At 43.6% G+C, this 72,089-nt stretch overlaps 3 protein-coding genes across 12 annotated transcripts in view; 2 read left to right on the top strand and 1 right to left on the bottom strand.

The window, feature by feature from the left end:
* The window catches only part of pde12 (phosphodiesterase 12), a 3,351-nt gene extending 1,908 nt beyond the window's left edge, over positions 1-1,443 (top strand). The window contains exon 3 of the mRNA XM_024428154.2: positions 313-1,443. Coding sequence (XP_024283922.1) covers positions 313-755 — 443 coding nt within the window. The 3' untranslated portion in view covers positions 756-1,443. The remainder of the gene's footprint in view (positions 1-312) is intronic.
* Positions 1,444-11,961: 10,518 nt separating this feature from the next.
* dennd6aa (DENN/MADD domain containing 6Aa) lies at positions 11,962-52,688 on the bottom strand. The gene is made up of 18 exons (XM_042324962.1): positions 52,364-52,688; positions 52,091-52,129; positions 51,946-51,988; positions 41,793-41,905; positions 38,521-38,601; positions 38,290-38,395; positions 36,607-36,686; positions 36,357-36,416; positions 35,420-35,475; positions 34,967-35,089; positions 31,081-31,176; positions 28,080-28,240; positions 27,038-27,102; positions 24,120-24,209; positions 17,685-17,848; positions 16,212-16,314; positions 13,997-14,071; positions 11,962-12,596 (listed from the first exon to the last, which is right to left on the bottom strand). The coding sequence occupies exons 1-18, from the start codon at positions 52,589-52,591 to the stop codon at positions 12,465-12,467; spliced, it is 1,815 nt and encodes a 604-aa protein (XP_042180896.1). The 5' UTR covers positions 52,592-52,688; the 3' UTR covers positions 11,962-12,464.
* A 12,014-nt stretch (positions 52,689-64,702) lies between these two features.
* slmapa (sarcolemma associated protein a) overlaps positions 64,703-72,089 on the top strand; it is a 128,734-nt gene continuing 121,347 nt past the window's right edge. For 5 of the 10 annotated variants that reach the window (XM_042324954.1, XM_042324951.1, XM_042324952.1 and 2 more), the window contains exon 1: positions 64,704-66,378. In XM_042324954.1, coding sequence (XP_042180888.1) covers positions 66,181-66,378 — 198 coding nt within the window. In that variant the 5' untranslated portion in view covers positions 64,704-66,180. Of the gene's footprint in view, positions 66,379-67,910; positions 67,969-72,089 lie in introns of those variants that run through there. The other 5 variants (XM_042324953.1, XM_042324961.1, XM_042324950.1 and 2 more) reach the window with 3 other exon arrangements.

Here is a 72,089-nt window from a genome sequence, read left to right as displayed (position 1 = left end):
AACTCCCTTGTTCAGGGGCAGAACGACAGATTTGTACCTTTGTCGGCTTCGGGGATTCGATCTAGCAACCTTTCGGTCACTGGCCCAACGCCCTAACTACTAGGCTACCCGCCGCCCCATGTTGTGCTATGCAGCACAACATGACCTATTTCACACTACTGGGTTGGCACGGTTACATCTACCATACTGAGCCGAGCTGGAACCATGCTGAAAACTAAACATCCAAGCCAACCTATCACGGTTTGAGTTGGCACACTAGTGTGAATCAAGTCCATACTCCATGGTTATAACAGTTCTATGTCCTCACCACAGGTGGGAATGTACGTCTGGTCCAGATGGCAGTAGCTCTGAAACAGCTGCAGCAGGTGATCACCCAGAGTTACCCCGACGCTTCGCTCCTCTTCTGCGGCGACTTCAACAGCACCCCGTCCTCGGGGGTCTTCCAGCTGGTGAGCCAGGGGGTTCTGCACAGCACCCACCCGGACTGGAGCTCCAACGGACCGGACGAGCTCTGTCCCATGGAGGTCTCCAACCCCTTCCAGCTGAGTAGCGCCTGCGGGGAGCCGGCCTATACTAACTACGTAGGGGGCTTCCACGGCTGCCTGGACTATATCTTCATGGACCCGCGGGTGCTGCAGGTAGATCAGATGATCCCTCTGCCCAGCCACCAGGAGGTCACTACCTGTCAGGCCCTCCCCAGTGTCTCACACCCCTCTGACCACATAGCGCTGGTCTGTGACCTCAAGTGGAAGTAAAGCTCTCCCTCCTGTTTACAGCAGTCTGTGGCTGATCAACCATTTCTGTCTCTGTACCAGGGCCCCGACAGTGTGTCTCTCTACCAGGGCCCCTACAGTGTGTCTCTAAACCATGTCTGTCTCTCTACCAGGGCTCCTACAGTGTGTCTCTGTACCAGGGCCCCTACAGTGTGTCTCTAAACCATGTCTGTCTCTGTACCAGGGCCCCTACAGTGTGTCTCTAAACCATGTCTGTCTCTCTACCAGGGCCCCTACAGTGTGTCTCTGTACCAGGGCCCCGACAGTGTGTCTCTGTACCAGGGCCCCTACAGTGTGTCTCTGTACCAGGGCCCCTACAGTGTGTCTCTACCAGGGCCCCTACAGTGTGTCTCTAAACCATGTCTGTCTCTACCAGGGCCCCTACAGTGTGTCTCTCTACCAGGGCCCCTACAGTGTGTCTCTGTACCAGGGCCCCTACAGTGTGTCTCTCTACCAGGGCCCCTACAGTGTGTCTCTAAACCATGTCTGTCTGTCTCTACCAGGGCCCCTACAGTGTGTCTCTAAACCATGTCTGTCTCTCTACCAGGGCCCCTACAGTGTGTCTCTAAACCATGTCTGTCTCTCTACCAGGGCCCCGACAGTGTGTCTCTGTACCAGGGCCCCTACAGTGTGTCTCTGTACCAGGGCCCCTACAGTGTGTGTCTCTACCAGGGCCTGACCAACTAGTGTGTCTCTTTAAACCATGTCTGTCTGGGAACTGAAACTTGTCAGGGCCCCCCTAGACAGTGTGTCCAGTCTATCCAGGGCCCCTTGTCCAGTGATTGAGAAACAGTGTGTCTGCTGTATTGAGAAACCAGGGCCCCTACAGTTCTGTTATCTACCAGGGCCCCTGGACAGTGTGTCTCTAAACCATGTCTGTCTCTGAGAAACTGACCAGGGCCCCTACAGTGTGTCTCTAAACCATGTCTGTCTCTCTACCAGGGCCCCGACAGTGTGTCTCTGTACCAGGGCCCCTACAGTGTGTCTCTGTACCAGGGCCCCTACCAGTGTGTGTCTCTACCAGGGCCCCGATAGTGTGTCTCTAAACCATGTCTGTTCTGTACCAGGGCCCCAAGTTAAGAAAACAGACAGTGTGTCTCTAAACCATGTCTGTCTCTGAGAAAACAGACAGGGCCCCTACAGTGTGTCTCTGTACCAGGAAAACAGTGCCCCTACAGTGTGTCTCTACCAGGGCCCCTACAGTGTGTCTCTACCAGGGCCCCTACAGTGTGTCTCTACCAGGGCCCCTACAGTGTGTCTCTACCAGGGCCCCTACAGTGTGTCTCTGTACCAGGGCCCCTACAGTTTGTTTCAGGGTTCTGACCAACTAGTACTTCTCTTGTTTAAATAAAAATGATCAGTCTGGGAACTGAAATAGCAGTGAGCAGCCTCCCTGAGACCAGGGCCCATATCCATAAAGCTTCTCGGAGTAGGACTGCTGATCTCGGTTTTCCCTTTTGTAGAGCATTCTGATTATATACTGTATGGACAGGGGGAGCTTTCTGAATACATGTCCAGTGATTGAGAAACTGACCAGCCCCCCCCCCGAGATGCTTTCTGAATACTTGCCCAGTGATTGAGAAACATTAATCTAGTCAAATCCATAATCAATGGGATGTGGAGGATCAGTTTATTAACAGTTTGCTGAGTAATGAAATGGTTTGTTCTTCAATATATCCTTCAACCAACATGTGGATCCACGTATGACTGCTGTTTATCATACAGATAGGACCTTAATGCCTTTGATTATTCAGTTGTAATTGAATAAAGATGAATTTCGTCTGCACTGTGATCGTATTTTACTCACAAAGAAAATACACTGCAGATACATTGGCTTACATTCACTCAGTGAGAAAACGGATACTATCACAGTGTAACACAGAGGGCACTAAAATACAAATGTTATGCATGTAATATAACACACCATGAAACAGATGGGACTGCTCAGGAAGGCGCTTCTCTGGTCGGTTCTGGAAAAAACAGACTACTATATAGTAGACCAAGTTAAGGAAACAGACTAATATATAGTAGACCAAGTTAAGAAAACAGACTAATATATAGTAGACCAAGTTAAGGAAACAGACTAATATATAGTAGACCAAGTTAAGAAAACAGACTAATATATAGTAGACCAAGTTAAGGAAACAGACTAATATATAGTAGACCAAGTTAAGGAAACAGACTAATATATAGTAGACCAAGTTAAGAAAACAGACTAATATATAGTAGACCAAGTTAAGAAAACAGTAGACTAATATATAGTAGACCAAGTTAAGAAAACAGACTAATATATAGTAGACCAAGTTAAGAAAACAGACTAATATATAGTAGACCAAGTTAAGAAAACAGACTAATATATAGTAGACCAAGTTAAGAAAACAGTAGACTAATATATAGTAGACCAAGTTAAGAAAACAGTAGACTAATATATAGTAGACCAAAGTTAAGAAAACAGACTAATATTGAAGAGCTGCTCCAGTCTTCCTCCTCTATAGTAGACCAAGTTAAGAAAACAGACTAATATATAGTAGACCAAGTTAAGAAAACAGACTAATATATAGTAGACCAAGTTAAGAAAACAGTAGACTAATATATAGTAGACCAAGTTAAGAAAACAGTAGACTAATATATAGTAGACCAAGTTAAGAAAACAGTAGACTAATATATAGTAGACCAAGTTAAGAAAACAGACTAATATATAGTAGACCAAGTTAAGAAAACAGACTAATATATAGTAGACCAAGTTAAGAAAACAGACTAATATATAGTAGACCAAGTTAAGAAAACTTCAATTTTCCAAAGGAAGTTGCTCAATGGTGCATCAGAGTAAACCTAGCCTTCTTTTCATCCATAAGCAGGAAGCTCAACTAGTTACAGTATTTCTTGAAGAGCTGGTCAGAGAGACAGTCCTTCCTCCTCTATTGAAGAGCTGCTCAGAGAGACAGTCCTTCCTCCTCTATTGAAGAGCTGCTCAGAGAGACAGTCCTTCCTCCTCTATTGAAGAGCTGCTCAGAGAGACAGTCCTTCCTCCTCTATTGAAGAGCTGGTCAGAGAGACAGTCCTTCCTCCTCTATTGAAGAGCTGCTCAGAGAGACAGTCCTTCCTCCTCTATTGAAGAGCTGCTCAGAGAGACAGTCCTTCCTCCTCTATTGAAGAGCTGGTCAGAGAGACAGTCCTTCCTCCTCTATTGAAGAGCTGGTCAGAGAGACAGTCCTTCCTCCTCTCCTATATCAGAGCGGACCAAGAGGCCTGGACAAACCATTGGAGATGGGAGCGAAGAAAGAGATTAACAGACTAAGTATATTCTTTACCAAATTTAGGCCGGGATTCAATCCAAGGCGTGTTAAAAGCAGAACACTACTTTTGAAGGTAGTTTGAGCCGACATGCGCAGTGTTTACAGTGAATCTCTACGAACGTCTGGGAAAATGCTTTTAAAACGGCAGCTGTCTCTATAACACGTGTCTAACTCATTCCACAGGGGGCCGAGTGTCTGTGGGTTTTCACTCCTCTTTTTTACATGATTGATTAATTAAAGTCACTAATTAGTAATCAACTCCCCTCACCTAGTTGTCTAGGTCCTGAAAGAAAAAAACCAACCCCGCAGACACTCAGCCCTCTGTGGAATGAGTTTGACACTGCTATATAACGTTTGAGAAAACGGTGTGAAGAATTAACATAAATTCAGGAGAGAGGACCAGACTTGAATGTAACACTAACTAGTTGCCTTGAACGCAGGTCCCTAGCAACTCAACAAGCACCAGCTGCTACAAATGGCCAATCGGCCTCCACACCTGTTTACAACACTTTAACTAGTTGCCTTGAAAGCTGCTCCTCAACAAGAATCAGCTGCAACTCATTGCTAACCAACCTCTACACCTGTCCTAACTCTCCTTAATCCCCATTGCAACCCTTCTTAAATCAGACAAAACTAACATTCATCTTTGTTCTGCAGTGCATGTCGTGTTACTAGCATTATCAAGTGGTGCATCTCTTAGGTTCTTCCAAGGATCTCCTGGGGTGGATTGTTATCACCACAGCAGCCTAATTACCATGGCCTGGCGATGATATCTACTTAAATCCTTCATCTACCACACTCAGCTTCATCCGGTCCAGTCTCCTCTCTTTAAATCCTTCATCTACCACACTCCGCTTCATCCGGTCCAGTCTCCTCTTGAATCCTTCATCTACCACACTCAGCCTCATCCGGTCCAGTCTCCTCTCTTAAATCCTTCATCTACCACACTCAGCTTCATCCGGTCCAGTCTCCTCTCTTAAATCCTTCATCTACCACACTCAGCTTTATCCAGTCTAGTCTCCTCCCTTAAATCCTTCATCTACCACACTCAGCTTTATCCGGTCTAGTCTCCTCCCTTAAATCCTTCATCTACCACACTCAGCCTCATCCGGTCCAGTCTCCTCTCTTTAAATCGTTCAGCTAGTCTATCAGACCTGAATCCGACCCTGCACCCCGCCTCGCAACATGATCGCCCTCCTGAAGCGTCTTAGAGTAACGGCACTTTAAAGCTAGCTATTCGGCAGCGTAGGTGGAAACCCTTCTAGGCCGTGGAGTGAGTTTCCCAGATCCATCTGCTATAAAACACAAGCCTCCTCTAGTAGGGGGAGGACTTTGAGTTTGGCGTCATTCAAGCTAAGCACGGACTTCCCATCCAACAATTTCCCAGTCATACTTAACAGGGGTCCTGAGGAGAAGCGTCCCCCACAGTCCCAGTTTATCTGTGACGTTACTGACAGACATGGCGTTGGGTAGGTCATGTTTATTGGCGAGGACCAGCAGAGCTACTTCTGTCAGCTGATGCTCCTGGACCTGTGTGGGGATCATTAACAAACACTTACAGTACTTTAAAAAATATATTTATATTTTACCTTTTATTTAACTAGGCAAGTCAGTTAAGAACAAATTCTTATCTTCAATCACAGCCTAGGAACAGTGGGTTAACTACCTGTTCAGGGGACAGAACGACAGATTTGTACCTTGTCAGCTCGGGGGCTTGACCTTGCAACCTTCCGGTTACTAGTCCAACCTTCCGGTTACTAGTCCAACGCTCTAACCACTAGGCTACCCTGTATATCTAATGAATTGAATATTGGTCCCATAGTTAAGGCTGTTAGGGTTATATACTGCATCTCTATGTTCCTGGGGTTAGGACTAGGTGTGTGTGTGTGTGTGTGTGTAAATATAAACTCAGCAAAAAAAATAAACGTTTGTTTTTCGGGACCTTGTCTTTCTAAGATAATTTGTAAAAATCCAAATAACTTCACAGATCTTCATTGTAAAGGGTTTAAACACTGTTTCCCGTGCTTGTTCAATGAACCATAAACAATTAATGAACATGCACCTGTGGAACGGTCATTAAGACAATAACAGCTTACAGATGGTAGGCAATTAACGTCACAGTTATGAAAACTTAGGACACTAAAGAGGCCTTTCTACTGACTCTGAAAAACACCAAAAGAAAGATGCCCAGGGTCCCTGCTCCTCTGCGTGAACAGGTCTTAGACATGCTGCAAGGAGCCCTGCAGATGTGGCCAGGGCAATAAATTGCAATGTCTGTACTGTGAGATGCCTAAGACAGCGCTACAGGGAGACAGAACGGACAGCTGATTGTCCTCGCAGTGGCAGACCACGTGTAACAACACCTGGACAGGATCGGTACATCCGAACATCACACCTGTGGGACAGGTAGGTACAGGATGGCAACAACAACTGCCCGAGTTACACCAGGAACACACAATCCCTCCATCAGTGCTCAGACTGTCCGCAATAGGCTGAGAGAGGCTTGTAGGCCTGTTGTAAGGCAGGTCCTCACCAGACATCACTGGCAACAACATCGCCTATGGGCCAAACCCACCGTCGCTGGACCAGACAGGACTGGCAAAAAGTGATCTTCACTGACGAGTCGCGGTTTTGTCCCACCAGGGGTGATGGTCGGAGGCCTGTACTCTGGAGCGGGATCGATTTTGAGGTGGAGGGTACGTCATGGTCTGGGGCGGTGTGTCACCGCATCATCGGACTGAGCTTGTTGTCATTGCAGGCAATCTCTACGCTGTGCGTTACAGGGAAGACATTCTCCTACCTCATGTGGTACCCTACCTGCCGGCTCATCCTGACATGACACTCCAGCATGACAATGCCACCAGCCATACAGCTCGTTCTGTGCGTGATTTCCTGTAAGTCAGGAATGTCAGTGTTCTGCCATGGCCAGCGAAGAGCCCAGATCTCAATCCCATTGAGCACGTCTGGGACCTGTTGGATCGGAGGGTGAGGCCTAGGGCCATTCCCTCCAGAAATGTCTGGGAACATGAAGGTGCCTTGGTGGAAGAGTGGGGTAACATCTCACAGCAAGAATTGGCAAATCTGGTGCAGTCCATGAGGAGGAGATGCACTGCAATACTTAATGCAGCTGGTGGCCACACCAGATACGGACTGTTACTCTTGATTTTGACCCCCCCTTTGTTCAGGGACACATTATTCCATTTCTGTTAGTCACATGTCTGTGGAACCTGTTCAGTTTATGTCTCAGTTGTTGAATCTTGTTATGTTCATACAAATATTTACACATGTTCAGTTTGCTGAAAATAAAGGCAGTTGACAGTGAGAGAACGTTTCTTTTTTCACTACGGTTCAAAAGTTTGGGGTCACTTAGAAATTCTTGTTTTTGAAAGAAAAGCACATTTTTGTCCATTAAAATAACATCAAATTGATCAGAAATACAGTGTAGACATTGTTAATGTTGTAAATGACTGTTGTAGCTGGAAATGGCTGATTTTTTAATGGAATATCTACATAGGTGTACAGAGGCCCATTATCAGCAACCATCACTCCTGTGTTCCAATGGCACGTTATGTTAGCTAATCCAAGTTTATCATTTTAAAAGGCTAATTGATCATTAGAAAACCCTTTTGCAATTATGTTAGAACAGCTGAAAACTGTTCTGATTAAAAAAGCAATAAAACTGGCCAAGGGTTCAAGGGTTTTTCCTTATTTTGACTATTTTCTACATTGTAGAATAATGGGGAAGACAAACTATTAAATAACACATATGGAATCATGTAGTAAAATAATTGTTAAACAAATATATTTCATATTTGAGATTCTTCAAAGTAGCCACCCTTTGCCCTGATGACAGCCTTGCACACTATTGGCATCCATATTCTGAGGTCTTGGCTGATTTATTTAGATTTTCCCATGATATCAAGCAAATAGGCACTGAGTTTGAAGGTAAGGCCTTGAAATACATCCACAGGTACACCTCCAATTGACTCAAACTATGTCAATTAGCCAATCAGAAGCTTCTAAAGCCATGACAAGTCTACACAAAACACAGCCCTTATTTTAAGTGTTTCTAAAATCCTCTATGGGAAACACTGTGCTGCTTATATCGTCTCAGTGGCCTTGTGCTTAGAGAGTGTCCACCTTTAGATTGGCAGGTTGGGAGTTATTTTTGAAATTTGAACCATTTCCCTGTTTGACCGCTAAGTTTTATGGGTATTGTGACTCATACTGTGGTTCTCTATAGTTCCAAAATAAATAATTTATTTTAGCCTTTTCAAAAAAAACAAAATTAGCAAAGTCAACATCTTCAGCAGCCAATCTCGCTCTTCCTCCAAGGGGTAGACAGGCTGCGGCACCCCCCCGATGTTTCTGCCCCGCGTGCACTGTGCTGCTTATATCGTCTCGAGTAGAAGCTAGATAGGTGACCAACTCAGTGGCCTTGTGCTTAGCGAGTGTCCACCTTTAGAATTGGAAGGTTGGGAGTTCCATCCCCACACAGAAGACTGTAAAAACAGGATCAATGTCTCAGCTTGGCACTCGACATTGATATAGATTGGAGGGTAAGGCCCTGCGATAGACGAGCATCCTGTCCTGGGGGTGTACCTGTACATCGAGCTGCCTCACGCTACACACAAACAGGAGAGCGGCTTCCATGAGCCATTCCGCCTCACACAAGCCAAGGCTACTTAGTAGATAGGTGTCAACTGTCAGGCGCCACCCGCTGTTACAAGGCGCTAGTGACTGCAGCGATATCTCTCGACCCATTTCCTCCACCTCACTTTCAGCGCTGTTGGGAGTCGTGAAAGACGATGTTATAAAACGCTCTTATAGAGGGAGATCGCAGCCTCGTGGACCAATCAGATTCTATTTCCTACACTGGTACTCTAAATGCTGTGTGAAGATAAGTGTGTGTGTTTATACTGTATGTATTTTACAATGCTCCCTATTAAAACAAACTGGGATAAAAAAAGAAAATACAGAACCATTTATTAGTGAGATCCTAGAGGCCCGTTTATTCACATTAAAATACTTGCGCTCACTGAAAGCCATTGTCTGTTAGCATTAGTGGTTCCTCAGAACTTCTATTAAAAAGGCATCAATAGTGGTTCCTCAGTAGTTATTGTATTAAGGCTTCAATACAAAAAACGATCAAACATTGCAAATGTAAAAATACTGAGTTCCCCAAAGCAATATGATGCAGTATATTATGTTATCATCCTTATTCTAGTTCTTTAACATCTAACCAGCCCATTGGAAGATATTACAAATGTATAGTATTCCATGTCAGTAATATCTATATTTAGTAAAATAATGGTTGTAATATAATGAATATCATCATCAATGGTGATGGCTGGGTATTTCAACATATGTACAAAACTTCACTTTTTAGATTAATGGAATATGAGAATAGCCCTTTATACAAAATTATCTTGTTAAAATAAGTATTTTCAAAATATGGAAACCCATCACAGGTGTGTACCAACCAATATTAATTTAACTGAACTATTCCCTCAGAGGACAGACAGTTCCACTGGAATTCTGATGGGCTCCAACAGTTCCACTGGAATTCTGATGGGCTCCAACAGTTCCACTGGAATTCTGATGGGCTCCAACAGTTCCACTGGAATTCTGATGGGCTCCAACAGTTCCACTGGAATTCTGATGGGCTCCAACAGTTCCACTGGAATTCTGATGGGCTCCAACAGTTCCACTGGAATTCTGATGGGTTCCAACAGTTCCACTGGAATTCTGATGGGCTCCAACAGAATGATGGTGTTCCATGGTGTTTGAAGCAGATCAGAATATGACAGGTTACTGAGTGAGTGAGCCACTACTGTAGATATCAGAAGTTATTATTAGCCTACTACACAGTCACAGTTCGATATTTAACCTAAAAACAGTCCATCTTTGGTTCTGTTTTTCCTAACCATCATCCCTTAAGGCACACCCTATGATAAAAGCTGATCAAGAAAAATAATGTATTCTGTAACATCAAAATACTCAACAAATCAAATATTGGTTTTCAAAATGTAAGACGTAAAAACCTCATAGGTAGTCCAAAGTCTGACAGCAAAATCTGTGTTTGGAAAAACCTCCTCTGCAGTAATGTTGTTCAGCATACATGTAGATATGTTTAACAGTTCAGAGGAAGAATGATCTTTACACTTAACATATGATGGTTGAGCACACCATACACAGAATGCACTCCAAACAAAACTTCTACTCAAAGCATAAAAACAGCATGAATACAAACAGTTAGGGTCTGGAAGGCAAAACCGTATCAACATCCTAGCCTGGGGACCAGTCTGTTTAGCCAACATTCCACTCCTCCGTGTCATATGCCAAAGACAAGGAGTGGAATGATAGCTAAACAGACCTGTACCCAGGCTATCAACATCCATTATGATCAGCAAAATGTGTTTCGGACAATACAGTTGGTGTGAACCAAATCAATGACACTGAGGACAGAGACAGTGGCTGGGTGCCAAATGAAATCCAGACAGTGGCAGTGGACCGGTAGGAAACCCCATCTCTGGTTTAGCTAGCCGCTAGAAAGCCCTGGTGTACAAGGACTGTTCATTTGGGTTGTGGTGGGCCTACACAGATGAATAATGTGGTACAGGGGGTTGTAGTGGGCCTACACAGATGAATAATGTGGTACAGGGGTTGATAATAATGTGGGGGCCTACACAGATGAATAATGTGGTACAGGGGGTGTGTGGGCCTACACAGATGAATAATGTGGTGGGCCTACACAGATGAATAATGTGGTACAGGGGGTTGTAGTGGGCCTACACAGATGAATAATGTGGTACAGGGGGTTGTAGTGGGCCTACACAGATGAATAATGTGGTAAAACCTCACACAAATCAGGTCCAAATCAATATGACAAGGCAATGTGTCAGCAAGTTAGTTTTCGTCAGTTACCCGGTTGCCCATTTTTAACATGTAGAATGAATGCATCCCAAATGGCACCCTATTCCCTATGCAGAATACACATTTAGAGCAGAAGTAGTACTGCAATATAAGGACGAGGGTTTAGTGAAGGTCTTTTTCCTTACGTTCTTCTAATAATGAGTACAAATTATATACAAGTTCGATCCTATTGGTCTAAAATAGCAACAGCACTCTGCTATTCTATTCCCACACACACACACACACAGATCAACCTCCAACAAGGGTGCTATTCATTAAAGCACAACGTAACAAAACGTTTTGAAACGCAAACCATTTGTTATTGCACTAGCTTTAGGTTCCTTCTTGTTTCGATCTGTTTTGTGCCTCATGAAGACCACCCCGATGTCTCCTCCTCAACCACTATACACTGAGTGGACAAAACATTTCCATCACAGACTGACCAGGTGAAAGATATGATCCCTTATTGATGTCACTTGTTAAATCCATTTCAAAATCCATGTAGATGAAGGGAAGGAGACCTGGTTAAAGAAGGATTTTTAAGCCTTGAGACAATTGAGACATGGATTGTGTGTCATTCAGAAGGTGAATGGACAAGATAGATTTAAGTGCCTTTGGTTTGTGTCAAGAACTGCAACACTGCTGGGTTTTTCCACACGTGTATCAAGAATGGTCCACCACCCAAAGGACATTCAGCCAACTTGACACAACTGTGGGAAGCATTGGAGTCAACATGGGCCAGTATCCCTGTGGAACGTTTTCGACATCTTGCAGAGTTCACGCCCCGACAAATTAAGGCTGTTCTGAGGGCAAAAGGGGCTGCAACTCAACATCAGGAAGGTGTTCCTAATGTTTTGTCCACTCAGTGTATAGTGACGCTATACAATACAGCTCTTCATGTCGCCATGTCTTCAACATTTATACAACAGCACAGCAACCTTTCATAACGTACGAGTATTGTTGACAATTAAACTGTATATTACAATCTGTCTATAGTTTATTGTAACTGCAGTGTTAAGTTATCAGCGCAGCATAGAATCCAAACAAGGCTGTTTTAAAAAAGTCTAGACTAAAGGTTCGGTTTTCCGGACACAGATTAAACTGTTTTAGAAAATCTGCCAACCTTTATGGACATGTGTCACAGACACATGATTCACTACAGCACAGACATTATATCTCTGAGGAATAAACCACTAATTGGCTTTCTGACTGGTTGCATAATCAATAATAATCAGTGGATTTTTTTGGGGGGGCAATGCCAGCATTGCACATGAAGGTGGAGAGAGGTTGGAGGTGGCTCAGTCACACAGATATTAAAGGTTGAAGTGCACTTAAAAAAAAAAAAAAAAAGTCTTAAAAATCCACAGTTCAATGATGAGACTGGAGCAGTCCTTCCTTGGGCCTCCCTTCCTCCTCCCCCAGGGGTTATAGGTCAATGATTAGTGGTCAGGGGTCAGAGGTCAGAAGTCAGGGTCAGAGGTCAGGGTGTGGAGGGCTTGTGCAGGATTCCCTGTAGATCATCAGGTAAAGACAGGATGACAGAGTCGATGTGGGCTTGTAGTTTAGTCAACGTCCCCGGCCTCAGAGGAAGCTGCTCTCTCTCTGCCTGAGTCTAGAGCATACAGGAAGAACAGGTCAGCAGCACTTTCAAGTTATTTAAAATATTTTGTGTTAACTAACATAAATCAAGTTAATTTAGCATACACTGAACATACAAGTGGCCGAAAAGTAGGTGGACACCCCTTCAAATTAGTGGATTCGGCTATTTCAGCTGACAGGTGTATAAAATCGAGTACACAGCCATGTAATCTCCATAGACAAACATTGGCAGTAGAATGGCTTTACAGAAAAGCTCAGTGACTTTCAACTTGGCACTGTCGTAGGATGCCACCTTTCCATCAAGTCAGTTCGTTAAATTTCTGCCCTGTTAGAGCTGCCCCGGTCAACTAACTGTAAGTGCTGTTATTGTGAAGTGGAAACATCTAGGAGCAACAACGGCTCAGCAACGAAGTGGCAGGCCACACAAGCTCACAGAACTGGACCGCCGAGTGCTGAAGTCTGTCCTCTGGTGCAACACTCACTACCGAGTTCCAAACTACCTCTGGAAGCAACAGCAGCACAAGAGCTGTTCGTCGGGAGTTTCATGAAATGGGTTTCCATGGCCGAGCAGCCGCACACAAGCCTAAGATCACCATGCTCAATGCCAAGTGTTGGCTGGAGTGGTGTAAAGCTCGCCGCCATTGGACTCTGGAGCAGTGGAAACAGGTTCTCTGGAGTGATGAATCACACTTCACCATCTGGCAGTCTGACGGAATAATCTAGGTTTGGCGGATGCCAGAACGCTACCTGCCCCAATGCATAGTGACAACTGTAAAGTTTGGTGGAGGTGGAATAATGGTCTGGGTCTGTTTTTCATGGTTCGGGCCCCTTAGTTCCAGTGAAGCGAAATGTTAACGCTACAGCATACAATGACATTCTAGACTATTCTGTACTTCCAACTTTGTGGCAACAGTTTGGGGAAGGCCCCTTTCCTGTTACAGCATGACAATGCCCCCGTGCACAAACCGAGGTCCATACAGAAATGGGTTGTCGAGATCGTTGTGGAAGAACTTGACTGACATGCACAGAGCCCTAACCTCAACCCCATCGAGCACCTTTGGGATGAATTGGAATGCCGACTGTGAGCCAGGCCTAATCGCCCAACATCAGTGTCCGACTTCACTAATGCTCTTGTTGCTGAATGGAAGCAGGTCCCTGCAGCAATGTTCCAACATCTAGTGGAAAGCCTTCCCAGAAGAGTGGAGGCTGTTATAGCAGCTAAGGGGGGACAAACTCCACATTAATACCCATGACTACGGAATGAGATGTTTGACGAGAAGTTGTCCACATACTTTTGGCCATGTAGTGTACAGGAACCCTACTGTTATGTGTTCTATCACTAATGAGCAGAACGCCGCGTCATTCTGGAGAACGCCGTGTCAATCTGTTACAATGAAACAACCTCATACTGACCAGTTTGTCTTTGAGTTTGAGAACGAGGTCCACAGTCTCCACCTCAGTGTGTTGCTGGACACGCACCTGCAGATCCTACATGAAGAATAGAAAGAGAGAGAGGTGAATACAATATTTGAGCATGATGTGGTCTGGCTGTACAACGGATTGGCAAACGTACTGCAAAATTGAGAAATCATGTGACTAAACTGAATAAAAGAAGAAACTACACTATGAAACAAAGATAAATAATAAAAAGAATTGTAGTATAAATCTTTGGAGCACCTTAAATACATTTTGGGCAAAAAGGCAAACTCAGCTCCATCATTCATTGAATCAGATGACTCATTCATTACAAAACCCACTGATATTGCCAACTACTTTAATGATTTTTTTATTGGCAAGATTAGCAAACTTGGACATGACATGACCGCAAGAAACACTGATACTACACATCCAAGTATAACTGACCAAATTATGAAAGACAAGAATCGCAATTTTGAATTCCGTAAAGTCAGTGTGGAAGAGGTGAAAAAAGTATTGTCGTCCATCAACAATGACAAACCCCCGGGGTCTGACAACTTGGATGGAAAATTACTGAGGATAATATTTCCACTTATATTTGCCATATTTTACATTTCATCCTACTGAAAAGTATGTGCCCTCAGGCCTGGAGGGAAGGTAAAGTCATTCCACTACCTAAGAATAGTAAAGCCCCCTTTACTGGCTCGAATAGCTGACCAATCAGGCTGTTACCAACCTTTAGTAAACTTTTAGGGGGAAAAAAGGTGTTTGACCAGAAGCAATGCTATTTTACAGTAAAGAAATTGACAGACTTTCAGCACACTTAAAGGGAAGAAAATTCAACAAGCACAGCACTTACACAAATCACTGAGGAGACTCCTGAACAGCTAATCAAATGGCTACCCAGACTATTTGCATTGCACCCCCCCCACCCCCTCTTCTTCGCTGCTGCTACTCTGTTATTATCAATGCATAGTCACTTTAATAACTACCTACATGGAAGAAAATTCAACAAGCACAGCACTTACACAAATGACTGATGATTGGCTCAGAGTAAAATGATAGTGGGGGTTGTCTTGTTAGATTTCAGTGTGGCTTTTGATATTATCGATCATAGTCTGTTGCAGGAAAAATGTGTTATGGCTTTACACCCTCTGCTATATTGTGGATAAAGGGTTACCTGGCTAACAGAACATGGAAGCCTCTCCAACAAAATCCAGGTTGAATCAGGAATTCCCCAGGGAAGCTGTCTAGGCCCCTTACTTGTTTAAATCTTTACTAACGACATGCCACTGGCTTTCAGTGTGTCCATGTATGCTGATGACTCAACACTTTACACGTCAGCTACTACAGCGACTGAAATAACAGCAACAAAGAGTTGCAGTTAGTTTCAGGGTAGGCACACAGTACTACATTGAGCCATGACTACATGGAACTCTATTCCACATCAGGTAACTCATACTAGCAGTTTGTGTTGCTTCACAGTCCCTGCTTTTCTATAGGTTGTATTTATGTTTTTTAATCTAATTTTAAAAAACAGATAAATACAACCTATAGAACAGCAGGGACTGTGAAGCAACACAAACACAGGCACAGACACGATACACATGGATTGTGTTGTAGATTTGTGGTAGTAGAGGCCTGAAGGCACACACAATATATGTAGTGAAATCTATTGTGAACGTATTGTAAATGTTTTTAAAATGTGTAACTGCCTTAATTTAGCGGGACCCCAGGAAGAGTAGCTGCTTCCTTGGCAGGAACTAATGAGGATCCATAATAAACCCCAGGAAGAGTAGCTGCTGCCTTGGCAGGAACTAATGGGGATCCATAATAAACCCCAGGAAGAGTAGCTGCTGCCTTGGCAGGAACTAATGGGGATCCATAATAAACCCCAGGAAGAGTAGCTACTGCCTTGCTAGGAACTAATGGGGATCCATAATAAACCCCAGGAAGAGTAGCTGCTGCCTTGGCAGGAACTAATGGGGATCCATAATAAACCCCAGGAAGAGTAGCTACTGCCTTGGCAGGAACTAATGGGTATCCATAATAAATACACCTCACAGACAGCCTCTAGGTGAAGGGCCTCTAGTTTCATCATTACTCACCTCCTCACAGACAGCCTCTAGGTGAAGGGCCTCTAGATTCATCATTACTCACCTCCTCACAGACAGCCTCTAGGTGAAGGGCCTCTAGATTCATCATTACTCACCTCCTCACAGACAGCCTCTAGGTGAAGGGCCTCTAGTTTCTTCATCATCTCTCTCCTGCGATTCCTGAACCAGCCGTCAAAGTTTGGACACCTCAGGAACTGTCTGGATAGGAAATAGACACACCAAGATTAAACAAAAACACACCAACAAGCTTTTAGGATGCATAGACCATGTCACAATCATAAAGTCTGCAAACAGGAAATACACAGACTGTCATTATAATACATCATAACAGACTGGTGTTTCCTGGTAAACAGACCGAAAATAAATAAAGCTCTCTAAAAAAAAAAGCATGTTGAGTTAAGATTAAGAACACACACACACAAAATATTGGGCTTCTCTTATAGGAGCAGAAAATGAATCATCCAGTCATCTCAGCTTTGGACTGTGGTAATGCAGTCTACATGAATGCAGCTGCCACTGTATTGAAGTCATTGGACACAGTTTTTCACACTACGCTTTATTACGGGAGATAGAATGCAGTGATGTGTACTGAACCTACACTAGAAAGTAGGCTGGCCCTCTCTTTAGTGTCAAGGATCAATGCACTACTCTCTCGTTTCGTTTAGAAGGAAAGCGATTTTAGCAAAACTCCCCCTGTACCTAACATCATTAACTGTTAGATGTCCTGTACAAGTTGCCCCGGTCTCAGGGATCGCCAACACCGGAAACTCCTTCGTCGTCAAGTTGCCCCGGTCTCAGGGATAGCCAAAACCAGAAACTCAGTCGTCAAGTTGCCCCGGTCTCAGGGATAGCCAACACAGAAACTCCTTCGTCGTCAAGTTGCCCCGGTCTCAGGGATAGCCAACACAGAAACTCCTTCGTCTCCCCGGTCTCAGGGATAGCCAACACAGAAACTCCTTCGTCGTCAAGCCCCGGTCTCAGGGATAGCCAACACAGAAACGCCTTCGTCAAGTTGCCCCGGTCTCAGGGATAGCCAACACAGAAACTCCTTCGGTCTCAGGGATAGCCAACACCGGAAACTCCTTCGTCGTCAAGTCGCCCCGGTCTCTGGGATAGCCAACACCGGAAACTCCCTTGTCCGTTTCCTGTGGCTGCGTCCGTTTCCTGTGGCTGCGGTTGTTTCCTGTGGCTGCGGTTGTTTCCTGTGGCTGAGGTTGTTTCCTGTGGCTGAGGTTGTTTCCTGTGGCTGAGGTTGTTTCCTGTGGCTGAGGTTGTTTCCTGTGGCTGAGGTTGTTTCCTGTGGCTGAGGTTGTTTCCTGATGGCTGAGGTTGTTTCCTGTGGCTGAGGTTGTTTCCTGTGGCTGAGGTTGTTTCCTGTGGCTGAGGTTGTTTCCTATGGCTGAGGTTGTTTCCTATGGCTGAGGTTGTTTCCTATGGCTGAGGTTGTTTCCTATGGCTGCGTCAGTTTATGTGCGTGTTTTTGTCTGTAACACAGACCTCTCAGTAGGACTGCCTGGTTAAATAAAAGGTGAAATACACGCGGAACCAGGCTGTGTGGATGTCAGTACCTGTAGAGTCCCATCCAGTCTCCTTTGAGTGGTGAGGTGAGCTGAGGACCAGCCTTCTCCAGAGTCTTCATAAAGTCCTCCTGGAGGAAGGGTCTCAGCTGTGGAGGACTCTTCCAAGGAGAGATGTTCTTCTGTAGAGGCATCAGACTGGCCACATAGCGCTCCTGTGAGATGGGGAATGGAAGACTTGTGTGTTAGTGTAGTTTTCATAACGCCCTTCTACACAACAACTGTTTAAGTTCTCAGCACAGTGATCTATATTCGGTTTTAGATAGAACATCGCAGCCCGCCCACCTGTGGGGAAAACAACCTGTGGTTAACCGAGGTTATCCCATTGACTGACAGCAAAAACTTCACATTTTTCAAAGCGCTATTTTTTTGGTTGCCTGCTTGTTTTAGTCAATAACAAAACTACATTCAAGAAAAGTACAGGTCCAAAGATGACTTTACAACACCGCCTGCGTTCCCACTAGTTAGTGGTGACGTTCGCACTAACACGTCATAATGTAGGGCTTCCCTCAAGCCTCGTCATGACGGCTCTAGCAGCCAGTGTGTTAGCTAGCTACTGACTGGAACATTAAGCTCACCAAGACCAACAACACAAACGGACTATACAACGACAAATAGTGAGTGGAGTTACAAACAGACTATACAACTACTAGTAGTGAGTGGAGTTACTAACAGACTATACAACTACTAGTAGTGAGTGGAGTTACTAACAGACTATACAACTACTAGTAGTGAGTGGAGTTACTAACAGACTATACAACTACTAGTAGTGAGTGGCGTTACTAACAGACTATACAACTACTAGTAGTGAGTGGAGTTATAAATGGAATATATATAACAACATCTTAACTGTGATCAAGAAATGTGACTGTTCCTGGTGCAAAAACAATGTCCTATCATGAAGCTGGAGTAAATGACATTACTAAGCTGCTCCTGAATGTACTACGCCAGGACATTGATTCTATCCTAGTCCATGTAGGTTTTAATGACATTACTAAGCTGCTCCTGAATGTACTACGCCAGGACATTGATTCTATCCTAGTCCATGTGGGTTTTAATAACATTATGAAGGGCAGCTCTTTTAAAGAGCTGATAGACACTAATAAAATACCTATCATATCTGGTCCTGTGTCCTCTCTGAATTGTGCATTGAACACTTTAGCAGGATTCTTTCTCTTCACAACTGTCTATATGATTACTGCAGCTCAATGGGTGTAACTTTTGACGACGATGTCAACACCTTTAGGAAACAAAAACACGTTTTATAAGGAGGATGGGATCCGCCCAAATCATTTCACAGCATTACAAGGCTGCGTTAAGACAATGACCCAAGCCCAGCTCAGTTTATACCAGGAGCGTTGGTAGACAATGTAAGTAACCTAATGTATGTCCCTCTAACTGCCCTGAATGTCTCTGATCCCACAGCTATTGTCTGCAGTAATCATGTGTCTATGAACCAGAGTGATACTGTTAGCACTGAGGTGGTGTGCCCTAGGAGGAAGTCCACTGTGTGCAGCTTACCCTGCAATAACATCAATAACATGAGCATGTCTACTTCTGCTAAGCCTCCCAGTAAAGCAAAGTAAATCAAGTAAGTATCCCAGAAGAAAAGTGCTCAAAATAAGCCCGCTTTAACATATGTAGCTTATGAGACGAGGTTCATGAAATCAAGTTTGCTAGTAACAGCTAACATTAATCTCTGGAACTCACCCGGAAGCTTAGAAGAAATTCTGCTATGTCCTCCGACGAACCATCAAACAATTGTACTGTACCGGCTCCGATGATCATCGGATGTGGCAGGGCTTGCAAACTATTACAGACAACAAAAGGGAACCACAGCCGAGAGCTGCCCAGTGACACGAGCCTACAAGACGAGCTAAATCACTTCTATGTTCGCTTCGAGGCAAGCAACACTGAGGCATGCATGAGAGCGTCAGCTGTTCCGGACGACTGATCTCGCTCTCTGTAGCCGACATGAGTAAGACCTTTAAACAGGTCAACATTCACAAGGCCGCTGGGCCAGACAGATTACCAGGATGTGTGCTCCGGGCATGTTCTGACCAACTGGCAGGTGTCTTCCCTGACATTTTCAAAATGTCCCTGATTGAGTCTATAATACCAACACGCTTCAAGCAGACCACCATAGTCCCTGTGACCAAGAGCACTAAGGCAACCTGCCTAAATGACTACAGACCCGTGGCACTCAAGTACTCCCTGGCCCCTCCTGTACTGCCTGGCCATGCATGTTTCCAACACCATCATTAAGTTTGCTGATGACAACAGTGGCAGATCTGATCTTGAATCTGTAACCAGTGCCAGTAACCTGGTTCAGGTTATCAGTCAACCTACCAGGGTAGTTACAAACAGAACAGGAATTAAATCATCAACATGCATTGATCACATCTTTACTAATGCTGCAGAAATGTGCTGTAAAGCAGTATCCAGATCCATCGGATGTAGTGATCACAATATAGAAGCCAAATCTAGGAAAACCACAGTTCCAAAGGCTGGGCCTAATATAGTGTATAAGAGGACAGGCTGGGCCTAATATAGTGTATAAGAGGACAGGCTGGGCCTAATATAGTGTATAAGAGGACAGGCTGGGCCTAATATAGTGTATAAGAGGACAGGCTGGGCCTAATATAGTGTATAAGAGGACAGGCTGGGCCTAATATAGTGTATAAGAGGACAGGCTGGGCCTAATATAGTGTATAAGAGGACAGGCTAGGCATAATATAGTGTACAAGAGGACAGGCTGGGCATAATATAGTGTATAAGAGGACAGGCTAGGCATAATATAGTGTATCAGAGGTCAGGCTGGGCCTAATATAGTGTATCAGAGGACAGGCTGGGCCTAATATAGTGTATCAGAGGTCAGGCTGGGCCTAATATAGTGTATAAGAGGTCAGGCTGGGCCTAATATAGTGTATAAGAGGTCAGGCTGGGCCTAATATAGTGTATAAGAGGACAGGCTGGGCCTAATATAGTGTATAAGAGGTCAGGCTGGGCTGTATAGTGTATAAGAGGTCAGGCTGGGCCTAATAATATAGCAGGCTGGGCCTACAGAGCTGGCTGGGCCTGTATAGTGTATCAGAGGAGGCTGGGCCTAATATAGTGTATAAGAGGCTGGCTGGGCTGTATAGTGTATAAGAGGTCAGGCTGGGCCTAATATAGTGTATAAGAGGTCAGGCTGGGCCTAATATAGTGTATAAGAGGTCAGGCTGGGTCTGTATAGTGTATAAGAGGTCAGGCTGGGCATAATATAGTGTATAAGAGGTCATACAATAAGTTGTGTGGATTCTGTGTTGTTGATGAAAGAATAGTTGCTGGTCTGTGGTGTGTAATGAGGAGCAACCAGACGCTGCTGGTCTGTGGTGTGTAATGAGGAGCAACCAGACGCTGCTGGTCTGTGGTGTGTAATGAGGAGCAACCAGACGCTGCTGGTCTGTGGTGTGTAATGAGGAGCAACCAGACGCTGCTGGTCTGTGGTGTGTAATGAGGAGCAACCAGACGCTGCTGGTCTGTGGTGTGTAATGAGGAGCAACCAGACGCTGCTGGTCTGTGGTGTGTAATGAGGAGCAACCAGACGCTGCTGGTCTGTGGTGTGTAATGAGGAGCAACCAGACGCTGCTGGTCTGTGGTGTGTAATGAGGAGCAACCAGACGCTGCTGGTCTGTGGTGTGTAATGAGGAGCAACCAGACGCTGCTGGTCTGTGGTGTGTAATGAGGAGCAACCAGACGCTGCTGGTCCGTGGTGTGTAATTTATTTATTTTTTTACCTTTATTTAACTAGGCAAGTCAGTTAAGAACAAATTCTTATTTTCAATGACGGCCTAGGAACAGTGGGTTAACTGCCTGTTCAGGGGCAGAACGACAGATTTGTACCTTGTCAGCTCGGGGATTCGAACTTGAAACCTTTCGGTTACTAGTCCAACGCTCTAACCACTAGGCTACCCTGCCGCGGAGCAACCAGACGCTGCACTGGACACATCAATGAAATGTCTTATTCCAGCTACTAATAAACATGAACCCGTTAAGAAAATGACTGTCAAACCAGTTACATCCCTGTGGATTGACGAGGAATTTAAACATGGTATGGTTGAGAAGGATGAGGCAAAAGAAATGCAAATAAGTCTGGCAACCCAACCTATTGGCAAATGTATTGCAAATACTGAATAAAAATAACTAACTAAGAAGAAACGAAGACAAATGACAAAGAATGATTGTAAAAAGCTTTGTAGCACCTTCAATGAAATGATGAAACTCAGCTCCATCATTCATTGAATCAGATGGTTCATTCATCACAAAAACCACTGATATTGCCAACTACTTTAATGATTTTTTTATTGGCAAGATTAGCAAACTTGGACATGACATGCCAGCAACAAATGCTTACACTACATATCCAAGTATATCTGACCAGATTATGAAAGACAAGCATTGTAATTTTGAAATCCGTAAAGTGAGTGTGGAAGAAGTGAAAAAAAAGTATTGTTGTCTATCAACAATGACAAGCCACTGGGGTCTGACAACTTGGATGGAAAATTACTGAGGATAATAGCGAACGATATTGCCACATCTTCAATTTCATCCTACTAGGAAGTGTGCCCCCTCAGGCCTGGAGGGAAGCAAAAGTCATTCCACTACCTAAGAATAGTAATGTCCCCTTTACAAATAGCTAACCAATCAAATAGCCGACCAATCAGCCCGTTACCAACCTTTGGTAAACTTTTAGGGGGAAAAAAATGGTGTTTGACAAGATACAATGCTATTTTACAGTAAACAAATTGACAGACGTTCAGCACGCCTATAGGGAAGGACATTCAATAAGCACAGCACTTAAACAAATTACTGATGAGACTCCTGTACAGCTAATCAAATGGCTACCCAGAGTATTTGCATTGCCCCCCCCCTCTTCTTCACTGCTGCTACTCTCTGTTATTATCTATGCATAGTCACTTTAATAACTCTACCTCGATGTACATATTACCTCGACACCGGTGCCCCTGCACATTGTACCGGTACCCCCTGTATAGAGCCCCGCTATTGTCATTTACTGCTGCTCTTTAATTATTTGTTGTTCTTATCTCGTACTTTATTATTTATTTATTTTTCTTCTTAAAACTGCATTGTTGGTTAATGGCATTTAACTGTAAGGTCTACACGTGTTGTATTCAGCGCATGTGACAAATAACATTTAATTTGGCTGAGAGAAATTGATGAAAAAAATTGTCTTGTTTCGGTGCGGCTTTTGACATTATCGATCATATTCTGTTGCTGGAAAAACATATGTGTTGTGGCTTTACACCCCCTGCTATATTGTGGATAAAGAGTGACCTGTCTAACAGAACACAGAGGGTGTTCTTTAATGGATGCCTCTCCAACAAAATCCAGGTAGAAACAGGAATTCCCCAGGGCAGCTGTCTAGGCCCTATACTTATAAAAATCTTTACTAACGACATGCCACTGGCTCTGAGTAAAGCCAGTGTGTCTATGTATGCTGATGACTCAACACTATACATGTCAGCTACTACAGCGACTGAAATTACTGCAACACTTAAAGAGCTGCATTTAGTTTCAGAGTGGGTGGCAAGGAATAAGTTAGACCTAAATATTTATAAAAATTAAAAGCATTGTATTTGGGACAAATCATTCACAAACCTTAATTAAATCTGGTAATAAATAATGTGGAAATTGAGCAAGGTGACTAAAGTAACCCTGGATTATAAACTGTCATGGTCAAAACATATTGATACAACAGTAGCTAAAATGGGGAGAAGTCTGTCCATAATAAAGCGCTGCTCTGCCTTCTTAACAGCAGTATCAACAAGGCAGGTCCTACAGGTCCTAGTTTTATCACACCTGGACTACTGTTCAGTCGTGTTGTCAGGTACCACAAAAAGGGACCAAGGCTCAGAAAGGGGCAGCATGGCTGGCCCTTGGATGTACACAGAGAGCTAACGTGAATAATATGCATGTCAATCTCTCCTGGCTCAAAGTGGAGGAGAGATTGACTTTATCACAACTTGTATTTATGAGAGGTGTTGAATGCACTGAGCTGTCTGTTTGAACTACTGGCACACAGCTCAGACACCCATCCATACCCCACAAGACATGCCACCAGAGGTCTCTTCAGACTCCCCAAGTATAGAACACACAGTACTACATAGAGCCATGACTACATGGAACTCTACTCCACATCAGGTAACGGATTTAAGCAATAGAATCAGATTACATTTTTTAAATACACCTCATGGAACAGCGGGGACTGTTAAACAACACAAACATAGGCACACACACATGGATTTTGTGTTGTAGATATGTGGTAGTGGGTGAATAGGGGCCTGAGGACACAGTGTGTGGTGAAATCTGAATGTATTGTAATGTTATTAAAATTCTAAGGTTCCCAGGTTCTAAGGTTCTCACCAGTGGAATGATGAAGCTCTGCGTCAGCTCCAGGAAGTACCGTCGTAGGATGGCATTCTGTGCCGCCGAGGGACGTTTCTGTTGGACACCCTGAGGGGAGGACACAATACGAACATCAGTTTACACAGCAGGGATAGTCAGTCCCATATGTCTAGCTATTGCCAAAACGCACCCCCTATTACCTTCTGTAGTTCCCTAGTTCCCCCATTACCTTCTGCAGTTTCCCGATTACCTTCTGCAGTTCCCTAGTCCCCCCATTACCTTCTGCAGTTCCCTAGTTCCCCCCTGCAGTTCCCTAGTTCCCCCATTACCTTCTGCAGTTCCCTAGTTCCCCCCCCATTACTTTCTGTAGTTCCCTAGTTCCCCCATTACTTTCTGCAGTTCCCCTTCCCCCCATTACCTTCTGCAGTTCCCTAGTTCCCCCATTACCTTCTGCAGTTCCCCCATTACTTTCTGTAGTTCCCCCCCCCCCATTACCTTCTGCAGTTCCCCCCCCCCATTACTTTCTGTAGTTCCCTAGTTCCCCCCCCCCCCATTACTTTCTGTAGTTCCCTAGTTCCCCCATTACTTCTGTAGTTCCCTAGTTCCTACTTTCTGTAGTTCCCTACCTTCTGTAGTTCCCTAGTTCCCCCCCCATTACCTTCTGTAGTTCCCTAGTTCCCCCATTACTTTCTGTAGTTCCCCCATAGTTCCCCCCCCATTACTTTCTGTAGTTCCCCATTACTTTCTGTTCCCCCATTACTTTCTGTAGTTCCCCCATTACTTTCTGTAGTTCCCCCCCATTACTTTCTGTAGTTCCCCCCCCCATTACTTTCTGTAGTTCCCCCATTACTTTCTAGTTCCCTTTCCCCCATTACTTTCTGTAGTTCCCCCCCCCCATTACTTTCTGTAGTTCCCCCCCCATTACTTTCTGTAGTTCCCCCATTACTTTCCCCCCATTACTTTCTGTAGTTCCCCCCCCCCATTACTTTCTGTAGTTCCCCCCCCCATTACTTTCTGTAGTTCCCCCCCCCCCATTACTTTCTGTAGTTCCCCCATTACTTTCTGTTTCCCCCCCCCTTACTTTCTGTAGTTCCCTAGTTCCCCATTACCTTCTGTAGTTCCCCCCATTACCTTCTGTAGTTCCCCCCCATTACCTTCTGCAGTTCCCCCCCCATTACTTTCTGTAGTTCCCTAGTTCCCCCATTACTTTCTGTAGTTCCCTAGTTCCCCACCATTACTTTCTGTAGTTCCCTAGTTCCCCCCATTACCTTCTGTAGTTCCCTAGTTCCCCCCATTACCTTCTATAGTTCCCCCCATTAGTTTCCCCCCCCCATTACCTTCTGTAGTTCCCCCCCCATTACTTTCTGTTCCTAGTTCCCCCATTACTTTCTGTAGTTCCCCCCCCCATTACTTTCTGTAGTTCCCCCCCCCATTACTTTCTGTAGTTCCCCCCCCCCCATTACTTTCTGTAGTTCCCCCAGTTCCCCCATTACTTTCTGTAGTTCCCCCATTACCCCCCATTTTTCTGTAGTTCCCTAGTTCCCCCCCTTTCTGTAGTTCCCTATTACTTTCTGTAGTTCCCCTGTAGTTCCCCCATTACTTTCTGTAGTTCCCCAGTTCCCCCATTACCTTCTGTAGTTCCCCCCATTACCTTCTGTAGTTCCCTAGTTCACATTACCTTCTGTAGTTCCCCCCCCATTACCTTCTGTAGTTCCCTAGTTCCCCCATTACCTTCTGTAGTTCCCCCCCCCCATTACCTTCTGTAGTTCCCTAGTTCCCCCCATTACCTTCTGTAGTTCCCCCCCCATTACCTTCTGTAGTTCCCCCATTAGTTCCCCCCATTACCTTCTGTAGTTCCCCCCCCATTACCTTCTGTAGTTCCCCCCCCCCATTACCTTCTGTAGTTCCCCCATTACCTTCTGTAGTTCCCCCCCCATTACCTTCTGTAGTTCCCCCCATTACCTTCTGTAGTTCCCCCCCCATTACCTTCTGTAGTTCCCCCCCCCCATTACCTTCTGTAGTTCCCCCCATTACCTTCTGTAGTTCCCCCCCATTACCTTCTGTAGTTCCCCCCCCCATTACCTTCTGTAGTTCCCCCCCATTAGTTCCCCCCCCATTACTTTAGTTCCCCCCATTACCTTCTGTAGTTCCCTAGTTCCCCCCCCCCATTACTTTCTGTTTCCCTAGTTCCCCCCATTACTTTCTGTAGTTCCCCCCATTACGTTTCCCAGTTCCCCCCCCCCCCCCATTACGTTTCCCCCCCCCCCCATTACTTTCCTAGTTCCCCCCCCCCCCATTACTTTCCTAGTTCCCCCCCCATTACTTTCTGTAGTTCCCTAGTTCCCCCCTGTAGTTCCCTAGTTCCCCCATTACTTTCTGTAGTTCCCTAGTTCCCCCATTACTTTCTGTAGTTCCCTAGTTCCCCCCATTACTTTCTGTAGTTCCCTAGTTCCCCCATTACTTTCTGTAGTTCCCTAGTTCCCCCCATTACTTTCTGTAGTTCCCTAGTTCCCCCATTACTTTCTGTAGTTCCCTAGTTCCCCCATTACTTTCTGTAGTTCCCTAGTTCCCCCCATTACTTTCTGTAGTTCCCCCCCATAGTTCCCCCATTACTTTCTGTAGTTCCCTAGTTCCCCCCATTACTTTCTGTAGTTCCCTAGTTCCCCCCATTACTTTCTGTAGTTCCCCCATAGTTCCCCCCCCCCCATTACTTTCTGTAGTTCCCTAGTTCCCCCCCCCCCATTACTTTCTGTAGTTCCCTAGTTCCCCCCATTACTTTCTGTAGTTCCCTAGTTCCCCCCCCATTACTTTCTGTAGTTCCCCCCATAGTTTCCCCCCCATTACCTTTCTGTAGTTCCCTAGTTCCCCCCATTACTTTCTGTAGTTCCCTAGTTCCCCCCCATTACTTTCTGTAGTTCCCTAGTTTCCCCGCTTACCTTCTGAAGTTGTTTAATGATATCCTCATCTTTGTTGAGGAAGGGCTTGTACGCGCTGTAGACACCTGCAATGGAACACACAAAGTAGTTTCACACAGTGAAGACACAATGTGGATATGAAAACACTAGTGACACAGTGAAGGGCATTGTGGGTCCTGGACGTTTAATATTAGGGAAGACAGTTATTTTTCTAAGAGCATGGCCTTATTTCTATAACAGCATATTGGATGACTGTAATTCATATTCCGTTCACCCAGTTCAATGTAACATCGACATGTTAAGGCTACTAAAATGTTTCCTATACTCATAAGGTTGCTACAACATAGCATACGGATTAAAGTGTAAAGTGTCGGTGCGGTGCACAAGTCGAGACACAAGTTGGCGTAATCAAGGTGACGGACAATACCGCTTTACACTCTTGATCTACGGTGTAATCATTAGTCCAAACAAGCGTTTCTATTGGACAAATTCAGCTAGGTTTATCCCTGTTTCCTTCCGTTTTAAGAAACACTTTTCAACAGAAATCAATGAAATGAGAACCAAGAGTCTCCTAGGTTTTGTATTGAAGTCAATGTACCCAGAGGAGGACGGAAGCTAGCTGTCCTCCGGCTACACCATGGTGCTACCCCACAGAGTGCTGTTGAGGCTACTATATACCTTAATTGCAAAACAGTGTGTTACTAAATTATTGTGATGTGAGAATGTTACATACATATATATAAAGGATAACTTTAATATTTTACTCAGTGAATTTTGTAAAAAGAGTAAGTGGATCCTCCCCTTTCTCCTCTGAGGAACCTCCATTGGTGAAGGGGGAATGTGGATATTAAAACACCAGCAGCCATCCATTCCAGTCATGTGTAGGGTTGTAAAACTCCAGAAACTTTCACAAAATACGAAGATTTTTCAGAAATCCCAGAAACAGGCATTTTTGGAATCATCCATCCTGGAATTCTTCAACCAGGATTACATTTTTTTTACTCTTTGAAACAGGGAATTTTGCGACCCTATTGATGTGAGAGTAAAGCCTCCGCTCAATCACCTGGTTTAGAGTCCAGGGTCTTCAGGTTCTTCAGCTTCTTGACCTTCATCTGCTTGACAGTCTCTCCAGCCTGCTTCATGTCTCCAATACGGATGATGTGAGGCCAGTGTTGGAGGGTCTTCGCAAAGAACGGATTGGTCACGCCAAGAATCACAGATGGCCTGAGAGACAGGCACAAAGACAGACACGTGTTAATAAATCATAGTAGCTCTACTTGTCAACAAAAGCATGTCTGACTGGCTTCTGTGTTCCATTTGCTCCCTAAAAACTCATAGCTAGCATGTCCATACAACATAGCTAGACAAATCAAATGTGATGTAAGAAGAGATTGGTATTCCAGGGCTGTATACTACAATGCAGGATCAAGGAGTTAGCTAGCCAACTTACCTAAATACTTGGAAATATATCAACTCAGCAACAAAAAAAAAAAGTCAGTTTCAGGACACCAGCTCTCAAAGAATTTGTAAAAATCCAAATAACTTCACAGATCTTCATTGTAAAGGGTTTAAACACTGTTTCCCATGCTTGGTCAATGAACCACAAACAATTACTGAACATGCACCTGTGGAATGGTCGGTATGACACTAACAGCTTCCGAACATCCAAACATCACACCCGCAGGACAGGTACAGGATGGCAACAACTGCACGAGTTACACCAGGAACGCACAATCCCTCCATCAGTGCTCAGACTGTCCGCAATAGGCTGAGAGAGGCTGGACTGAGGGCTTGTAGTACTGTTCTAAGGCAGATATTCACCAGACGACAACAACGTTGCCTATGGGCACAAACCCACCATCGCTGGACCAGACAGGACTGGCAAAAGGTGCTTTTCAATGACGAATTGCGGTTTTGTCTCACCAGGGGTGATGGTCGGATTTGCGTTTATCGTTGAAGGAATGAGCGTTACACCGAGGCCTGTACTCTGGAGCGGGATCGATTTGGAGGTGGAGGTTCTGTCATGGTCTGGGGCGGTGTGTCACAGCATCATCGGACTGAGCTTGTTGTCATTGCAGGCAATCTCAATGCTGTGCGTTATAGGGAAGACATCCTCCTCCCTCATGTGGTACCCTTCCTGCAGACTCATCCTGACATGATCCTCCAGCATGACAATGCCACCAACCATACTGCTCGTTCTGTGCGTGATTTCCTGCAAGACAGGAATGTCAGTGTTCTGCCATGGTCAACGAAGAGCCCGGATCTCATTGAGCACGTCTGGGACCTGTTGGATCGGAGGGTGAGGGCTAGGGCCATTCCCCCCAGAAATGTCTGGGACCTGTTGGATTGGAGGGTGAGGGCTAGGGCCATCCCCCCCAGAAATGTCTGGGACCTGTTGGATCGGAGGGTGAGGGCTAGGGCCATTCCCCCCAGAAATGTCCAGGAACTTGCAGGTGCCTTGGTGGAAGAGTGGGGTAACATCTCACAGCAAGAACTGGTCAATCTGGTGCAGTCCATGAGGAGGAGATGCACTGCAGTACTTAATGCAGCTGGTGGCCACACCAGATACTGACTTACTTTTGATTTTGCCTCCCCCTTTGTTCAGGGACACATTTTTCCATTTCTGTTAGTCACATGTCTGTGGAACTTGTTCAGTTTATGTCTCAGTTGTTGAATCTTATGTTCATACAAATATTTACACATGTTCAGTTTGCTGAAAATCAACGCAGTTGACAGTGAGGATGTTTCTTTTTTTGCTGAGTTTATATATTTTTTTGAAGATCAGCTTGAAATCAGCTTGAAATATGCTCTAATTGATTCAACAAACAAACATATCTAAGTGTAGCTTTTTTTTAATCAATAAGCAAATCCAGTTGTTTCTGCTTTGTAGTATACACCTCAGAGTATAAGGTGTTTTCAGTTGTGCCCGTTACTCACGGGGCCTGTGTTCTGGTGGTGTCCTACTATACTATAGTGTTACTCAGGAAGCCTGTGTTCTGGTGGTGTCCTACTATACTATAGTGTTACTCAGGAGGCCTGTGTTCTGGTGGTGTCCTACTATACTATAGTGTTACTCAGGAGGCCTGTGTTCTGGTGGTGTCCTACTATACTATAGTGTTACTCAGGAGGCCTGTGTTCTGGTGGTGTCCTACTATACTATAGTGTTACTCAGGAAGCCTGTGTTCTGGTGGTGTCCTACTATACTATAGTGTTACTCAGGAGGCCTGTGTTCTGGTGGTGTCCTACTATACTATAGTGTTACTCAGGAGGCCTGTGTTCTGGTGGTGTCCTACTATACTATAGTGTTACTCAGGAAGCCTGTGTTCTGGTGGTGTCCTACTATACTATAGTGTTACTCAGGAGGCCTGTGTTCTGGTGGTGTCCTACTATACTATAGTGTTACTCAGGAGGCCTGTGTTCTGGTGGTGTCCTACTATACTATAGTGTTACTCAGGAGGCCTGTGTTCTGGTGGTGTCCTACTATACTATAGTGTTACTCAGGAGGCCTGTGTTCTGGTGGTGTCCTACTATACTATAGTGTTACTCAGGAGGCCTGTGTTCTGGTGGTGTCCTACTATACTACAGTGTTACTCAGGAGGCCTGTGTTCTGGTGGTGTCATACTATACTATAGTGTTACTCAGGAGGCCTGTGTTCTGGTGGTGTCCTACTATACTATAGTGTTACTCAGGAGGCCTGTGTTCTGGTGGTGTCCTACTATACTATAGTGTTACTCAGGAGGCCTGTGTTCTGGTGGTGTCCTACTATACTATAGTGTTACTCAGAGGCCTGTGTTCTGGTGGTGTCCTACTATACTATAGTGTTACTCAGGAGGCCTGTGTTCTGGTGGTGTCCTACTATACTATAGTGTTACTCAGGAGGCCTGTGTTCTGGTGGTGTCATACTATACTATAGTGTTACTCAGGAGGCCTGTGTTCTGGTGGTGTCCTACTATACTATAGTGTTACTCAGGAGGCCTGTGTTCTGGTGGTGTCATACTATACTATAGTGTTACTCACGGAGCCTGTGTTCTGGTGGTGTCCTACTATACTATAGTGTTACTCACGGAGCCTGTGTTCTGGTGGTATACTCTTTAAACTCGTTGTCGTGGATGGTGAAGTACGGTCTGAAGTCACTGCAGTAGCGCAGTGGAGAGATGCAGCTGCACACACACACACACACACACACACACACACACACACATTAATTAGTGATTGAACTCCAGACACACAGATCATCTTAAGGGGTTGTGTTGTGTCTATTATCCTGCGTGCAGACAGCTACTGGTGCAGACTGCTGGTAGCTACTGGTAGCTGCTGGTAGCTACTGGTGCAGTCTGCTGGTAGCTACTGTTGCAGACTGCAGGTGGCTACTGGTGCAGACAGCTACTTGTGCAGACTGCTGGTGGCTACTGGTGCAGACTGCTGGTGGCTACTGGTGCAGACTGCTGGTGGCTACTGGTGCAGACTGCAGGTGGCTACTGGTGCAGACTGCAGGTGGCTACTGGTGCAGACTGCAGGTGGCTACTGGTGCAGACTGCAGGTAGCTACTGGTGCAGACTGCAGGTAGCTACTGGTGCAGACTGCAGGTAGCTACTGGTGCAGACTGCAGGTAGCTACTGGTGCAGACTGCAGGTAGCTACTGGTACAGACAGCAGGTAGCTACTGGTACAGACAGCTACTGGTGCAGACTGCTGGTAGCTACTGGTACAGACAGCTACTGGTGCAGACTGCTGGTAGCTACTGGTGCAGACTGCTACTGGTGCAGACTGCTGGTAGCTACTGGTGCAGGTGCAGACTGCTGGTAGCTACTGGTGCAGACTGCTGGTTGCTACTGGTGCAGACTGCTGGTAGCTACTGGTGCAGACTGCTGGTAGCTACTGGTGCAGACTGCTGGTAGCTACTGGTGCAGACTGCTGGTAGCTACTGGTGCAGACTGCTACTGGTGCAGACTGCTACTGGTGCAGACTGCTACTGGTGCAGACTGCTACTGGTGCAGACTGCTACTGGTGCAGACTGCTACTGGTGCAGACTGCTACAGACTGCTACTGGTGCAGACTGCTACTGGTGCAGACTGCTACTGGTGCAGACTGCTGGTAGCTACTGGTGCAGACTGCTGGTAGCTACTGGTGCAGACTGCTGGTAGCTACTGGTGCAGACTGCTGGTAGCTACTGGTGCAGACTGCTACTGGTGCAGACTGCTACTGGTACAGACAGCTACTGGTGCAGACTGCTGGTAGCTACTGGTACAGACAGCTACTGGTGCAGACTGCTGGTAGCTACTGGTGCAGACTGCTACTGGTGCAGACTGCTGGTAGCTACTGGTGCAGACTGCTGGTAGCTACTGGTGCAGACTGCTGGTTGCTACTGGTGCAGACTGCTGGTAGCTACTGGTGCAGACTGCTGGTAGCTACTGGTGCAGACTGCTGGTAGCTACTGGTGCAGACTGCTACTGGTGCAGACTGCTACTGGTGCAGACTGCTACTGGTGCAGACTGCTACTGGTGCAGACTGCTACTGGTGCAGACTGCTACTGGTGCAGACTGCTACTGGTGCAGACTGCTACAGACTGCTACTGGTGCAGACTGCTACTGGTGCAGACTGCTGGTAGCTACTGGTGCAGACTGCTGGTAGCTACTGGTGCAGACTGCTGGTAGCTACTGGTGCAGACTGCTGGTAGCTACTGGTGCAGACTGCTACTGGTGCAGACTGCTACTGGTGCAGACTGCTACTGGTGCAGACTGCTACTGGTGCAGACTGCTACTGGTGCAGACTGCTACTGGTGCAGACTGCTACTGGTGCAGACTGCTACTGGTGCAGACTGCTACTGGTGCAGACTGCTACTGGTGCAGACTGCTACTGGTGCAGACTGCTGGTAGCTACTGGTGCAGACTGCTGGTAGCTACTGGTGCAGACTGCTGGTAGCTACTGGTGCAGACTGCTGGTAGCTACTGGTGCAGACTGCTGGTAGCTACTGGTGCAGACTGCTGGTAGCTACTGGTGCAGACTGCTACTGGTGCAGACTGCTGTGAAAAAGTAATTTCCCCTTTTTGATATTCTCTATTTTTCCATATATATTTTTTATTATTGTCTTCAAACAAAACCTTATATTAGATAGCTGAGTGAACAAATAACATTAACATTTATTTAATAAACAAAGTTATGCAACACACATTGCCTCTCACAACATCTCCAATCGGGTTTAGGTCTGGACTTTGACTAGGCCATTCCAAGACATTAAATGAGTTGCTTTTCAGCCATTCTGATGGAGACTTGTGTGTTCTAGATCAGTGTCTATGGGCTTCAGTTTCAGCTCACAGACGGATGGCTTGACATTAGCATTCAGAATTATCCCTTTTTCATTCACAAAAAGTCAACTGAAATTTGCAAAAAGTACCCGGATGATCGTCAAGACTCCTGGAAGAATGTTTTATGGACAGAGGAGTCAAAAGTGGAACTTTTTGGACGAGGCGTGTCCCATTATGTCTGGAGAAAACCAAACACCGCATTCCACGGTAAGAACCTCATACCAACGGTGAAGCATGGTGGTGGTGGCGGTAGTGTGATGGTTTGAGGATGCTTTTCTGCCTCGGGACCTGGACGACTTGCATTGCTTGAAGGAACCGTGAATTCGGTTCTGTATCAGAGAATTCTACAGGAGAATGACAGGCCGTCCCCGTCTGTGAGCTGAAGCCCAGCTGGGTCACGCAGCGAGACAATGATCCAAAACACAAAATCAAGTCTCCATCAGAATGGCTGAAAAGCAACTAATTTAATGTCTTGGAATGGCCTCGTCAAAGTCCAGACCTAAACCCAATTGAGATGTTGTTGCAGGACATGAACTGAGCAGCTCGTGCTCAAAAACCACACAGATGTCGCTGAGTGACAGCAGTTCTGCATGGAAGAGTGGACCAAACTTCCTCCACAGCGATGTGAGAAACTGATCATCAACTACAGGAAGTGTTTGGTTGGAGTCATTGCAGCTAAAGGTGGCACAACCAGTTAGTGAGTATAAGGGGAAATACTTATTGTGTTGCATAACTTTGTTTTTTAAATTAATTAAATAATTGTCCAGATTTGGAGTTATTTGTTCACTCAGGTACCCTTTATCTAATGTTAGGTTTGGAGTTATTTGTTCACTCAGGTACCCTTTATCTAATATTAGGTTTGGAGTTATTTGTACACTCAGGTACCCTTTATCTAATATTAGGTTTGGAGTTATTTGTACACTCAGGTACCCTTTATCTAATGTTAGGTTTGGAGTTATTTGTACACTCAGGTACCCTTTATCTAATGTTAGGTTTGGAGTTATTTGTACACTCAGGTACCCTTTATCTAATGTTAGGTTTGGAGTTATTTGTTCACTCAGGTACCCTTTATCTAATATTAGGTTTGGAGTTATTTGTACACTCAGGTACCCTTTATCTAATGTTAGGTTTGGAGTTATTTGTACACTCAGGTACCCTTTATCTAATATTAGGTTTGGAGTTATTTGTACACTCAGGTACCCTTTATCTAATGTTAGGTTTGGAGTTATTTGTACACTCAGGTACCCTTTATCTAATGTTAGGTTTGGAGTTATTTGTACACTCAGGTACCCTTTATCTAATATTAGGTTTGGAGTTATTTGTACACTCAGGTACCCTTTATCTAATGTTAGGTTTGGAGTTATTTGTACACTCAGGTACCCTTTATCTAATGTTAGGTTTGGAGTTATTTGTTCACTCAGGTACCCTTTATCTAATGTTAGGTTTGGAGTTATTTGTACACTCAGGTACCCTTTATCTCATATTAGGTTTTGATTGAAGATACAAAAACATTTAGTGTAAAAAAATATGCAAAAAAGAGACAATTGTAAAGGGGAACATACTGTATTTTACTTTATAGCTGTGTACTTTTTTATTTTTAAAAAATGGTTATGTTTATCTTTCTAGCCACACCCTCCTTGTCTCACCTGACCAATGCCAGAACAGTATCGGAAGATTCTGCCGGAGATGGTGCCATGACAACCAGAGCCTCTCCTAGCAACACCAGCTCCCATAACATCTGAATGTGGAAGAAGACTGGGTGGAAACACCTGCAGAGGGGAAGAGATGGAACTGTATCTGCTCTCCACTTCCTCCTGGGTGGACCCTCTACAGAAACCCCATGTTACCATGGCAACCAGTCCATGTGTCAACAACATAAAGCAGCTAAGTGTCCTCCTGGCTGGAGTCAACCTGCACTCCCACTCCCTACCAATGGGTGGCATCAGAGAGCTGGGAAGGTAGTCCAACAACACATCAATAGTCCAGCACCCTATTCCCTATATAGTGCACTACTTTTGCAGACCCTGGTCATAAGTAGTGCACGATATAGGGAATAGTGTGCCATTTGTGATTGAACACCACTACTAACATGTACTCACGTGAACAAGTCTACCTCGTGGACCGTGGGGAGGACTATGGACACCAGGTTGTCATTCTGTAACAAAACCAGTCATGGGGTATAATTAGGGTTACAGGGTTTTGGACAGACTACCAGCAGTGTATCAGAGTGACATGGTAGGAGTCTGAAATGGCATCCTATTCACTATATATGGTACACCGGTCAAAACGTAGTTCACTATGGGGAACAGGGTGCCATTTTGTAGTGTTGTTCGTAGCACGGTGATAGGGAACAGGGTGCCATTTTGTAGTGTTGTTCGTAACACGGTGATAGGGAACAGGGTGCCATTTTGTAGTGTTGTTCGTAGCACGGTGATAGGGAACAGGGTGCCATTTGTAGTGTTGTTCGTAGCACGGTGATAGGGAACAGGGTGCCATTTTGTAGTGTTGTTCGTAGCACGGTGATAGGGAACAGGGTGCCATTTTTTAGTGTTGTTCGTAGCACGGTGATAGGGAACAGGGTGCCATTTTGTAGTGTTGTTCGTAACATGGTGATAGGGAACAGGGTGCCATTTTTCCCTGTAGTGTTGTTCGTAGCACGGTGATAGGGAACAGGGTGCCATTTTGTAGTGTTGTTCGTAACACGGATAGGGAACAGGGTGCCATTTTGTAGTGTTGTTCTGTACACAGACAGATAGGGAACAGGGTGCCATTTTGTAGTGTTGTTCGTAGCACGGTGATAGGGAACAGGGTGCCATTTTGTAGTGTTGTTCGTAACACGGTGATAGGGAACAGGGTGCCATTTTGTAGTGTTGTTCGTAGCACGGTGATAGGGAACAGGGTGCCATTTTGTAGTGTTGTTCGTAACACGGTGATAGGGAACAGGGTGCCATTTTGTAGTGTTGTTCGTAGCACGGTGATAGGGAACAGGGTGCCATTTTGTAGTGTTGTTCGTAGCACGGCGATTCTCATCCTCACCTGTGTGGACTGTACCAGCTGAGAGGTTCCAGGCTTGTCGTAACATGTTGGGATCCGAACCTAGAAAAACAGAAAGAAATATTATCGATTAAGTTGCTCAAGTACTTTGTGACAACTGTTGGTGTAAATTAAAAAAAACATTTTTATAAATATTTGATTGATAGGTAATCGTAGAAGAGGCCTATATAAATATTTAGCTGTACTGTACCCATTATAGAGATGGTCAATATTTTCCCTGGGTTAGACGTACCTTCATAACAGTACCCATTATAGGGAGGACCAATATTTTCCCTGGATGAGGAGTGGGCCAGCGGTCGATGTCGTTGCAGGCTGTCGCACACAGAAAAAGCCACGTGAAGACACACAGACAGACTACAGGGTTCACCGGGCCAATAAGTTGTTACGACTAAAAACACACAACAACTGAACAGCAGAAAAATAACAGGAAAGAGACAGACCAGACAATGCTCTACTAAAGCGAGGGGCCACAGACTAGCCCCTCTACTAAAGCGAGGGGCCACAGACTAGCCCCTCTACTAAAGCGAGGGGCCACAGACTAGCCCCTCTACTAAAGGGAGGGGCCACAGACTAGCCCCTCTACTAAAGGGAGGGGCCACAGACTAGCCCCTCTACTAAAGGGAGGGGCCACAGACTAGCCCCTCTACTAAAGGGAGGGGCCACAGACTAGCCCCTCTACTAAAGGGAGGGGCCACAGACTAGCCCCTCTACTAAAGGGAGGGGCCACAGACTAGCCTCTCTACTAAAGGGAGGGGCCACAGACCTCCAGCCCCTCTGCTAAAGGGAGGGGCCACAGACTAGCCCCTCTACTAAAGGGAGGGGCCACAGACTAGCCCCTCTACTAAAGGGAGGGGCCACAGACTAGCCCCTCTACTAAAGGGAGGGGCCACAGACTAGCCCCTCTACTAAAGGGAGGGGCCACAGACTAAAAATCCTCTACTAAAGGGAGGGGCCACAGACTAGCCCCTCTACTAAAGGGAGGGGCCACAGACTAGCCCCTCTACTAAAGGGAGGGGCCACAGACTTGCCCCTCTACTAAAGGGAGGGGCCACAGACCTAGCCCCTCTCTAAAGGGAGGGGCAAACTCCTCTTAAAGGGAGGGGCCACAGACTATTTCTACTTAAGGGAGTCATTGATGTAAGCCCCTCTAAACAGGGAGGGGTTGGAAGTGAACACTTGACCCCTGATTTGAGGGAGGGATAATACAGACATCATCCCCCTTCTCTACTAAAGGGAGGGGCATCAGACCAGCCCCTCTACTAAAGGGAGGGGTTGAATACTGGACTAGCCCCCTCTTTAAGGGAGGGGCACAGACCAGCCCCTCTACTAAAGGGAGGGGCCATCAGACCAGCCCCTCTACTAAAGGGAGGGGCCATCATACAGACTCCCCTCTACTAAAGGGAGGGGCATCATACCAGCCCCTCTACTAAAGGGAGGGGCCATCATACCAGCCCCTTCTCTAAAGGAGGGGTTATAGACTGACATCCCCTCTACTAAAGGGAGGGGCCATAGACATCATACCCTCTCTACTAAAGGGAGGGGCCATAGACATCATACCCCCTCTACTAAAGGGAGGTTATATACTGGCATCATACCAGCCCCTTCTCTAAAGGGAGGGGCATCATACCAGCCCCTCTCTAAAGGGAGGGGCCATAGACTGCCCCAGCTCTTTCTAAAGGGAGGGGCCATCAGACCAGCTCTTCTACTAAAGGGAGGGGTTATAGACTGACTCTCTACTAAAGGGAGGGGCCACAGACTAGCCCCTCTACTAAAGGGAGGGGCCACAGACTAGCCTCTCTACTAAAGGGAGGGGCCACAGACTAGCCTCTCTACTAAAGGGAGGGGCTAGTCTGTGGCCCCTCCCGGTTTCAGCTGATGTTTCCCCATTGGAACAGGATGAAATGAGGAGACCCACCAGCCTCCAGACACGGCTCCTGCTTCTCAAAGTACTCTGGAGCAACGAGCTTCAGCAGGGAGTGGAAGAACGTGACGTAAGGAAGCTTGCTGATAAGGACCAGCGACTGGAAACACACACACAGACACACACACACACAGTTAAAAATCATATTGCAATAAGGTCAGGAAGTTTTAGAAAAACTGTGCTAAAACGTAGTCTGATAACACAGTTCAACACCAGCTAACTCACCTTCTGAAAGTAACCCCTCTTGAGTGACTTGTCCCGGACTTGTCTGAAGTAGACGTAACCATAGTAATGGCCTTGGTCCCTCTACACACAAAAAACAAACTCACATTTAGTATGGGCACACACACACACTATTTCATTAGTCATTGATGTAAGCCTAAACACGACATGGTTGGAAGTGAACAGTTGACAAGTGATTTGAGGCAGTGGATAATACTGGCATCATACCAGCTCCTTCTCTATAGGACAGGTTATATACTGGCATCATACCAGCTCCTTCTCTATAGGACAGGTTGAATACTGGCATCATACCAGCTCCTTCTCTATAGGACAGGTTATATGACATCATACCAGCACCTTCTCTATAGGACAGGTCATATACTGGCATCATACCAGCTCCTTCTCTATAGGACAGGTTTGATACTGGCATCATACCAGCTCCTTCTCTATAGGACAGGTTAGATACTGGCATCATACCAGCTCCTTCTCTATAGGACAGGTTATATACTGGCATCATACCAGCTCCTTCTCTATAGGACAGGTTATATACTGGCATCATACCAGCTCCTTTTCTATAGGACAGGTTATATACTGACATCATACCAGCTCCTTCTCTATAGGACAGGTTATATACTGACATCATACCAGCTCCTTCTCTATAGGACAGGTTATATACTGGCATCATACCAGCTCCTTCTCTATAGGACAGGTTATATACTGGCATCATACCAGCTCCTTTTCTATAGGACAGGTTATATACTGGCATCATACCAGCTCCTCTTTATAGGACAGGTTATATACTGACATCATACCAGCTCCTTTTCTATAGGACAGGTTATATACTGACATCATACCAGCTCCTTTTCTATAGGACAGGTTATATACTGGCATCATACCAGCTCCTTCTCTATAGGACAGGTTATATACTGGCATCATACCAGCTCCTTTTCTATAGGACAGGTTATATACTGGCATCATACCAGCTCCTTCTCTATAGGACAGGTTGAATACTGGCATCATACCAGCTCCTTTTCTATAGGACAGGTTATATACTGGCATCATACCAGCTCCTTCTCTATAGGACAGGTTATATACTGGCATCATACCAGCTCCTTCTCTATAGGACAGGCCTATAGGACAGGTTACATTCCCAAGGAATATTTATTTTGTTTTCCAACTTTAGTATTTTACAGTGTGTGACCAGAGCTGGCAGTCAGAGTGCAGTTGGAAGTCATGGCCGGCCGGTGACTGGCTGAGGAGTGTAATGGCCGGCCGGTGATTGGCTGAGGTGTCTACTGGCTGGTTGGTGATTGGCTGAGGTGTCTACTGGCTGGTTGGTGATTGGCTGAGGTGTGTACCGGCTGGTTGGTGATTGGCTGAGGTGTCTACTGGCTGAGGTGTGTCATGGCATGGGGAAAGTGTTGGCTGAGACTGTATGGCTCTCACAGAGATTCTCATCTCTCAGGTGTGAGTCAATGTTTACCTGTAGAGTCATGAGGAGTTTCCCCTTAGCGGACATAAATGCCATTCTAACCCAGCCAGGTTATATCTGATTCAACCAGCCATTCCTATTCTAACCCAGATAGCTCTAAATCTATTCTAACCCAGCCAACTCTATATCTATTCTAACCCAGCCATTCCCATTCTAACCCAGATAGGTTATATCTGTCATCATAGCCAGCTCTATATCTATTCTAACCCAGCCAGCTCTATATCTATTCTAACCCAGCCAGCTCCATATCTATTCTAACCCAGATAGCTCTATATCTATTCTAACCCAGCCAGCTCTATATCTATTCTAACCCAGCCAGCTCTATATCTATTCTAACCAGCTTCCTATTCTAACCCAGATAGCTCTATATCTATTCTAACCCAGCCAGCTCTACATCTATTCTAACCAGCCAGCTCTATAGGACATCTATTCTAACATCCAGCCAGCTCTACATCTATTCTAGGAGCCAGCTCTACATCTATTCAACATAGCCAGCTCTACATCTATTCTAACCCAGCCAGCTCTATATCTATTCTAACCAGCCATTCCTATTCTAACCCAGCCATTCCTATTCTAACCCAGCCATTCCTATTCTAACCCAGCCAGCTCTATATCCATTCAACCAGCCAGCTCTATATCCATTCTAACCCAGCCAGCTCTATATCCATTCATACCAGCCAGCTCTATATCCATTCTAACTGGCATCCAGCTCTATATCCATTCTAACCCAGCCAGCTCTATATCCATTCAACCAGCCAGCTCTATATATCCATTCTAACCCAGCCAGCTCTATATCCATTCTAACCCAGCCAGCTCTATATCCATTCTAACCCAGGACAGCTCTATATCCATTCTAACCCAGCCAGCTCTATATCCATTCTAACCCAGCCAGCTCTATTCTATTCTAACCCAGCCAGCTCTATATCTATTCTATACCAGCCATTCCTTTCTAGGACAGGCCTATATCTATTCTACATTCCCAGCCATTCCTATTTTAACCCAGATAGCTCTATATCTATTCTGACCCAGCCAGCTCTATATGCATTCTAACCCAGCCAGCTCTATATCTATTCTAACCCAGATAGCTCTATATCTATTCTAACTGGCTGGTTGGTGATTCCTATTCTAACTGGATGGTTCTGATTCCATTCTAACTGGCTGGCTGGTGATATCTATTCTAACCGGCCAGCTCTGATATCTATTCTAACTGGCTGAGCTCTGTCATCCATTCTAAAGTGTTGGCAGCTGTATGGCTATTCTAACCCAGCCATTCAGGTGTGAGTCTATTCTAACTGTAGATAGCTCTATATCCATTCTAACCCAGCCAGCTCTATATATCTATTCTAACCCAGCCAGCACTATATCTATTCTAACCCAGCCAGCTCTATATCTATTCTAACCCCCCCATTCCTATTCTAACCCAGCCAGCTCTATATCTATTCTAACCCAGCCAGCTCCATATCTATTCTAACCCAGCCATTCCTATTCTAACCCAGATAGCCCCATTCAGCATGGTCCTCAGAGTTTGATAGATCAAAAACATTTTCAAATAACCCTCCCCCTGTACTGTCAAATAAGTTGCAGACCACCCCCCATAGAATTAACTAAACAATAAACAATGTTTACGACCACAATTAACACCAGCAGCGACCCCGCCCAGCAGCGACCCCGCCCAGCAGCGACCCCGCCCAGCAGCGACCCCGCCCAGCAGCGACCCCGCCCAGCAGCGACCCCGCCCGAGACAGCCAGAAAGACAGATGTCGAGTCCCTGAATCCTTTTTACCTTCAGGCAGACTGGGGCGTCACGGTCAAACTGGTCCAGAAAACATCCCAGAGAAGACTTCCTGCCTGAGGCCTGGCGGAAACGGAAGCAGAACTGTGTGTCCCCTAGACAACCTGCCAAACAGGAAGAGGAAACAAATGTAGTCATCTTCCTGTTGGCTGGAGGGAATTCCACCACTGACATGGGGAAGAGGACAGGGGAGGAATGTTGTGATAGCAACAAGGTTCTGGGATGGAGGTTTTGAAACCAGACCGTTAAAGCAGTGATTTATCACACAAAGAAGCTGTTTTACTGAAAGGTCCCTGAATAGCTATAAGAATGAAGCCTGGGTGCCAGTCTGTTTCTGCTGTCCTACCAACTCCTTACGGAATTATCATGCTTTTGACAATGACAGCAGAGTTGGCAAGAACACAAACAGATCTGGGACCAGGCTAATAAAATGTCATACAGGGGCCAAATAAGACATTGAAGTCTAACAAGGCATTTGGTGAAGACATTTTGAAGGGGTAAACGTACTGTACAGTGAAACACCAGTCCTACATTCCAGAGCCTGCATGTCAGCCTGTGTCTATCTGCACACCACATGGGGACAGGAGGTTTTCCCAGGTGCCTAGTGCAGCAGAGCTCCAATCTCTCCAACATGTATACATAGGAGTATTTCAAAGGGGTTGGAATACAGGAAGTCAGATTTCAGTGGGACCTAGTGTTGATTAAATACAGGAAGTCAGATTTCAGTGGGACCTATTGTTGATTAAATACAGTGATGTTAATATTTCCCGGAGTCTCTCCTCTGAAGCAGGTAACAAGTGGGCTGAGTTCCAGTCACTTCTTGTACAATGCGTGAAATTCCAGGCTATGCTTTGTGTGCTGAACTAAGTCACTGCTCACCTCCATCGTAAATCGTTGAGTTTTAAAAAAACAGCTAGGCCAGTCGGGTACAGAGTGACACAGTAGAGTATATCGCAGAAGAATATAGTACATCACAGTAAAGTAAAGAAAAGTAAAGTCGAGTATAGTACAGTAGAGTATAGTTCAGGACAGTACAGTACAGTACACACAAATTGAGTACCCTACCGAGCTCGACCCTACCGAGCTCTACCCTGATGTCCAAAACTTGTGAAACATCAACATCTATGATTGGTTCATATTTGGTCCGGTCCAACCAAACGCTGTCTTCTTTGGTGGCAGAGGTTTTTAAAATAATAGCCAGTGTGTAAAATAAATTTCCAAATATGTAAAAGGAGGATATTGTATAATTCTACCTTTGTGTACCTATTCAGGATGAATCTCTATAAAGAGAACGTCAGATCCATCATTATGTTTCAGTAAAATGTTCGGTGTAAATGGTATGAGTTGTATGGTTGTTGTATGGTTTGTTAAAAACTTAGAAATCAAATGGTATTTGTTTGGCATACATTTTTGGCCTAAAATCTGAGTTACTGTGGAATTGCCCTACAGACTAATACAGGTGTCAAAAAATAAGAAAAATTGAATTGTATTAGTCACATGCTTAAGGTGATTCTCATGAAACCAGTTTAAATGTCTGTAGCAAATTAAGTTACAAAACAATGACGTATCGGCAAAAATCGACCAAGATGTCTAGTTTTGGGAAAAGTGTCTTTTACATTTTACATTTGCGTATGAATTTCTTGACATTTGTTACTCCAAAAACTCATTACCGAAATGCATCCGGATTAAATACTAGGATAATGTTTTAAAAATGTTTAAATTTTCAAAAAAACTTAAAACTTATTTGAATAAAATATATGTTGCTGTAGTTTGTCCATAAATTGTATACTAGTTTAAGTATACATTAAACTATAATATTTATTAAATACAAAAACCTTCTGTGGACATGGGTCTCATTACCATAATACTTTTTCAAGATCCTGTAAAAACTTGAATCCGTTTAAAATATAAGCTTTATTAACTCATGATGCAAGAGAAGTAGTCAGATGAGCTTAAATTATGTTCATTTATTTTCTTATATGCCTTCAGAGTTTAGTTAATATTCTAAAAACACCTCCCTTACCCTACAACTCTGCCAAAGGGGGCGGAGTTGCAATCTACTGCAGAGATAGCCTGCAGAGCTCTGTCTTACGATCCACCGCTTGCTATAGACCACCTTCTGCCCCCAGCTGTGCCCTGGACACCATATGTGAATTGATTGCCCCCCATCTATCTTCAGAGCTCGTGCTGCTTGGTGACCTAAACTGAGACATGCTTAACACCCCGGCCATCCTACAAACTAAGCTAGATGCCCCCAATCTCACACAAATTATCAAAGAACTTACCAAGTACAACCCCAAATCAGTAAGCACAGGCACCCTCATAGATATCATCCTAACCAACCTGCCCTCCAAATACACCTCTGCTGTTTTCAACCAGGATCTCAGAGATCACTGCCTCATTGCCTGCGTCCGTAATGGGTCTGCGGTCAAACGACTAACCCTCATCACTGTCAAACGCTCCCTAAAACACTTCAGTGAGCAGGCCTTTCTAATTGACCTGGCCCGGGTATCCTGGAAGGATATTGACCTCATTCTGTCAGTAGAGGATGCCTGGTTATTTTTTAATTTTTTTTATGCCTTCCTCACCAGGAACAGATATAGCCCTTTGTTCACTCCAGACCTGACTGCCCTGACTGCCCTCGACCAGCACAAAAACATCCTGTGGTGTACTGCATTAGCATCAAATATATGCAACTTTTCAGGGAAGTTAGGAACCGATAAACACAGGAAGTATGCTTTCCAAAGGCTAGCTTTTTCAAAACAGAAATTTACATCCTGTAGCACAAACTCCAAAAAGTTTTGGGACACTAAAGTCCATAGAGAATAAGAGCACCTCCTCCCAGCTGCCCACTGCACTGAGGCTAAGAAACACTGTCACCACGGATAAATCCACAATAATTGAGAATTTCAATAAGCATTTTTCTACAGCTGGTCATGCTTTCCACCTGGCTACCCCTACCCCGGTCAACAGCACTGCATTCCCCACAGCAACTCGCCCAAGCCTCCCCATTTCTCCTTCACCCAAATCCAGATAGCCAATGTTCTGAAAGAGCTACAAAATCAGCTGGGCTAGACAATCTGGACCATCTCTTTCTAAAAATGATCTGCCGAAATTGTTCACTCCAGACCTGACTGCCCTTGACCACCCATATTAGACACGCCTCTGAAACGCTGCTCCAGACACTGAGTCAGTAATTCAGGATAGGGGGCAGCATTTTCACGTTTGGAAGCCCAGAGTAAACTGCCTGCAACTCAGGCCCAGTTGCTGATTAAAATGTATAATATTTGTATAATTTGTTGTGTTAAGCCTTTTCATTAAGGGAACAATGTTTAAAAAAACATTACACATATTGATTTGTTTATAACAGTTCGACTACGAAAACAGTAATTAGACTTTTGTGAAAATATATTTGTAAAATTAATAATATCTGATCGAAAAAACGTGATAACTTTAAAGTAGTTATCTTGTTTGGGATAGGGAGCAGCAGTTTCACTTTTGGATGAATACTGTGCCCAGAGTGAACTGCCTCCTATTCAGTCCCAGATGCTAATATATGCATATTAGTATTGGATAGAAAACACTCAAAGTTTGTAAAACTGTTAAAATTATGTCTGTGAGTATAACAGAACTCATATGGCAGGCAAAAACCTGAGAAAAAATCCAAAACAGCAAGTGGGAAATCTGAGGTTTGTAGTTTTTGAACTCAGCCCCTATCGAAAACACAGTGAGATATGGGTTATGTTGCACTTCCTAAGGCTTCCACTAGATGTCTACCGTCTTTAGAACGTTGTTTCAGGCTGCTCATGTGAGGGGGGCCGGATGGGAGCTGTTTGACTAATTGGTCAGCCTCATTCTCAGCCGCGCGCTTTCACTTGAGAGGTAGCTCTTTTTGCCATTGCTTTTCTACAGACAATGGAATTCTCCGGTTGGAACATTATTGAACTTTTATGATAAAAACATTCTAAAGATTGATTCTATACTTAGTTTGACAAGTTTCTTCGACCTGTAATATAACTTTCTGAACGTTTCGTCCGAATGGACCAGATCGCAGATTTGGATATGTTTACCAAAAGCCCTAACAAAAGAAGCTATTGGACATAAATGGACATAAATTATGGACATTATCGAACAAAACAAGCATTTATTGTGGAACTGCGATTCCTGGGAGTGCATTCTGATGAAGATCAAAAGGTAAATGAATATTTATAATGCCATTTATGAATAATGTTGACGACCCAACATGGCGGATATTCCTCTGGCTGGTTTGGGCTCTGAGCACCGTTCTCAGATTATGCTTTTTCCGTAAAGCTTTTTTGAAATCTGACACAGTGGTTGCATTAAGGAGAAGTGGATCTAAAGTTCCATGTATAAAAGTTGTATTTTCATCAACATTTATTATGAGTATTTCTGTTAATTCATGTGGCTCTGCAATATCACTGCATGTTTTGGAACTACTGAACGTAACATGCCAATGTAAAATAAGATTTGGATACAAATATGAACTTTACCGAACAAAACATACATGTATTGTGTAACATGAAGTCCTATGAGTGTCATCATTCCTAGACAGGTTATCTATATGGCCTTCTGAGAGGTGCAGCGGTCTAAGGCACCGCGTCGCAGTGCTAGAAGCGTTACTACAGACCTGGGCTCCTTACTGTAGCGTTACTACAGACCTGGGCTCCTTACTGTAGCGTTACTACAGACCTGGGCTCCTTACTGTAGCGTTACTACAGACCTGGGCTCCTTACTGTAGCGTTACTACAGACCTGGGCTCCTTACTGTAGCGTTACTACAGACCTGGGCTCATTCCCAGATCCGGCTGTGGCCGGGAGTCCCATAGGACCGTTCACAATTGGCCAAGAGTCGTCAGGGTTAGGGGAGGGTTTGGTCGGTGGGGCTTAACTTGGCTCATCGCGTTCTAGCGATTGTTTGTGGCAGGCCGGGTGCCTGCGGGCTTACCCCGGTCGTCGGTTGAACCTCCGACACATTGCTGAACCCGGCTTCCGGGTTAAGCTGGCGGGTGTTGAGGAGCGTGGTTCGGCGGGTGATGTTTCGGAGGATGCATGACACCACCTCAGCCTCTCCTGAGCCCATTGGAAAGTTCCAGCAATGGTGACAAAAAGGGGTAATGTACCAAAAAAAAAAAAAAAAGGAAATAGCTAAGTATACATCTGAAGCTCTGTGAATAATTTCTGTAAATTCACTTCAGACAGGGTTTTCTTCTTTTTTTCTACAGTTCAGTGAGAATGATCCAGTGTAAACTACCAGTGACATGCTTACTTACAGGCCCTTCCCAACAACAAAGAGAGAAAAAGAAACATAACAGGAGGAATAAATCCAATGGAATAACAATAACATGGCTGTGTACACACAGCGTACCAGTATATAGATATGTATATATAAGTAGGGCTAGTGACTAGGCAACAGCAAAGATAGGTAACAACAGTAACAGCAGCGTATGTGAAGGCAAAAGAGTCGGTTCAAAAAAGGGAATATCCAATACAAAACTAACTTTGGGCCTCTTGGACTTCATCCCAGTATGACTAATGTCCCTAAAACAATTATGTATTTGTGCTATGTGTCACATTGTTGTTTCAATGAGTCAGGCTAGGTAAATAATTTGATCTGATGGTAAAAAAAAATGTATTGCATAGTCCCAGTCGTTATTAGACAGAACATCGCAGCCCGCAGGGAAAAAAACAATGTGTGGCTCACAGCAAATCTAAAAATCACATTTTCCCCAAACACAATTTTTTTTGTCTGTTTGTTGTAGTGAATTAAAAAACTAAATGTAAGTAAAAACACAACGTCTAAAGGTTCCTTACCAACATGGCTCCCGACCTCCAAGCCATAAGACTGGTGAACCTATCAAACCCAGACCATTTGGATTGACAACCGTTGTATGTTGCCCTGACATTATGCCCACACACTGGACTCTACCCCCCACACACACTGGACTCTACCCCCCACACACACACACTGGACTCTACCCCCTACCCCCCCCACACACACACACTGGACTCTACCCCCCACACACACATTGGACTCTACCCCCACTGGACACACACACACACACACACTGGACTCTACCCCCCCCCACACTGGACCACCCACACACACACTGGACTCTACCCCCCACACACACACTGGACTCTACCCCACACCCCCCCCCACACACACACAGGACTCTACCCACACCCACACTGGACTCTACCCACACACACTGGACTCTACCCACACACACACTGGACTCTACCCACACACACACTGGACTCTACCCACACACACACTGGACTCTACCCACACACACACTGGACTCTACACCCCCACACACACACACTGGACTCTACACCCCCCACACACACACACTGGACTCTACACCCCACACACACACTGGACTGGACTCTACACCCCCACACACACACACACACTGGACTCTACACCCCCACACACACACACACACACTGGACTCTACACCCCCACACACACACACACTGGACTCTACACCCCCACACACACACACTGGACTCTACACCCCCCACCCCACACACACACTGGACTCTACACCCCCACACACTGGACTCTACACACACACACACTGGACTCTACACCCCCCACACACTGGACTCTACACCCCACACACACACACTCTACACCCCCCACACACACACACTGGACTCTACACCCCCCACACACACACACTGGACTCTACACCCCCCCACACACACACACACTGGACTCTACACCCCACACACACACACACTGGACTCTACACCCCACACACACACACACTGGACTCTACACCCCACACACACACACACTGGACTCTACACCCCACACACACACACACTGGACTCTACACCCCACACACACACACACTGGACTCTACACCCCACACACACACACACACTGGACTCTACACCCCACACACACTGGACTCTACCCCCACACACACACACACACTGGACTCTACACCCCCCCACCACACACACACTGGACTCTACCCCCCACACACACACTGGACTCTACCCCCACTGGACTCCCCCCCACACACACACAGGACTCTACCCACACCCACACTGGACTCTACCCACACACACTGGACTCTACCCCCACACACACACTGGACTCTACCCACACACACACTGGACTCTACCCACACACACACTGGACTCTACACCCCCACACACACACACACTGGACTCTACACCCCCACACACACACACACTGGACTCTACACCCCCACACACACACACTGGACTCTACACCCCCCACACACACACACTGGACACACACACACACTGGACTCTACACCCCCACACACACACACACTGGACTCTACACCCCCACTGGACTCTACACACACACACACACTGGACTCTACACCCCCACACACACACACACTGGACTCTACACCCCCACACACACACACTGGACTCTACACCCCCACACACACTGGACTCTACACACACACACACTGGACTCTACACCCCCCACACACACACACTGGACTCTACACCCCCACACACACACTGGACTCTACACCCCCCACACACACACACACTGGACTCTACACCCCCACACACACACACACACTGGACTCTACACCCCCACACACACACACACTGGACTCTACACCCCACACACACACACTGGACTCTACACCCCACACACACACACACTGGACTCTACACCCCACACACACACACACTGGACTCTACACCCCACACACACACACACTGGACTCTACACCCCACACACACTGGACTCTACACCCCACACACACTGGACTCTACACCCCACACACACTGGACTCTACACCCCACACACACACACACACTGGACTCTACACCCCACACACACACACACTGGACTCTACACCCCCACCACACACACACACACTGGACTCTACACCCCACACACACACACACACTGGACTCTACACCCCACACACAAACACAAATAAAAGCTGTCATCAAGGCAAAGGGTGGCTACTTTGAAGAATATAAATATATTTTGATTTGTTGAACACTTTTTTTGGTTACTACATGATTCCATATGTGTTATTTCATAGTTGATGTCTTCACTATTATTCTACAATGTAGAAATTAGTCTAAATAAATAAACTCTTGAATGAGTAGGTGTGTCCAAACTTTTGACTAGTACTGTAAGTGTGTACTTACTACTTAGAAAAGTAGGATAGTCCAGAGAAAATATTTGAACAGCTTTATATAAACTCAGCTGTTGCCTGACACCCAATCAGCTGTGGAGTAAATGACTGACTCCATGTCTAGAGCAGCGTGTCGGGGGCGTGTCTAACATGGGCGTGATACAGGGTGTCGGGGGCGTGTCTAACATGGGCGTGATACAGGGTGTCGGGGGGGCGTGTCTAACATGGGCGTGATACAGGGTGTCGGGGGCGTGTCTAACATGGGCGTGATACAGGGTGTCGGGGGCGTGTCTAACATGGGCGTGATACAGGGTGTCGGGGGCGTGTCTAACATGGGCGTGATACAGGGTGTCGGGGGCGTGTCTAACATGGGCGTGATACAGGGTGTCGGGGGCGTGTCTAACATGGGCGTGATACAGGGTGTCGGGGGCGTGTCTAACATGGGCGTGATACAGGGTGTCGGGGGCGTGTCTAACATGGGCGTGATACAGGTTGTCGGGGGCGTGTCTAACATGGGCGTGATACAGGGTTGTCGGGGGCGTGTCTAACATGGGCGTGATACAGGATGTCAGAGGCGTGATACAGGGTGTCAGGGGCATGTCTAACATGGGCGTGATACAGGGTGTTGGGGGCGTGTCTAACATGGGCATGATACAGGGTTTCAGGAAAATGTGGCGCCGTACATTTAACCTGCAGTATTTAAGAAATGTACCGGACCCATATGCATTGGGTGTGTAACCTGATTAGAGTGTCCACCCACGGTGCTCAGAATGACACAAATCATATTTAGATTATGGTAATTCATATTAACCTTCTTACCAAATTACAATGCCCACCTTGAAGATGTTACAATAACTGTCACAGTTACCTTTCCTCAGCCAACAAGACAAATAACAAAATCACTAGCCTATGTCAATCTACTAACCCTCACAGTAGAAACATTTATCTAATTTTATTGGGCAGTTTGTCAGGAAGAAAAAATGGCCTATTCCAAACAGACTTTGGGACAATAAATCACAAATTCATACAACCAGTAGGCCTAGGCAACACAAACACCTTAAAAAGCAATGAGGCAGACGCAACAGATCAGAACGTTTAGTTTAAAACATTTTAAGCGCAGCAATGTGCACAGGGCAGTAAGCCATAATGCAATTAGCGGGAAAATACTGTTGCCAAAAGCGGTGAAAATAACAGTTAGAAATATGACTAGGATCATCATCAACTAGCACGGGATGCTAATATGACTAGGATTGTGCCTTTGGCTGATGGACAATGAAAGTTGATTTAAAAACCAATAGAACAGGAGAGAAAGTGGTCTCAGTGGCATATGGAAGTCAATAAAATAATTGCCTCCAATGGTCGGATTTTACTCTGAAAAAATATGCTATTTTTAAATCATGGGAATAAAAACTGCATGAAACTTTATTTAGACCTTTTTTGTCAGTAAATACATGCCGAGGCGGAAGTTATGACAATAGTTACTCATCGAGACTCCGTACTTTGCGAAGTAACGACCGTATTGACATTATTAATCTGGTGAATTGCAAGTGAACGACCGCTTCCTTGGTTTAAAGGAAAATCGTCAAATTCAACGTTTCCTGTAAACCCAGATCCCTGTAAACCCAGATCCCTGTAAACCCAGATCCCTGTAAACCCAGATCCCTGTAAACCCAGATCCCTGTAAACCCAGATCCCTGTAAACCCAGATCCCTGTAAACCCAGATCCCTGTAAAACCAGATCCCTGTAAACCCAGATCCCTGTAAACCCAGATCCCTGTAAACCCAGATCCCTGTAAACCCAGATCCCTGTAAACCCAGATCCCTGTAAACCCAGATCCCTGTAAACCCAGATCCCTGTAAACCCAGATCCCTGTAAACCCAGATCCCTGTAAACCCAGATCCCTGTAAACCCAGATCCCTGTAAACCCAGATTCTGGTTCATGAGAGACTATGAAGGAAGGAGCTTACCTGAGTTGGAGTCTGGGAATGACAAGTAGCAGATACTTGTTTTCTGGAACAAAAATAAGGTGACAGTTTATTTGACGTGACGTTTCAAATACAATACAAGACAGTCAGTGTGATACATGAGGTTACTTTTGAAAACATAACTTGCCTCCTTCTCGGATAGTTTTGAATGGTGTGGGTAGATGACCTGCAAGAGAGAGAAACAACAGTTGGCTAGCTAACGTAGCTGTTAACGCGGATAGCTAGCTAACTAGATGCTAACTATATAACGTTACTTTAAAATTCCAATAGCTTGCTAAAGAACATTAGCCAGATATATAGTTAGCTACGACTAACACCATTAGCTAGTGAGCCAGCTAAGCTTTAGCTATCCATCTAACGAATTGACAAGAAGCAGAGAAAGGTATTTATTTCACTGTACCTCCACCGCCTGGCCGAGTTCTAGATCAAACCCGACGACACAGATACAGTGTAGCCAGGCAGAGAAGCGATCCCACGGGAGGAGAAGCGGGTCCGTGTCCTCCTCTCCTCCAGGCCCGACGGTTAATGTTATTTCTTCAGCTGGAGAGATGCTCACATCCTCGTCTCCAACCTCTTCAGGCTCTGCGAGTTGCTCCTCTATCTCCTCAGAGCCCTGCAAAGCCATCATGAAACCCCGACGGTGGAAATTGCTTCCTTTAGATAACTTTTATACTGGTCACTTTATTCTTCGATAGCAAGCTAACCAATGTACCCCATACGTAAAAATAAAAATAAACTCACGTAGTCCGGCGTGGCTACGCTACGTAAGGACGTAACGTTGCAACCAGAAATGCAGTAGCGGCACAAGCCCACCAGTTCGCGCTACAATCATGGGCGTTTAAAAAAAAATGTTAACACATTTGCAAAACAATTTTTATTAACATATATCAACAAAAAAAAGAGGAATAGTCACACATGCAAACAAGCATACAAACAAACTATTTACATTGCCAGGAATCCTAAACAAACAGATCATATTAATTAAAAATACAAGAAGTTTTAATTGCCTTTTTGTTTTTCATTTTAGTTGAAGTAGTGCCATATTGTTTAAACTCATTTATAAAGTGAAAAAGTTAGGTTTTGAATTAGACTATTTGCATTTGTGAATGTGAAATTTACCTAGTATTATTAACAGTTTGATTAAATATACTACATCTTTATGTCAGAATTTCTCAAATAAATCATTATATCAAAACGATTAAATAGTATGACCGGTTCTATTAAAAAAAAATTAAAATCTGTATGTCAATCCAAAACATTCTACTATAAATACAGACAAAAAGCAAATGCAAAATGGTCTCCTTCTCCATTCCACAGAAATCACAGTTATATTCAATATTCAGCTTGAATCTTTCCAAAACATGTTTCACAGGATAAATTCTATGTAACATTTTAAATGAAACTTTGTTACTGATACAATATTTGTTAGCAATTTTCCATGATTTCCCCCATTGTATATCACCATAGATATCTGACCAAAATAATCTTGCTGAGGGAATTGTAGTATCACAAACAATATTCCCTAATCTGTTTATTACAACATTTATCTTTGATGATAATATTTCCAATTAATATATTTTCATGTAAATCTATGTTACTTACATCAACCACAGAGGAATTTAAAAGAGATACAACACCCCTTGGAATCGCATCAAAAACAATTGCATATTATTTTGGGGTTATTGGAATTTTAAACTTATCAAGAAATGCCCCATATGAGAGTAGATATCCATCCTCATTCAGTAACTGACCAACCAAAATAATTTTATTCTCAAACCAGTTATGAATCGTAAATCGTATATCTTTGTTGCTCCATATAAAGTATCTGTGATGGGGAAAATGGTGTTGATACGCTAACATCCAAGCTAAAATTGCCTGCTAATGGAATTTGGCCAACTTTACTGGAATTTTATCAACGTCAAAATTACAATGAAGCAAAAATTCTAAACCACCAACAGAGTCAAATAAATACTTAGGGGAGACATTCCAAATACTGTTCTGGTTCTTAATATATTTCAGAATCCAATTAATTTAAAAAGTATTATTTAGAGTATTGACATTTAAAACCTCAAGACCTCCTTGTTCTTGGGTATTAGTGAGAATACATTTCTGTAGATAGTCAGGCTTGTTCCTCCAAATAAAATGATAAAGAATCTAATCTAAGTCCTTTACCATTTTAGGGGGTAAGTCAAGTGATAACGAGACATAAACCAATCTGGATAACCCTTCAGCTTTGGATAATAAAACCCGACCATATAACGAAATATCTCTCATCAAGTTCATCAAGTTCAATTTCTTCTTTGTTTTCTCATTAATGGGGTTAAAGTTCAATTCACTCATTTGTTATTCATCCTTGCATATAACAATTCCAAGATAAATAATCTTATCTTTAATTGGGATGCCATATACTTCCTGTAAAACACAGTCCTTGAGTGGAAATAAGACTGACTTATTGATATTTTATTATTCATTTCATTTTTCATTTTATTCATTTTCCAACCCGAAACTAAGGAAAAATCTTCAATACAGGAAACTGCTTTAGAAACCTCATTCCTGTCTCTCAAAAATATGGTGGTATCATCAGCCAGTTGACATAGTTTAAATTCCTTGCCAAGTGCTGAACCACCTTGAAAATTCCCTTTCTTGATATGAAGAGCCATTATTTGAGTAACCAATACAAATAAACATGGGCTAATTGGGCAGCCCTGCCTAATGCCATGCCCAATATCAAATCTTTGGGATGTCCCGTGAGCTAGTTTTACAGAGCTAGTACAACCACTACATGAAGTCAAATCAAATCAAATTTTATTTGTCACATACACATGGTTAGCAGATGTTAATGCGAGTGTAGCGAAATGCTTGTAAGTTTGGACTGCTTTCAAAAAAAGTCACTAAACCCCCAAAAACATATTGCTTTGAACATAAACTCATGTTCTACAGTGTCAAAAGCTTTATAAAAATCAACAAACATAAGAAAACTATCATCAAGGATGAGGTCATTATAGTCAATCATATCTAAGATCAACCTGATGTTATTACTAATGTGTCGACCATGCATAAAACCACATTGTTCTTCATCAATTATATGACGCAAGCCTTGTTTCAACCTCTTAGCAAATACAAGGGCAAATAATTTCCCAACATTATTCAACAGGCTAATAGGTCTCCAGTTGTCTATATAAAGACTATCCTTATTAGGTGTGTGAATCAAAGTAATTACACCTTGCTTTAAGGAAGCCAGGAACTCCCCTTTTTCTATTGATTCTTGAAACATAACAAGAATGAAAGGAATCAATTTATCATTGAATGCTTTATAAAACTCGCTTCTTCAACCATCATTTCCAGGGGACCTATTGTCCTTAAGGCTTTTAATACAGTCTTTATCTCAATTTCAGATACCTCATCATCACAAAAATCCTTGAAATCATTATCTATTTTCTTAGCAATTTTTGCCACATTGTCTAAGAAAATATCCATATTGGAAGTTGGCTGGGCTGATATACAGATTCTGATAAAACTGGGCAACATAGTGAGAGATTTCTTTTGGATTTTCATTGGGAGTATTATTAATCATTCATTTAAAAAAGGAAGACTTTTCCTCTTTCCCTTTTTTCTAAATTAAAGAAATATTTTGTATTTTTCTCTCCCTCTTCCGTCCATTTTCATCTTGATCTTACAAACGCTCCCTGGGCCTTTTCCTCGTAGATACAGTCTAACTGCATTTGTAATGATGACAGCTCCAGTAATTCCGGATTAGTTCAGTTTTTTTAGTATAATCCATTATTCCCTTTATGATGTCATATTCTTTCTCTCTCTTGGCACGAGCAATTTCTTTCCCCATTGAAATAGCCAAAAGCCTTATATCAAATTTAATTAGCTCCCAGTAACTTCCTAACATATTCATAACACAGGGACAATTCCAGTATTTATCAATAATTCCTGCTACTTCCTTAAATACTTCATTAGGGGCGGCAGGGTAGCCTAGTGGTTAAAGCGTTGGTCTAGTAACCGCAAGGTTGCAAGTTCAAATCCCCGAGCTGACAAGGTACATATCTGTCGTTCTACCCCTGAATAGGCAGTTACCCCACTGTTCCTAGGCCGTCATTGAAAATAAGAATTTGTTCTTAACTGACTTGCCTAGTAAAATAAAAGCTTCTCTAGTAAACTCTTGTTCATTTTCTAGTAATCTTTACTAACTTTTTTTGTTGACAAACCATGCATATTTATCTTTATTGATATCCCTTTGTGGTCTGTTAAAATCAATGGTTCAATCGAGACTATATCAACCTTGTCAGCCATATCTTCAGGTATCAGTCAGAAATACTCCATGTAAACATAATCTTATCTGGGTTCTTATGTCTCCAAATATGTAGAACACCTACTAACCTTAGACATATATTCCTTATCTCACAAACAGAATTGCTGTCCTTAGGAGGCCATCCATCTAGATTATCATGTAATACTGTGTTAACATCTCCACCCCATATCACTTTTGCCAATGGAAATGTAATTTGCTTATTTTCCTCTGAATGTCTCTAAATAAAATACAGTACCTTGACTTGTTATTGGAAGCATAAGTATTTACAACAATGAATTGAATGTGGTTGACATCTACTAATAGTATAATCCATCTCCCTGTATTATCTGCTTCATCACTCAATATGTGACCCTTAAAGTTACCTTTTAAAATAGCGACACCTGCTGACCGATTAGTACCAAATGAAAACCAAATATCATTCCCCCATTGACACTTCCAAAATGCAGTATCAGGCATGAGTCTCTTGAATTAAATACAAGTCGGCACTCTTAGCCTTACAATACAAAAATAAAGATTTCCTTTTCAAAATATTACAGATTCCCCTGGCATTAATAGAAAAACAGAAATGGACATTTACTATCACAGTGACTAGATGAAGAATATTAAACTTGTATACGTTCACATGAACCAGGGTCTCACAAAAAGAAAAGTTCTTACTAGTTGCAAATAAAAAACAGTCCTTTGGACCACACCAAGTGGTTGATCTAAATTATATACAGTGCCTTGCGAAAGTATTCGGCCCCCTTGAACTTTGCGACCTTTTGCCACATTTCAGGCTTCAAACATAAAGATATAAAACTGTATTTTTTTGTGAAGAATCAACAACAAGTGGGACACAATCATGAAGTGGAACGACATTTATTGGATATTTCAAACTTTTTTAACAAATCAAAAACTGAAAAATTGGGCATGCAAAATTATTCAGCCCCCTTAAGTTAATACTTTGTAGCGCCACCTTTTGCTGCGATTACAGCTGTAAGTCGCTTGGGGTATGTCTCTATCAGTTTTGCACATCGAGAGACTGAAATTTTTTCCCATTCCTCCTTGCAAAACAGCTTGAGCTCAGTGAGGTTGGATGGAGAGCATTTGTGAACAGCAGTTTTCAGTTCTTTCCACAGATTCTCGATTGGATTCAGGTCTGGACTTTGACTTGGCCATTCTAACACCTGGATATGTTTTTTTTAACCATTCCATTGTAGATTTTGCTTTATGTTTTGGATCATTGTCTTGTTGGAAGACAAATCTCCGTCCCAGTCTCAGGTCTTTTGCAGACTCCATCAGGTTTTCTTCCAGAATGGTCCTGTATTTGGCTCCATCCATCTTCCCATCAATTTTAACCATCTTCCCTGTCCCTGCTGAAGAAAAGCAGGCCCAAACCATGATGCTGCCACCACCATGTTTGACAATGGGGATGGTATGTTCAGGGTGATGAGCTGTGTTGCTTTTACGCCAAACATAACGTTTTGCATTGTTGCCAAAAAAGTTCAATTTTGGTTTCATCTGACCAGAGCACCTTCTTCCACATGTTTGATGTGTCTCCCAGGTGGCTTGTGGCAAACTTTAAACAACACTTTTTATGGATATCTTTAAGAAATGTCTTTCTTCTTGCCACTCTTCCATAAAGGCCAGATTTGTGCAATATACGACTGATTGTTGTCCTATGGACAGAGTCTCCCACCTCAGCTGTAGATCTCTGCAGTTCATCCAGAGTGATCATGGGCCTCTTGGCTGCATCTCTGATCAGTCTTCTCCTTGTATGAGCTGAAAGTTTAGAGGGACGGCCAGGTCTTGGTAGATTTGCAGTGGTCTGATACTCCTTCCATTTCAATATTATCGCTTGCACAGTGCTCCTTGGGATGTTTAAAGCTTGGGAAATCTTTTTGTATCCAAATCCGGCTTTAAACTTCTTCACAACAGTATCTCGGACCTGCCTGGTGTGTTCCTTGTTCTTCATGATGCTCTCTGTGCTTTTAACGGACCTCTGAGACTATCACAGTGCAGGTGCATTTATACGGAGACTTGATTACACACAGGTGGATTGTATTTATCATCATTAGTCATTTAGGTCAACATTGGATCATTCAGAGATCCTCACTGAACTTCTGGAGAGAGTTTGCTGCACTGAAAGTAAAGGGGCTGAATAATTTTGCACGCCCAATTTTTCAGTTTTTGATTTGTTGAAAAAGTTTGAAATATCCAATAAATGTCGTTCCACTTCATGATTGTGTCCCACTTGTTGTTGATTCTTCACAAAAAAATACAGTTTTATATCTTTATGTTTGAAGCCTGAAATGTGGCAAAAGGTCGCAAAGTTCAAGGGGGCCGAATACTTTCGCAAGGCACTGTATATATATATATATTTTAATATAATTGCAAATAACATTGTACCATAGATTGGTAAAACGAATAGCCGTCAAGCTAACATTAAGTGTCAGTGCGAATTTCCCTGCCATAAAAAAAATATATATTAAAAAAAGTTTGGCTCATATATAAAAAATAGTTTGGCTCAGACAAACAATGCTCTTTCCTCAAGACATATAAAGTTTTATCAGATGCAAATAAAACTCAGTCCTGCACAACTCACTTACCACGGCCGGTTATGTGGTTTTGATTGGCTAGAAGTGTCCTCATTTGTAGTCGATTTCATCTGCTCTTCCTTTAGTTGCAATTTTTGCCATTCTCTGTATTTATGCAGTAGCATCAGATCATATACCTCCATGTTTCAGTAAATAAAATACATTGTAGTAATTAGGGGCTACAGAGTGGCGCAGTGGTCTAATACACTGCATCTCAGTGCTAGAGGCGTCACTACAGACCCTGGTTTGAATCCAGGCTGTATCACAATCGGCCATGATCGGGAGTCCCATAGGGCGGCGCACAATTGGCCCAGCGTCGTCCAGGTTAGGGGAGGGTTTGGACGGGATAGGCCATCATTGAAAAATAAGAATGTATTTTATTATTATTATTTACTTTTATTTTATATTATTTATTGTAACTGACTTGCCTAGTTAGATAAAGTTACAACTGTCCGCACCTTTTACTTTATCTAAGTAGGCAAGTCAGTTACAATGCCCGGGATCAAACCAGGGTCTGTAGTGACACTTCTAGCACTGAGATACAGTGCCTTAGACAGCTGTGCCAATTGGGTTATTGGTTCTCCCCCCCCTTTAACACAATGTTGAGATAGGTTTCTCGTCTCCAGAACTGGAGTCCGAGCCGAATTGCAAACCCCACTGTCCCGGCAGTTGCACTGCCACCAGTATAGAGATTCAAGTACAAGCCTTGGTCTGGCTCTTCCCCCCTTAATCAAAACCAAATGTTAAAAACTCACATCTTGGATAGTGGCTTCGGTGGTAACTACTGCCTTATCTTTCATTTAATTGTATTTAATTTGTTGAAATAAAAAAAAATCCTAAAATTGCAAAACCCTGCATCATGTAGGTCGAACACTGCATCAAAACACAAAACCATGTTTTGTGACATCATGAGATTCATGATCATAATCTAAGGGCAAATCTCTATTAGCCACAACACTGGCAAAGCAATGAGATTACAGAGAGGAGGAGTCCAAGACCCTGGTGAATCCCAGAATGACTGTGACAGCTGTTATCCATTCCCCAAAGACATCCCAGTCTCTATTTTGGAGGTTTGTGAGAGATTTAGGGCCAGGAAATGCGGTTTACTTAGGGCCTTGAGTTTTTCCTAGCTACTTTATAGCTTTAGCTATCACCCACTAAATGTATATGTGTTTCCCTCCTTAGTCATGTCACTGAGCTGGTGTAACTACTATGCAAAGTACTCTCAAGTTTGTTTATTTGTCATAGAAACATGATATACACTGAGTGTACAAAACATTAGGAACACCTTCCTAATATTGAGTCAGTCTGTCATGTTAAGAGCAGGTGTTCTTGATGTTTTATACACTCAATGTACCTGGAGTATGCAGGCAAATAAAATGCTTCCTTGCAGGTTCACCTCTCAACACTGCAACTCACAATAGAATCGTACTAGAAAATAAAAGCTCAATTAATTAAAATAGGCTACAATGTTTTTTCAGAAATATAATACAAGAAGGCATTGAAACACATTGAAGTAGGACATTTAGACATGTGCAGGGGAATTAAGAAGTGTATTGTTCAATAATAAATAGAAATGGTGTAGTGGTAATAAATACCAGTCCAGTAGCTGTGTGTGTGTGTGTGTGTGTGTGTGTGTCTGTGCGTGTGCGTGCATGTGTGTGTGTGTGTGACTAGGAGTCCAATGGAAGGAGAGTCGATATCTTCATTGTAAAAAAAATATATAAAAAAACGTTTGTCATAGGCCTAAAGCCTTGATCAGAGAGCCCCTTTATGGTGACTGGAGGTGCAGAGGCACTGACCACGTTTACATGCGCACAGTATTCCTCAGTACTCCTCGTAGTAGCTCATTTCCCACTTAAAGTCTCTGTGTGTGTGTGTGTGGTGACTAGAGGTGCAGAGGCACTGACCACGTTTACATGCGCACAGTATTCCTCGTAGTAGCTCATTTCCCACTTAAAGTCTCTGTGTGTGTGTGTGGTGACTAGAGGTGCAGAGGCACTGACCACGTTTACATGCGCACAGTATTCCTCAGTATTCCTCAGTAGCTCATTTCCCACTTAAAGTCTCTGTGTGTGTGTGGTGACTAGAGGTGCAGAGGCACTGACCACGTTTACATGCGCACAGTATTCCTCAGTATTCCTCAGTATTCCTCGTAGTAGCTCATTTCCCACTTAAAGTCTCTGTGTGTGTGTGGTGACTAGAGGTGCAGAGGCACTGACCACGTTTACATGCACACAGTATTCCTCAGTATTCCTCAGTATTCCTCATAGTAGCTCATTTCCCACTTAAAGTCTGTGTGTGTGTGGTGACTAGAGGTGCAGAGGCACTGACCACGTTTACATGCGCACAATATTCCTCAGTATTCCTCATAGTAGCTCATTTCCCACTTAAAGTCTCTGTGTGTGTGTGGTGACTAGAGGTGCAGAGGCACTGACCACGTTTACAAGTGCACAGTATTCCTCGTAGTAGCTCATTTCCCACTTAAAGTCTCTGTGTGTGTGTGGTGACTAGAGGTGCAGAGGCACTGACCACGTTTACATGCGCACAGTATTCCTCAGTATTCCACAGTATTCCTCAGTATTCCTCAGTATTCCTCAGTATTCCTCAGTATTCCACAGTATTCCTCAGTATTCCTCAGTATTCCTCAGTATTCCTCATAGTAGCTCATTTCCCACTTAAAGTCTCTTTCAGGACAAGCTGTTTACATTTTCCTTTGATATCCCCCTCATGAGTATCCCTGTTTCCATGAATGAACAAAATATTCCTCATTTATGTTTGTGGGTTAAATAGAATAGCAACTGAAATATGGACTGACTGTAGGCCGATAACCTCCCATACATAACATAATATCATTTTAACTCCTGCAGAATTATGCATTTCTTGCAGTGAAATTATACAACACATGTTTTATTTTATCTTGGGAACAGGATTGGAAAAATCTGATTTATTTCCTTCAACATCTCTTGAGAAAATGCAAATGCATGTGTAATGTGTATTTCAACCACATAGAATATGCACCCAAGATGAACTGAAGACTTAACAGAAAAGTGTTTCATTGTTTTCTCAGCTTTTCATTTCCTTAAAACTGATGACATTTTGCACAGGAGTAATCTTTCCACTGTTTTGAAGTTCATTCGTTTTCTCCCCGGTCCCCTAAACGAAACTAGATTACTAATGCATTCATTTTTATCAATGTAAGACATTATTCTGGTGAGCACTACTTTATTTAGTCTTCTGGGGAAACAAGTTCTCACAGAAGAGAAATTGCATGTAAGGCCTATCAAACTGCCTGACTAACAAATGGCCTACCAAATGTCGTAAACTATTAGCAGAAACGTGTCTAAATTAGGGGTGTAAGTATCCAGCAGTAAATGAATTATACCAGACTGAATTACTATGTTGGAACAAACTGACACAGGTAGTCTACTTGTTGACATGTTTTGTTTGACAATCAGATGGAAACATCACACAACATCCATGATATCATATCATATATCAAATCAAATTGTATTTGTCACATGCGCCAAATACAACAGTGAAATGCTTACTTACGAGCCCTTAATCAACAACGCAGTTCTAAGAAAAATAAGTGTTAAGTAAAAATGGATATGTAAACAATAAAATAACAAATAAAAATAACAAATAATTAAAGAGAAGAAGTAAAATAACAGTAAAACTAACAGTAGCAATGAGGCTATATACAGGGGTACAGGGGTACCGTACAGAGTCAATGGTGCAGAGTCAATGTGGAGTCTATATACAGGGGGTACCGGTACAGAGTCAATGTGGAGGCTATATACAGGGGGAGGCTACCGGTACAGAGTCAATGTGGAGGCTATATACAGGGGGGTACAGAGTCACAGAGTCAAGTCAACGTGGAGGCTATATACAGGGGTACCGGTACAGAGTCAATGTCGAGGCTATATACAGGGGGTACCGGTACAGAGTCAATGTGGAGGCTATATACAGGGGGTACCGGTACAGAGTCAATTTGCGGGGGCATAGGTTAGTTGAGGTAATTAAGGTAATATGTACATGTAGGTAGAGTTGAAGTGACTATGCATAGATAATAACAGAGAGTAGCAGCAGCATAAAAGAGGGGTCTGGGTAGCCATTTGATTACCTGTTCAGGAATCTTATGGCTTGGGGGTAGAAGCTGGAAGCCTTTTGGACCTAGACATGGCGCTCCGGTACCGCTTGCCCTGCGGTAGCAGTCAGAATAGTCTATGACTGGGGTGCCTGAAGCCTTTGACGATTTTTAGGGCCTTCCTCTGACACCGCCTGGTAATGAGGTCCTGGATGGCAGGAAGCTTGGCCCCAGTGATATACTGGGCCGTACACACTAACCGTTGTTGTGCCTTACGGTCGGAGGCAGAGCAGTTGCCATACCAGGCAGTGATTGCAACCAGTCAGGATGATCTCGATGGTGCAGCTGTAGAACCTTTTGTGGATCTGAGGACCCATGCCTAACCCTAACCCTAACCCTGTGACAACAATTTTGGACCCCTTGTGGCCCCCCTAAATGTGGAGTATGGAATAATATTTACATAACTCATTTTTGCTATCGTTCTTTTTTTACATCCGTTATTAGACAGTGGCAAAGATGATGATTGTGAACATGGTCTTTTGCCTGCTAATGCCTGCAATGCAATGAAGAAAACGATGACAACAATAACGTCTAATGTAACTGGCCCCTCTAAGAGTACAACTGGTCCCAGCTTGGCCCCACCAGTTGAAATGGTCTAGAACCGCCATTGCCTGAATCATGTAGACACATGCAGGAGCTCCGCATGAGATGTGTCAAGTGCATGTATTTTCTTCTTCTTCGGGTGATATAAATCTGAGCAAGTAACCAGCTATTTGACAAGTTTACCCAATTATAGTTTCCTGTTGATATATTGAGGAAACTTAACATGCTGCCTACAAGGCAAAACGCGTGTGTCCACGTGCACATGTTGATTTTGTCCATGGACACCAGATGTGATCACGAGACACAGGTTAAAACATTTAAAACAACTGTATTAATTAATGAGGGGGGCAGGTCGAAACACACATGAAACATTCAATGACATTTAGCTAGCTTGTCCTTGGAGATAAACATTACCTGACATGTATATTGTCCTATTTCTAGCTGGTTCTTTGTATAATTTTGACTTGGAGTCATACAAAATCGTGTGTTTCTCTACTCAGACGACTAATCCACATATAAAAAGGGAAACATCGTTTTTAGTGCGTTATCTTTAATGAATCTATCCTCGTTTGTTTTTCAAGTATCCACGTGGGTTTGTATCTTCCAGACATAAAGAAGAGACTTGTGGCAAGTCTACAGAACAACGTTCTATTTTAGCGCTCGGTTATGCAGACACTTCTTTATGATGCAAGCGGTGTTGCTGAAATAATTGAATAACACAGTATGTGTACATTTATTTTGCAACGCCCGCGCACGCAACGTGGTCGGTGAGGTTTGCATGTAACTCACAGATCAGTGATTATAAGGAAGGGAGCAGGTGGGTTGATACATTTAAAGTTTTAGAACAAATATTATAATCTTTCACTAATTAAGTCTGGTAAGTCCAAAATTGTGGGGGTCCAAAATTGTTGTCACAGGGGCTCTAACCACTAAACTACCTGCCGCCCCATATAGCTTAATTTAAAATCTATCATTGACTGAAAAAGTCATGCAAGTGTTACAATACAAATTCTTGTGTTTTTTTAACCACATAATAAACAATATTTGCATGTGACGTTGCAGCGTGTCATGAACGTCTATTCTGATTGGACCCCATTTTGTCAATTTTGAACATTGATCCCGCCTCTAATGACGTTATGGCTATATGTCGCGTGCGCTACAACGGCAACACATCGGCGCTTTTACCGGTCTGTCTGATTTCATTTCAGTTATGACTACGGATTCTTGTGGAGGAGGACAAGTTTTTCGAAAGTTAACCCAATTCAATGGAATAATTCTGTAAAATCACATCTTGTGTCATCGATAAGTGTGTTTTATTAACTTGGGGGTAATCTTCAGAAGATTAGCTACTGGACTGGGGATGAAGCCAAAACTCGTCTCAGTTTTCCGTGTCTGCTCTGTCAGCTAGCTGGCTAACTAGCTAGCAAGGCTATCCATCCTAGCTAACTATTTCCGACTCAGCTAACGTTTGCTTTTTTTTGTGAAGAGGGCCCAGCTTTACTAGCTAGCGTTACATGTCTTTAGTTGCTTGTCTCGAATTGATTATTTTTATTTTTTTGTTGCCACGAAGTAGCGTTATTCAAGAGTTGGTTGAACACCAGTCGATTATTCACCCGAAGAGGCCGCTCCGGCTTGATTACAAGTTGTTAGCACGTTAGCTAGCTTTATTATTTTTTTTTTAGATTTATTTTTTATAGCTATATCTGGGTAGTTGCCAGCAAACAGCCAAACTGCAGGGTTTTTGTATAAGGCACATTCATCTCTACATCCCGCTGCAATACCCATTTTAGATTTAAGGGTTGTCTTTGCAGCAGTTTGAAACATTTCAGCTTCGAGATTAGAAAGATTTGTTGCTGTTCAGGGCCCTGAAACTCAATATTAGCTTGCTAGTCTGCCTGAGTTGGGAGTGGCTAGGGGTTTGCATTAGCTGGTTAGCGAGCTAGCTAACAAACAAGGTCAGATGTTCTTATATCGCACCCGTCTATAGTGCGTAGGATAAACAAAACGTAATGACACAAACTCTATAGAAAAACAATGTATTAATGACCTGTTAAACCACGGTCAGATTGACAGCGGTTGTGTTTCAATAGCCGTATCATCAGCAGGCGCAGGGATAGGAAACCCCGCACTGGTCAAACAGTTTGTATAAACTACCAATCTGGATTTATCCGTTGCTGTGCTAAAGATTGGGTGCCACACTAGCCTGCTCAATATAGCTTCTTTCCCTGTACATTTTGATGGACGTGATTAGATATTTTCTAGACGGCTACTATTGTTATCGTCATGCGATTCTGGCTAGTCAGAGATCTGACCTGTACATAGTCGTGTTGAATAACATTCAGTGGACGTAATGTAGCTCTGTGGAAAGATATCCCAAAAATCTTTTTTTTTTTTTTTTTTTTGTGATTTACCAGAGTGTTGGTTACGTTTCTCGTTGAAAAACGTAAAAAATGAATATAATGTTTGATAGCTAGTTCGTGCTTTAACTCAAAATAGAATAGCCAGCCAGCGGAATAGCTAGGCTAAATTGAATTAACAGCCGATGATTGAAGACTTAGAACGTTGTCATTCTGGATCAAGAAACCTTGTCTTTAGTCTCTGGTTGGAGTAACACTCCCAAGCCATCATCAATGCCTTCAGCGCTGGCCGTTTTCTCCTGCCGTCCGAATTCACACCCTTTTCAGGAACGTCATGTCTACCTGGACGAGCCAGTCAAGATCGGGCGCTCTGTGGCACGATGCCGACCGGCTCAGAACAACGCTACGTTCGACTGCAAGGTTCTGTCACGGAACCATGCCCTCCTCTGGTTCGATCACAAGACTGGCAAGGTGAGTCTGTCAACCAGTCGGATAGCTACTAGCTTTTACTTTGCTTGGTACAATCCCTTTGCGCAGTCACTGCCATGCAGTTACATGTTGAACGGTGTTGCAGACATGTCCAGGTACCTCTATGGAATAAGTGGTCAGTCAACCACCTATGGGTAAATAATGGGTCATGGCTGCAGGGTTGAGAGACACACCAACACATATATATGGGTTGCCACTGACTGACAGCCAGCTATGGCAACTGTGCTGAGAGTATCAAATCATTGGTCACATTTTTGTTTTGCCTAGGATTGTGCCAACTTTCTCCCACCTAAATAAATAGAACAATAATAATGTGGGAAATCACCTTTTAGAACATCCATGGGAGATTAATAGTTTGCTTTCCAAATGGCTCCCTATTCTCTATAGGCCTCTGGTCAAGAGTAGGGCACAGGGTGTAATTTGGGATGTGCACACATGGTGTGATTTGGGATGCACATAAAGATCCCCTAGCTAATTGCTTAGGCTACAGCTGCTAGGAAGTCTGTTTGAGCTTCGTGGATAAAGACCGTTAATGCAAGACACACAGCTGCCTGCTAGCAAGACAACCCAAGACAACACCCCACCCTAATACACACATCGCATACCTCCCCCAAGGTCCTCATGTACCCGCATGCACATCTAGCTGTAGTAACTGCATCACGTGACACACACACACACACACAAGAATAGAAGGTTTAATGTTACCTTGATGAAATGGTTGTAGTTGTCTTGTCAGACGGACAGATAATGTTACTTTCGACACGGTGTTGCCAGGGGAAAGTTACAGGGAAAGGAGAGTTACAGGGCAGTGGTGTTGTCATGGAAAGTTAAAGGGCATGTATTGGTTTGTTTAACCTGGGGGGAAATGAGAAAAACACCAGGGGTGCATTCATTAGGCACACTTATGAGACGTACAGTAACCATGAGGCACTACTGGAACTTGTTCCATTAACACTTGGCTCATTTTCCATTGTAAAATTTCTCTACGGTATGCCCTAATTCCACCAATATGTTGTGTGAGTGGGGTGGTGGGCACACCTCGCCTGTCTTCACCTGGACTGCGTACAGTAGCTATTACAGTTGGCACTACAGAGCAACCTTGGACGGTTGGCTTGTGTTAAGAGGTTCCAAATGATTAAAACTTTGACAGCTAGAGGTCGGCGTAGATATCGCTCCATGTTCACTATACCATATAAACCTTATACTGTCTACTCCACCCCTTCCACATGAGTAATGTGACTAGTTTCTTTACTGAACTGATTTGGGTGCTGATATACCGTACCAGTCAAGAGTGTGCTAAACTGTCATCAAGGCAAAGTGTGTCTACTATAAAGAGTCTTCAAAATATATTTTGATCTGTTTACTACATAATTCCATATGTTATTTCATAGTTTTGATGTCTTCACTATTATTCTAAAATGTAGAAAATAGTAAAAAATAAAACCCTCGAATGAGTAGGTGTGTCCAAATGTTTGACTGTTACTGTAAGCCTCTCCCTCAGATTCCTGAACACTTCATAGCAAACAGTTGTTCAGTCCAGGAAGATATAGGCCCCACTTCCTGTGTAATGACGTAAGTAGATTTACATGCCTGTTTTGTTAACTAGTTGTCTAATATTTGTCATGTTGTGCTTCTTGTTAGTAGATATTTATCTGACCTCACTAGCTGAAGGTCTTAGTTTGAACACCATTCTAGGTGTAGCAGGCAGCGCCAAGAGTTTAATATAGACAAAGAGATTACACACCCCTATCTTGGAATGCAGTTTTACTCTGCTAGTACTTTACAAGCTCTCTATCCCCCCCGTCTCACTGCTTTAAAGGACAAACCAGACCGCGCGGATAAATGGTTTAAATCAGTAGGTGTCCGTCCTTCTCTGACCACAGAACATCAGCCGCCATTCACTCTTCATTTCATAATGTTTCTACATCGTTTAATTATAAGCACTTAGTTTGCTACTACTACTATAACTGCTTGAAGAAATGGCCTTTTACTATTCCACTATTATATTAGTGTTAAGACCAGTGTCTCATTTACAATGGTGCACTGAGGACAAATATTACATCAACAAAAATATTTAAACTACCAGACGGCTATAAATGCATTACATCAGGTTAGTACAACAAGTTATAATGATCAATATAAACAATTGTTCACTTTAGTGTACTAATTTAAGATTATAAACCTCAATGTAACTACATGTAATCTACAGTGCATTCGGAAAGTATTCAGACCCATTCACTTTGTCCACATTTTGTTACGTTAGACATATTCTAAAATGGATGCAGTTGTTTTTTTCCCCCTCCCTCATCAATCTACACACAACACCACATAATGACAAAGCAAAAAAAACATGTTTTTAGAAATTTGAATTTTTCATAAGTATTCAGACCCTTTACTCAGAACTTTGACGCACCTTGGCAGCGATTACAGCCTCAAGTTTTCTTGGGTACGACACTACAACCTTGGTACTAGAGGTCGACCAATTATGATTTTTCGATACGGATTATTGGAGAACCAAAAGAGCCTATACCGATTAATCGGCTGATTTAAAATAAAGGTATTTTTTAAATTTGTAATAATGACAATTACAACTGAATGAACTTATTTTAACTTAATAAATAAATGAATAAAATCAATTTAGCCTCAAATAATGAAACATGTTCAATTTGGTTTAAATAATGCAAACACAAAGTGTTGGAGAAGAAAGTAAAAGTGCAATATGTGCCATGTAAGAAAGCTAACGTTTAAGTTCCTTGCTTAGAACATGAGAACATATGAAAGGTGGTGGTTCTTTTTAACGAGTCTTCAATATTCCCAGGTAAGACGTTTTAGGTTGTAGTTAATATAGTATTTTCGGACTATTTCTCTCTATACTATTGGATGTTCTTAAAGGTACTTTAGTATTGCCAGTGTAACAGTATAGCTTCTGTCCCTCTCCTCAAGAGGACTCTCAGAGCAAGGGGAACAACCACTCCAAGTCTCAGAGCGAGTGACGTTTGAAACGCTATTAGCGCACACCCCGCTAACTAGCTAGCCGTTTCACATCGGTTACACCAGCCTCATCTCAGGAGTTGATAGGCTTGAAGTCATAAACAGCGCAATGCTTGAAGCATTGTGAAGAGCTGCTGGCAAACGCATGGAAGTGCTGTTTGAATGAATGCTTACGAGCCTGCTGGTGCCTACCTATAATTAAGTCTATGATTTGATAACACACAGAAATATGAGCCTTAGGTCAATAACTTCTTAGGGCTGCAATCCCGTTAACGGGATGATATGACAACAGCCAGTGAAAGTGCAGGGCGCCAAATTCAAAACAACAAATCTTATAATTAAAATTCCTTAAACATGTATCTTATACTGTTTCAAAGGTAATCTTGTTAATCCCACCACAGTGTCCGATTTCAAATATGCTTTACAGCGAAAGCACCACAAACGATTGTTAGCTCACCACCAAGCCACAGAAAAACACAGACATTTTTCCAGCCAAAGAGGTCTCACAAAAAGCAGAAATAGAGAAAATTAATCACTAACCTTTGATCTTCATCAGATGACACTCATAGGACTTCATGTTACACAATACATGTATGTATGTTTTGTTTGATAACTCAGATTTTTGTATATGAAGTTTTACATTGGCGCGTTACGTTCACTAGTTCCAAAAACATTCAGTGATTTTTGCATAGCCACATCGATTCAACAGAAATACTCATCATAAATGTAGATTATAATACAAGTTATACACATGGAATTATAGATATACCTCTCCTTAATGCGACCGCTGTGTCAGATTTCAAAAACGTTACGGGAAAAGCAAACCATGCAATAATCTGAGACGGCGCTCAGAAAATTCATCAAAATGCCGCCATGTTGGAGTCAACAGAAACCAGAAATTACACAAATATTCCCTTACCTTTGAAGATCTTCATCAGAATGCACTCACAGGAATCGTAGTTCCACAATAAATGCTTGATTTGTTCGATAATGTCTTGTTATTTATGTCCAAGTAGCTACTTTTGTTAGCGTTAGGTACACATCCAAACGCTCGTACATTACTTCGGACAAAAACTTAAAAAAGTTATATTACAGGTCGAAGAAACATTTCAAACTAAGTATAGAATAAATCATTAGGATGATTTTTATCATAAATCTTTAAGTTCCAACCGGAGAAATCCTTTGCGTCTACAGGAGCAACGGAACGCAGGGCGATATCATGTGGAATGCGCGTGACCAGGAAATGGCTCTCTGCCAGTAAGCTGACTCATTCAGCTCTTATTCAGTCCCAGCTCTTATTCAGCCTCATTCAAGTTTCTAAAGACAGTTGACATCTAGTGGAAGCCCTAGGAAGTGCAACTTCATTCATATCCCAATGTGAATTCAATAGGGCCTGAGTTGAAAATCGACCAACCTCAGCTTTCTCACTTCCTGTTTGGATTTCTTCTCAGGTTTTTGCCTGCCATATGAGTTATGTTATACTCAGACATTATTCAAAACGTTTTAGAAACTTCAGTGTTTTCTATCCAATACTAACAATAATATGCCAATATTAGCAACTGGGACTGAGGAGAAGGCCATTTACTCCGGGCACCTTTTCATCCCATTTTTTTTTTGCCAATGTTTTTTTCTTAATCTGAATGAAAGGGTACTTAAATATTTTTTTTTGCAGTCATAAACTATTCAGACCCCTTCACTTTTCCCACTTTTCCCACATTTTGTGAAATTACAGCCTCATTCTAAAATGTATTAAATCATTTTTTCCCTTCATCAATCTACACACAATACCCCTTAATGACCGTGAAAATATGTTGCGCAAATAACAGACCTTTTCCTTTGAGACTTGAAATTGACATGATTTGGAAAGGCACATACTTGTCTATTTAAGGTCCCACAGTTGACAGAGCAAAAATCAAAAATGTACAGTGAAGCATGGTGGTGGCAGCGTCATGCTGTGGGGATGTTTTTCATGTACTGATAGACTAGTCAGGATCTAGGAAAAGATTAACGGAGCAAAGCGCTCAGGACTTCAGACTGGGGCGAAGGCTAACCCACCAACAAGATAACGACCCTAAACACACAGCCAAGACAACACAGGAGTGGCTTCTGGACAAGTCTCTGAATGTCCTTGAGTGGCCCAGCCAGAGCCCGGACTTGAACCCTATCGAACATCTATGGAGAGACCTGGAAATAGCTGTGCTGCGATGCTCCCTATTCAACCAGCCAGAGCTTGAGAAGATTGGGAGAAACTCTCCAAATACAGGTGTACCAAGCTTGTAGCATCATACCCATGAAGACTCGAGGCTGTCATCGCTGCCAAAGGTGCTTCAACAAATTACTGAGTATTTATGTGAATGTCATATTTCAGTTTAAAAAAAAAAAAATATTTGCTGAAATGTCAACCTGTTTTTTTTCTTTGTTGTTGTGTGTAGATTGGTGGGGGGTGGGGGGTGGGCAACTTAATAAATTTTAGAATAAGGTTGTAACATAAGAAAATGTGGATTAAAAAGTCAAGGGGTCTGAATACTTTCCCAATGCCCTGTGTGGAACTGCTCTCAGGTGCACTGTTTACAATGTTTTTTTCCTGCGAATTGCATTTAGGCAAAAAAATGTCAGAGTTTAGTCTGTTCTGTTAAGATGCAGTACCATAATCTACACTGAACAAAAATGTAAAAGCAACATGTAAGGTGTTGGTCCTGAGT

This window comes from Oncorhynchus tshawytscha, linkage group LG07 (genome assembly GCF_018296145.1).
Source record: "Oncorhynchus tshawytscha isolate Ot180627B linkage group LG07, Otsh_v2.0, whole genome shotgun sequence".
NCBI classification, from domain to species: domain Eukaryota; kingdom Metazoa; phylum Chordata; class Actinopteri; order Salmoniformes; family Salmonidae; genus Oncorhynchus; species Oncorhynchus tshawytscha.
This window is presented reverse-complemented; position numbering and strand designations above follow the sequence as displayed.

Coding starts and splice junctions, on each gene's coding strand:
- dennd6aa (XM_042324962.1), bottom strand. CDS start 52,591: ATGATGGCTTTGCAGGGCTCTGAGGAGATAGAGGAGCAACTCGCAGAG. Junction 27,103..28,079: donor GACCCTGGACTCTAAACCAG/GTGATTGAGCGG, acceptor GTTCCATTGCAG/GTGTCTACAGCGCGTACAAG. Junction 24,210..27,037: donor TCATTAAACAACTTCAGAAG/GTAAGCGGGGAA, acceptor TCCTCCCCTCAG/GGTGTCCAACAGAAACGTCC.